The following is a 72,089-nucleotide window of genomic DNA, read 5'->3' as shown; positions in this document are numbered from 1 at the left end:
CACAAGTACTTCTTTTCGTACTGACAATTATTGTTCAGGAAAAATTTTAATCTTAAACATTAATGTCATAGTATAATACAGGATACCACGATAATCAATAATTTTCAGCGGATAAACTGTCCCATCAATGCTTTAAGCTGGCGAATATAAAAACTCTGAAATAAGTATCTTACCAGGGACACCACAAATGGTGGGCGCGATCTAGTGGCGAGCATCGAACTACTCCAGCTGCTGCTGCTTAACACCATAACTTTTAAATCAATAATCATTAAGTTCAAATATTTATTTATTAACCTCGAACAAATATATATATTTATTCTAAATGAATATATTTTTTTGTGTCTAATTAATATTTATTAGAGTTAATATAATAATATTTTGCTCTAATATTTGGATTTAAATCCACAACAATTGTTGGCACTACAAAATAGTTTAGTTGTCCATTAAATTAATATTTTCTTAACTCTACCAAATGATTTTATTATCTTAGAGAGAGAAATATTAATGTCAACCAAATAGAGTCTATTAAATCATTTGTTAAAAATGATAATATAGATTATATTGATGTAATAAAATTTAGTTGTCCCAAATAATTTTTAGTTTAATAGAATTCAACAAAACCAATTTAATTGTCCAAAGAGAAATTTTTTCTCAGTGTATGTTTTTTTGGTATTAGGGGCCCGAATTATTGTTATACTGAAAAATTTCGCTACTATTTCAAAAGTCAAAATATAAAATAACGGACGAATGTGAATGTAGCAGACATCAGACAAATCTAATATTATAAGTAAATAGAGGAAATAATTTAAAAAATAATATTTTTAAAAAATGCACTTATTAATTTCAAAATTTTTTAAATGCGCATTTGTTTAAATTTTATTTTACTAGTTGTTTACTCTATTCATTAATAATTGAAAATTTGTCTGATGTCTGCTACATTCACACTCTTTTTTTTTTTTTTCATTTTTTTTTTCGTTATATCCGCAATGATTTATCATTGTCAAAAAAAATTTCTCAATTTTTTTTTTACCGCTGGCAAGCGTAATTCCGACCGAGCAACCTCTACGTGGTACGCTTTGGATAACGCTAATGGCCATTAATCGCCATTCTTGCGTCAGCATGTCATTTATGAAAAATTTGAAAAAGTCTAAAAAAATTTTTTTTTTTTTTCGTATTTTTCAATTTTTCAGTCTATTTGATCGAATGATCTATAATTCTCAGGAAAGTTGAGGGCTAGTAAGGTCGTCCGATTGCTGCAAGAACTAATATCGAAATCAGTTAATAATGGAATCCTTCCTAGGGTACCTGAGTAAATACAATTTTTCTCATAGTATACATTTTCTTTAAAAAAAATATATCGTATGGGTAAAAGTAAGTACTGATGAGGTGCTTCGTGTAGGATGATGCCATTAAAGACTCAAATTTAGTCAGTAAAACTCAGCAGTTTCTCTTGTCTCGTCAGTTAAAAGTGCATTTATCTTAACACGTGTTTTCAAACTCATATTTAAATTGTAAATTTGTAAACTCAATAAATTAAATAATAATTAATTTCTACACATCTGAGGTAAGTAAATATTTTTATTAAAGATTTTTTTCAATTAAAAATTTTAGAACTTTTTCATGCACTGGTCAAAAAATTAAAAAAAATTTAGGATTCCCGATAAAAAATGATGTAATCTGATTATATATGATTATATATGAGATCATATATAATTATATATAATCATATATGGAATTATATATGATTATACATGGTTATTCATGAAATTATATATAATTATATATGAACCTATATATAATTAGATCTGATCATCAGACATAGCTGATGTAAACTTATATGTAGTGATATATGGGGCATTCCACGCCAAATCGACCACTTTTGAATCCGACCCCTTTAGATTTGGCTGAAAATTTTTTCTCTTTTTCTACCTCATCAAGAACGTTTCTCATAATTTTTTCAAATTTTTTCACCCAACAAAAAAAAAGTTATAAATTTTTGAAAAAAATGACTTTTTTTATTTTAAAGAGCTATAACTTTTTCAAAATTCGACTGATTAGCACGATTTTTTTTTTAAATTTTTGTTTTTAAATGTACTTTTAAAAAAAAAATACAAAAAAATTATTGCAACCTATCTTCATTGTTTTTTTTGTAGATTTTTGAAAAAAATCAAAAATTTTTCGATGTTTGCCATTTTTGTTTTTTGATTTTTTTTTTTTATATAAAACTTTGACATTTTCTGAAAATCCTGAAATTTTTTCAGAGTGATTTTTTTTAGATTTACATTTTTTTTTTCCAATTGAAAAAAAAAAATTTTACAACTAGCCTTATTTTTCATAACACTATGCTTAAAATTTTTGAGAGTGCTCGAAGAATTTTTGAATTTGAAAAAAAAAAAAAACAATTAATTTAAATAGCAATCATCGAAATAATTTGAATTTTATTCGAAAAATCAAGTTAAAAAATAGAAGGACCTTTTAAATAATTTTTTTGTATTTTTTTTCTGAAAGCTCCTTTCGAAAACGAAGAAAATAAAAAAAAAACGTTTTCATTTGGTCCAGTTTTGGACAGATGCTGGCGATTCAAAAAAAAATTCTTTTAACCATAAAACAATAAGTGTAGAAGGAATTGTTTTGGAATCGCTATCTGTCCAAAAATGAACCAAATGAAAACTTTGTTTTTTATTTTCTTCGTTTTTGAATGGAGTTTTCAGAAAAAAATACAAAAAAATTATTTAGAAGGTCCTTCTATTTTTAAACTTGATTTTTCGAACAAAATTCAAATTATTTCGAGGATTACCATTTAAATTAATTGTTTACATTTTTTTTTTTTCCAAATTTTAAAGTTCTCTGAGCACTCTCAAAAATTGTAAGCATGGTGTTATGAGAAATAAACAAAGCCATTTCTTTCAAAAATTTATAACTTTTTTTTGGTTGGGTGAAAAAATTTGAAAAAATTATTATTAACGTTTTTGATGAGGTAGAAAAAGAGAAAAAATTTTCAGCCAAATCTAAAGGGGTCGGGTTCAAAAGTGGTCGATTCGGCGTGGAATGCCCCATATATATATATATATATATATATATATATATATATGTATATGTGTATGTATGATTAGCTCTGATCAGACTTCAATGATATGCAGCCTACACTGTAAAAAATCACCGGGGTAAGTCCAAACGGTGTAGGTGTTAAAATTTTCGGTGTTAAATTTACCCCCGAAAGCGGTGTGAAAATAACGCCGCCGCCGGTGTAAATATTCTTCACCGGTGTTAAATGAAATTTTCCGGTGTTAAAATATTTCACTTTGGGAATGTGTGCACATATGTGTGCGTTTGTGTGATTGTGTGTGCATGTGTGCGCTCGTGTGTGTGCATGTATGTGCGCTCGTGTGTGTGAGCTCACGTGTGTGCGTGAGTGATCTCATGTGTGTGAGCTCACGTGTGTGCGTGAGTGATCTCATATGTGTGAGCTCACGTGTGTGCGTGAGTGATTTCATGTGTGTGAGCTCACGTGCGTGTGCGTGTACGCACTCGTATGTAAATGCGTGAGCTCACGCATGTACACGTGTGAGCTCATTCGTGTGAGCTCGCATGTGTAAGCTCACGTGTGTGCGTATGCATGTGTGAGCTCACGTGTGTGCGTTTGTGCGCCCTTGTGTATGTGTGTGCTCTTGTGTGTGATTGTGTGCGCTTGCATGTTTGTGTGTGTGTGCGTGCAAGCGTGTGTGCGCTCGTGAGTTTGTGTGTGTGTGTGCGTGTGTCAAGATATTTTTTGCGTTTTTAAGCTTTCCAAAGTTAATTCTCTGAGCGGACGCAGTTTACCCCGCTTTAACACCGGTATTTTTAACACCGGTGAATTACTCCTCCTACACCGGTGTAATTTTATTTTAACACCGGCCGGAGTTAAAATGAGTCCATTTTTAACACCGCTCTTTTTACAGTGTATAAATATTTAATTATGTATATAGGCCCAAAATATATATTATTTTTATTTTAATGTCATGCTCATAAAAAAATAGTCTTCTGATCGATTTTAAGAGCTTGACATTAAAATAAAAAAAACTAGAAAACAATGCGGAATTCGAAAAAACTTTATTAGAAATAACTTTTAGGGAATAAAATTGTCTACAAAAAAGGTCAGATGATATTTTGTAATAAGTCTGATAGTTTCGCCGGAAAAGTAGAAAATCTCAAAATTTAATATGAATTCGACTTCAACCTCAAATAACTTTTGAACAAATAGATTCCTCAAAAAATGATAAGAATCTTTTTTTGTAGAGCATTCAATTCCCTACAAAAATATGCCTGCCAATTATTCTTATGACGCATCATTAACTACTTATAAAAATCAGAAGACGTAAAAAAAATTTTTCCCATGTTATTCTTATGGAAAATAGAAAAGTGCGATGAGGAACCTCTTAATGGTAATATTAAGAGCTCTAATTTTCACAGGCGTCTTTTTTTATCTAAATGAAACTTTTGAACCTGTTTGGAAGAAAAAAAACAAATTTGTTATTTTTTGGATCACCCTAATATATATAGCGTCGAGTGGGGCAAAATGGGTCACCTAAGAAAACAAGGCTTATATGTAACGTAAATGCAAGCCCATTTGGTTCCACTCACCCCTATATACAAATATATATAGAGCTGATAACACCGAACTGTGTGTAATATAACACTCACACCGAGTTAAAAGTACACCGTGCGAGCTACTAGCGAAAAAATCGTTAGCAACTAGCGATTTTTAATTGCTATCTGCTAGCGACAAAATTGCTAACTGCTAGCGAAAAAATCGCTAGCTGCTAAAGAAAATAATCGCTAGTATCTTAGCGATTATTTTTTTCAGTGTAAGGACATACGCTTTTTTTTTTAAGTGGCCCATCTTGGCCTATCTTCTTCATAGTTGATATTTTCTTTCAGTATTTTATTATATATCAATACGGCGAAAATATAAATATTGTTTTATATATTGTATACAATATATCACATTATAATATTCATATATTCTATATGTAATTTATTTTCAGATATAAAGTTTTTTATGCGGGATTTCTATTGCACTACGCCCACTTTTCACTGGATTATATGTTTATGAAAACATTCCATAAAAAATTATTGGTTTTGTTTATTACATCAATTTTTCGACCAGTGTATGGTTCAATCAAATAAAAGAAAAAATTATTATACATAATAAATTGCGTAGTCAAATTTTTGACTTGAATTGAAATTAAGCTTTCATCCATTTTTTTCTGCTTTAGGACTCATCAGGTACCAAAAATTATCGTTTCTATCGTGAAAAGGATAATAACAACACGATTTACAATTACGAAAATCAATAATGAGAAAATCAAAAATACGACAATCAAGAATGCAAAAATTAAGAAAGTGCAGAAAAAGACTACTACAAAGTCAAAATAGAGTATTTAATAATCACTTGACCGGTATAGAATCTCACGGCAAAGATTATATAGATAATTTAAGAACCGAAAATATCAGTGTTAATGGCTATTATAATTATGTATGTGATGCACCTCTTCTACACCTCGCTGCACTGGTTGGAAATTATAGTATATTTAAAAAGTTTATAGATATTGGTGCTGACATACACAAACGGATGCCTGGAAATATTACGGTCTTACATTCCGCTGCCAACACCTCAAATTATAATATCGTCAAGTATTTAATAAAAAATGGCTTAGATGTTAATGTTGCGATAAAAAATGATCGTCCGAAGAATGGAGAAACTGCATTGCACATTGCCGCCGAGAGAGGAACAAAGAAAGTTATAACATTACTATTGAATAACAATGCTAATATTAATGCTAAATCTGGCATAGGAATCACTCCTCTGATCAAAGCTATTGAAGCTCGAAACTACGATGCCACGGATGTATTGATAAAGTATGCGCCTGATGCGCTCTTTTGCACATATAAAAAAGATGGTTACACTCAAACAATTTTTCATTCAGCTATTTCAAAATCCAACTGGCAAGTGCTTTATGAGTGGCTATTCCTGTTTGCTGACTCGATTGATGTTAATAACAATGATACTAACTTCTTTTCATTCTTTAAATCCCAACTGTTACTTCATCACGCTTTCAGGTCTATCGAGGTCGGTGAAGAAATTATTTTATATCTGCTTTGTGTTGGTGTTGATGTTAATACTCTGGATTCTAACAATAAATTAGCTATCGACTATGCATTAGAATTTCGACCAGATAGTATTTCACTGATTAAGGACCACATTGTAGAATTGATAGCAGCGGGTTTTTATGTTTGTGATCGAAATATTCAAGCTGTTAGTACAGAGGAATTTGATTGTTACTCCGCTGATTGTCATTTAGAAGTTGAAAAAATGAAAAAAAATCAGTTAGAAGACAGTAATATCACATTTCTAGAAATTTTACAAAAAAATGAGCGATACGTGGCACCTTATTTGAAGTCTGTTGATTTAAACAGTATACTCAAAAGTTATGATCCATTTCCAGAGTACCCAATATATGATTATAAAATTTATTATAAATTGCGGAAAGTTCAGAAAAGAGTTAATTACATAAAAGATTCTGAGGAAGTTATTTATAATATTTTTCATGAATTACATTTTCCAGATACTTTTATCAGAGAATTGTATTTCTACTTGTCAAATAATGATTTAGAAAAGATCATTCCACCGGCCTTCTACACAGAAAATACGAGCTAATCATAGCAAAATCATAGAATAAAATTTATATGTAAGCATGCTGTGGTTATTGCAATAACCACAGCATTAAATGCCCGATGGAAAATAATTTTGTATAATTATATCTGATTCTATATATACCCGGGTCAAAAATAAAACTTGATTCATCAGGTTCGCTTCACCTTATTTTCTTTTGGAGCTATCGATTTGCCGTCGATTTTTCGCTAAGATCTCGACTTTTTCGACTTAAATTAAATTTTTTTCAACTTTTTGAACTTTTTTCATCTTAGTTTCAACTTATTTCAACTTATTCGTATTTTTTTATCTTAGTTTGAACTTATTCGTCTCTACTTCGAGCACGATAGTCATTCACCTTACTTTTGACTTGCTGAATCAAGTCGAAAAAAAGTTATTTATTCGTCTTACTTTCGCCTTGATATATAAAAATTATTTTACCTTAGTTTTGACTTTTTCGCCTTATAATTTAAGTCGAAGAAGTCTAAACCAAGTTATAATTTCGACTTGATCTTGACTTTTTCATCTTAAAATTTAAGCCGAATAAGTCTAAACCAACTCAATTTCGACTTGATTTCAACTTTTTCGTCTTAAATCGTGACTAAGTGAGCCAGTTAAGTATAAACCAATACAAGGCAAAAACTCAATGTATTTCATATCACCGTAAAAAAAAGTCGAGTTTGTCTTATGAAAAACGGCTCCTAATTTCGACTTGGTAAACCAAGTCTAAATCAAGTTTTATTTTTGACCCGGGTAATCAGATCTAAAAATTTGCCAGATCTGATCATGCATAATTACATATAATGAAAGCATTGTAAATACATATGTATATATATATATATTAGGGTGGCCCAAAAAAACCGAATATTTTTTTTTTTCGAGTCTCTTATGAAAATTTGTTGATTCAATATGTTTTAAGAAGCCTCTCCAAAAATCAGCTCGATTAAAAATTTTCAAGAGGTCGCTCACGAATTTTGAAAATATCAAAAATGATCGAAATTCGGATTTTTTTGTTTTAAATTTTTTCTTTCTCGTGGCAGCTATAGTTTATATTTATGAAATCATGACTACGCTGAAAATTTGAGCCCAAAATTCAAATATTTAAACGGCACTCAAGAATTTTGAATATTAACTGATAATATGTAACTAATACTTTGAATTAGTTTTTGTGTTTTTTTATAACTCAATTATCGTCATTTCACTTAAATATAACTTTTGCATAACCGAAAATGTACAGAACAGTCTTAAACAATAAAATTAGGTAAGTTTTGAATAAGCAAAAAATCCTAAAAATTGAATTAAAAAATAAAAAAGTATATAAATAACTCATTATTTATATATCTCGGGTTGTATTTTTATTCATTATGATACAAATTGATGGTGAAAAAATTGATAAGCTTTATTATTAATATTCAAGGGTCGCTCGATAACATCCAAGAGACAGTACTCGGAAACATTCAAAATTCTTGAGCGACGTTTAAATATATTAATTTTGGGCTGAAATTTTCAGCGTAGTCATGATTTCATAAATATAAACTATAGCTGCCACGAGAAAGAAGAAATTTAGAACAAAAAAATCCGAATTTCGATCATTTTTGATATTTTCAAAATTCGTCAGCGACCTCTTAAAAATTTTTTATCGAGCTGATTTTTGGATAGGCTTCTTAAAACATCTTGAATCAACAAATTTTCATAAGAGACTCGAAAAAAAAAAATAGTCGGTTTTTTTGGGCCACCCTAATATATATATAATTATATTACATCATACATGAATGTATGATGCACTGTTAAAAATAATTTGAAAATTATGATACAAAAAGAATTGAATTTTCATAACTAGATATTTGAATTGTATTTTCAATAAAAAAAGCTTCAAATTTAATATACGTAATTTATTAATCAAACTGGTATTTAAAATTAAGAAAAAAACTATGAATTTTAATAAACGTACTTAAAATTTATACTTGTTTTTTAAATTTTCAAAGCAAGTATTGAAAATTTTAAGACATATTGAATTTTAATAATGCCATTTGAAATTTTATAATACTTATTTGAAAATTCAAATGCTTGTATACGAAATTTCTGCGCGTGACGTGCTGTGCGCGTTCAGTAATCAAGGATTGTGTATATAGAGAAATATATAATGTATGTGAGTAATGTGAGCAATGTACATCAGACTTTATTATTGTTAAGTTTTTATTTGCTCAATAATATAAAGTAAATAAAACTTGTGACTGAACTGAACATCATTGACAGTATGATAAATAACGAGTGATAAATGATAAAGTATTAAATGTAATAATATAGCATAATGCTAAAACATAATAGTTTTATAGTGATTTAAATATTAAAATGTGATTTAACTTAAAAATACTTATTTAAATTCTACTTTTTTAAACGTTTAAGAAAAAAAAATGTAATTACCCGCTATATCATATTATATTATAACAATAGTTGATAAAATAAAAAATTTATAATGTTGTTTGTAAGGAATTGATGCCAGTTTCCAAATTTTGAAGTTTTATCAATAAACATTTTTTTACTTTCTATACATAATAGTCTTTAATTTCCATGTAACCATACACTGTTAAAATAATTGTTTGAATGTTCAAAACATTGTATATAACGCAATAAACACATACAATTGTGTTTAAAATTTCATTGTAACGATCGTATACACTGTAAAAAATTCGCGGAGTGAATGCGGATTAAATCCGGAGTGAATGAATTTTTAATTATTCACTCCCCTCGGAGTGAAATTCACTCCGCAGGGGAGTTTCCGCAGAGTAGATAACTTTTTATTAATTTAATCCCTCCGGAGTGAAATTCACTCCGGAGCAGATTTTTGAAAATATTATTAATAAAATATAACTCCACTCAATAAAATTGAAGTAAAAATTCGCGTATTACATTATTGATCAACTGATATGCACACACATACGCACATACATATTTAGGCACACACGCGCACTCGCACACACACACACGCACGCACACACACACACGCACGCACACATTCGAACACACACACGCACACATTTGTACACACACGCCCACATTTGCACACACGCACACATTTGCACACACGCACAGATTTGCACACACGCACAAATTTGCACACACGCACACATTTTCACACACACACACATTTGCACAGACGCACAAATTTGCACACATGCACACATTTGCACACACGCACAAATTTGCACGCACGCACACAAACACCTGCACACACCCAAACACACACATGCTCGCAAACACACACTCGTACATACACACATTGTTTAGCAGTTTAATATAAATTAATAAAAATTTATTCAAGTATTAAAACTCCGGACCGGAGTGAATTGGGAGTGAAATAAAATCCGCGTCACTTCGAGATCATTCCGCTAAAAAAAAACTCCCAATTCACTCCGCATGCGGAGTGATTTTTTTTAAAACTCCGGAACTCCGAGTGGCGGAGTGAATGCGGAGTGGATTCGGATTTAATTTCAATCCGAATTCACTCTGGATTTTTTACAGTGTAGAATTTATAATACACAGTAAAAAAGGATACGTCAAAATCAACACTCATCATGTGTAAAACGAACGTTTAAAAGTAAAAATTTTCCTAGAATTCTTTTGCAATGATCGACAATTTTTTTAACATATTTTGTGTGTTAATTTTCCAGTAACATATAAAAAATGTTACTTTTGAATAAAGTAAAATTTTTGTGTGTTAAAAAAACAATTGATTGCGATAGTTCCAACAAGATAAATGCTGTGAGTTAAATTGACACACAAAACTGTTGAAAATTTAACACTCAGAATTTTAACACACGCTTTTTTTAACATTTTGACGATTCGTTTTTAACTGTGTACACGCTTTTGAATTTTCAAATGAACGCTTTAGATTTTTAAATACATCTATTTAAAAATTAAAAAGAAAGTATTTGAAAATTCAAAAAAAAGTATTTGAATGTTTAAAAAAAAGTATTTTAATATTAAAAAACTTGTATTTGAAAATTCAAAAAAAAGTATAGGGGAGGGAGGGGCAAAAGGGGGTAGGGTGGGCAAAACGGGGTACCCCCAAAATTTCATAAAAAAAAAATTTTTTTTTTTTTCGTCTAATTACTATAAATCCGATATATTTGCGCATTTTTAGTCCTACGCATGACACCTGGGGCAAAATGGACCAGCCGAAAATTATGTAAAATGGATTTTTTCAAATTTTTATCGTCAAATTAAAAAAAATTTAATATATTAATCCATTTGTCGGCTAATTTTCTACAGCTGGGGCAAATTTAGCCACTAAAAATATTCGGAAATAATATTTTATTTTTCAATTGATAGAATTTTTTAAATAATGCAAAATAATCTGTAATCTAAAAAATCAAAAAACACGTATTTTGGGTTCAAAATAATGAAAAATAAGAAATATAGAATTATTATTTTTAATAAATAACAATTAGTAATTAAGCTAATCGAGGGGAAACGATTTATTACGCCTAAAAAATATTTTTTTGAGTAATATAAAACCAAAAATAGTTGTCAAGAGAAAGAAATACATTTTTAGTGATAAAAACAATTTAAAAAAAAAAAAAAAAAAATTATAAATTTTTGAAGGGGGGCCTCTCTGCTCCACAAAAAAATTTTTTTTTTGCCTTCGTATCCACCAATGATGTGAAATATAATTTTTCGTTATGTATATAACATATAAAAAATTTAATTTAATGAAATTTAATCAACTTTCAAAAATTTTTTTTTTTCAACTTTTTTTAAGGGTACCCCATTTTGCCCGCCAAATACAAAAATTTTATTTTGCAACGGCAGCTTAAAATTTTGTCTATTTACCTTTAATGCTATTAAAAACAAAAAGATTTAGCGTATTTTAGTCCTCGAAAACTTCGTAATTCCTTAAGTACCCCCTTTTGCCCACCCCCCCCCCCTTCCTTATTTGAAAATCCAAAGTGTTAATTTGAAAATTCAAAAACGTGTATTTTAAATTCTATATGAAATTAGTAATGAAATTTCAAGCACAAATGTGTGTGTTTATTGCTTTATATACAATGTTTTGAAAATTCAAACAATTTTTTTAACAGTGTGTAATTTCTATAGATTGTTATAAAAAAGTAATCTTGACCCCCTTGTTCGACTATGTATATTAAGCAGTTATAATTATACACGCTGAAAAATAAATTCTAACTATCACCATCTTGTAATAGGGAATGATTACCATCTGTATGTGATAATCATTATCATCCCATACGAAAAAAATCGGTCTATCGGTTGACCCCGCGGGTCAGCCTTAAAACTTACAAAGCAATCTGCACAAGGCAGCATCTGTAAGTAGAAAAAATAAAAAGAGAAACAATAAGCAGAAGAGATTCAACAATTAACTCCACTTCACTGAAATGATTATACATCTTAAAATCAGTTTAACCCTTTAGAGTCTGACCTTGAAACCCCACTCTTCGGTCTGGCGGAGCCCGATAGAATTAGAAAGAGCGCGAAGCACATGTGACAGGGCCGTATTGTAAGAGAAAAAATTTCACCTAAGCAGGAATTAAAAATTATTTTACTTTTTATTTTTAATTTTTTAAATAATAAATATCAAAGGACTTGAATTCAAAGTAAGAACAACATTTGGTTTCATTATAAATATAGTTAAGTAATATTGCAATTACATAGCAATGTATAAAAATTTTTTAATTTTTCTAACCTTACTTTCGGAGACTATTGCCTCACGTCAACAATACTAACTACGGAACTGTCGATGAACGCAGCGCGAGATTCAAATGAGTGGAAGGGTACTCACATGCACACTACTACTCTCACATGTCACTCATACATGCTCACGGGACTCTACGATTCGCGCTCTCCCCACTAAAGGGTTAAAAGTCTAGCTCTAAAGAGTAATCGTAAATTTTGTTTTTAAATACTTCGAGATTATTAGAATTTACTATATCACTAGGTAATTCTTCCCATACTCTTATCATCACCAAAAATGAGCGTTCCAAATAAGTCGTCGTAAAGCGCGGTGATTCGAAAGAAGTATGTGTCTTCGCTGTTAGCTATTAGCCGATCCATATGCCATATGAATATAAATAAATTTTAGAAGAAAGAAATTAATTTCCTTTTAAAAAATTCCTATTGAATTTTTATAAAAACACAAAAAATTTCTGATTGGTCCCGAGTCGAAATCTAAGGCATACTTTGAACCTAAACGAGCATTGAAATCCTACATTTGACTTTTTAAGACATGATACATGATCATTGTAAAAGCTTGAAATTAACCTACTTATACTTACAAAGGCTTGAGTTGAAACTACTTATGAAGGCATGAATTAGACCTAAAAGAAGGATTTGCAAGGAATACTGTAAAAAGGTAAAGTAAAATTCGCGGACTACTGGAGAATTCATGCAAGTGATCCAGTCATCTCTCCAGTGGGCTAATAACTCCCAAGGGTGTATGGGTCCCACAGGCAGCCTGGGACTAACAGAGGGTCAATTCAAAAAGTTCTAAGGCTACTGTATGAAAATGTGGAGGGCGGAAATAGCCTTCCGTATATGTGTAGATGAATAAGACTGATGTTCAGTCGCACATCTATTATTATATATTTTTATTATATGTTAAAACAATTTTTTTTGTCTGCAAATGACGCTTAAAATTAATTTGCTTAAAATTATAGTTGAAACGTTTGTTTTAAATATATAGTTATTATATTTTTACTTAAGTTTAATCTGCTTATTGCAGTATTAGGCATAGAAATTATATTAGATTGTCGTCAAATAGTCGGGTTTTCTTATTAGTCATTAGAATATGAGATCTTTTAGAAAATATTCGAATATTTATACCCAAAGAGATGAGTATCCTTGCTCATTCTCTTAGAGCCATCAATTTTAGATTTACACATTTTTTGTAATCTCGTAATAATGTTCCGGGTCTACTGTATACAATACTATAAAGCTCGCATACTTAGACAATTCAATAGAATTACTAAGAATATTTTTAAATATTGCAATTAGGGTCCAACAATCTTTGTTACCTTAATTATCCTCAGGTACATTATGGGCCTAATGTGAGAATTTGCACCTAAGCCTCTCTCGCCATCTACACCTTCCCAAAAACTGTTCCTTGTTAATTACTCCTTCCTCTGGACACCTGACCTGCTTTTCCTTGGTTAATAAAATTTCCGACTTCATATTTTCTGACTCCCACTACTAATTATTGTGATGCCCACGCCTTGGGCCAAAGTATATTTAAACCTCTGTAAGCTATTGTAAATATAAAGTTACGCTGAAAGCATCATAGTGCACAGTCACAAATAAATTACCAATCCACTTAAATCTAGAATATAATTTTTTGGTGCAACATTTATTACAAGTCTTGCATGAAGCAACCAATCGCTTACAGTAAACCAACCGCGAGTTTAAACAACTGACCTGCCTTACACTATAAAAAAACACATTTTCATCAAGTAGTTACCACGTGTTTTAGTTAATGTAAAATATTTATAATTAAGAATGTGACAAGTGCTTCATGCAGTGATTTTACTTGAACTTATCGAGTCCAAAATGAACATGAGGTTGACGATTCAATGAAAGCTTTAAAGATATCTGAAACTCCAGTAGTTCCAACTAAAAAACATGTTCTGAGGCCGTCATTCGTGCACAAACGAGATCAAAGTACGAAATTATCGGTAAAAAAAGGAGTAATTTTTGAAACTAGTTTTTTATAAAAAGCCCACTACTATACTGTTCGAGTTGGCGATATTAAACTAGTCAAAATGCTTATTTTTGAAGGCGCAGATGTTAACAGATCAAGACGAAAAGGTACTTCTCCACTACACGTAGCAGCATGGCGTGGACATCACAACATTGTTAAACTTCTGATCCAAAAGGGAGCACGTGTAGATTCTGTTTTAACTGGACGAATGAATGGATTTACGCCGCTACATCTTGCATGTTTAAATAATAAAGTTAAGTGTGTAAAAGTTCTTTTAAAATATGGTGCAAGTGTTACCCCAAAATGTGAAAATATTTACCATCCAATCCACATTGCGGTGTTTAACAACTATGTTGAAGTAACGAAATTGCTCTTGGACAATGGCGCAAATGTTAATTTACGATTTAATAATGAATTCTTTAATAAAAAATGGAAGAATATAAGTTTTTGGAAGGACATGGATTTAACGCTATTACTTTGTTCGATTGCTCGAAAATACAAAGACATGACAAAATTATTATTAGAGTATGGAGCTGACATTCATTTAAAAACGAAGAAAGATAAAACATCATTGATGCACGCTGTTGAAGCAAGTGATTCCGAGTTGGTTGAATCATTTTTGGCGAAAGGAGCAAATCCTAACGATCGAGATTTTTGTGGTGAACCAGTATTATTTTACCTTCTCTTAAATGCCAATATGAATCCAACTCCTTATAATAAAGAAGAATTAGATCTGAAGGATGAAAAAATAAAAATATTGCAACTTTTAATTGACGCTGGAGGTGACATCAATGCAATTTTTCACTATCAAAAACCCTTTGATATACTTCTTAACTGCGCGGTTGTTTTCGGACAAAGGAAACTCGTCAGCTATATCTTGTTTGCTACCAATTTTGATTATGAGGACATCGATCATACAGTAATTCAACGATCAAAAATATATCAAGAAGCTATCATCCCAAGTATTCAAGACGACGTTGATTTTATTGAGCATCTTAGAACCGAGTTCAAAGCTATTGGTTATGAAATGATTTCTTACATTATGAGTAGGTATATAATCGGTTTTCCAGTTAAAAAAGAGTTAATATCGGCATTAGATCAGTTCAAATTAGTATTTGACAGCACCGCAGAAGAATACGCAGAAAATTTTGACTCTATTCTAATTAAGGCTAATGAGACTATCACATATTTAAAACAAACAAAGATTGGAAATACTAATATTACCTTATGGCATATATTATCTTCTGAAATGGAAGAGCTGGTAAGATTTTCATTTAATAGAGAAGTTCGGAATTTATGTTTACGTGATCATTGTGAAGACGTCTATTGGTATTACAACATGCTTAAAGATCGTTTAGATACTGCTATAAAACAAAGTACTTTGATAGAAAAAACTAGAAAAATAGTATTTGATTTATTTTATAATTATTTGCCATATGATTGTTGCGAAACAATTGTGACACATTTTGATGATGAAGAACTAGAAGATTTTATAACTCTTTGTGATAACGATAATTTGTTAAGTTCGGATTAATTTTTTTTTATGTATATATAGGGTGGTCCTTATTTTGGATATTTTTGAATTTTTATGCTCCATTAGGCTTATGTGGTTCGAATTATAATTTCATACACGGAGAAACAAATCTAGTGACTTTTACTTAAAAATGTGATTTAAAATTACCAAATCAATATTATAATTTTAAAACGCTATTGAAATTGTGTTATTTTTACAATCTTGAGAATTTAATTTTCATTTACATTTAGTAATTTTTGTTATTTAAATATGTAAATAAATACATTATATATAAACTGCATTATTAAACCTGACTATTTATTAAATTTTACTATCCCGCATGAAAAATATTTATATCTTAAAATTATACTGAATAATATAACACAGTTTATATTATAATATAATCATTTATATAAGAAGTCATATATATTAATTTTTTTTGCCGTTTTAATTATGTAATTATATATTTTCAAAATATACAAATATGACATATAATATAATTATTCTTATTACTTGCAAGGTAACTTTAAATATTTGAAATATAAATTATCAGAAATTGGAGAAAACTAAAAATCGTACGTCAAAATATAATGGCGGCATAATATGATAGAAAAATATTTAAATAATTAAAAAAAAACACGCAAGTGTTTGAACAAACCTTGGTGGGGAAATAATATGCAGAAGGGTGTCCAAATTCACTTGGAGATTTAATTTAAATTGCTCCAAGTGCATTGCAGCTAAAAAATGTCACTTAACTGCTATTTCCCACCAGACGATGCCAGATGATTTTGCTCATAGGAACTTGGAAGTTATCAGCAACACTTTACACTAGCACTGAACACTTAACACTAAACGACACTACAGACACTTTGCACAGTGTAAATTTTACAAACTCGGCACATTTTAATTAAACAATTACTATGAGCAATAAATTTTATGGATAATTCCGCGAATTAAATGCATTACTGTGTTTCAATTTAAACGTAAAGAAGGATCTGGACTACTACTGTCGTTGTCGAAGATACTGACTGCCGCTATTGGACCGTCAGTTGATACACAGCAATCGATTTTGCGATTCATTCTCCCACCCCCACTTTACCAAACATTTGAACGTTGAATACAGCAACGCGCAGTAGCGCAACCTTGGCGCGAAATTTAAAAATTGAAATTTAATAATTTTATTAAAAGTTATTTGTGTCAATAATTATATTAATCAGACTAAAAAGTATACTCGAAATTTTTTATTTTCATCAATAATTTAATAATTATTCTTATTACTTGCGCGGTAAATTTGAGTATTCGAAAAATAAATTATTAGAAGTTGGAGAAAACTAAAAATTGTAAGTCAAAATGAAATGGCCACAGAATATAATAGAAAAATATTTTAAAAATTAAAAAAAAAAAACTTGCACGGTCTGCAGCTGCTCGCAGCGCATTTCTAAATGCACTCTGAACTGAATCACTTGGCGCGAAATTTAAAAATCTCTCACGTGACCAAACGAGCGTACGACGTCAGCATTGAAAAATCACCTTTATCCATTCTACAAAAATTTACTATTTCATCATTTCCGTTTCTCCGTGTAGCTTACACATTTGATACCATCATAGTCCAACACCATCAAATATTTATAGGTATATTTGTAAGTAAGTGTACATTTTGGTGCAATCTGTCACACGTGCCGGGTTCCTAAAACTAAACTCTTTATTTATTATATTAACAAATAAACAAAAATGAGTACTACAACTCTTGAAAGTGATTCAAAACAATGCAAAGTAAGTATTGAAATAATATCAATATTATTGATGAAGTAATTTATTCATTTATTTCATTTGAATTTTTTAACCAGGTGAGCCAAGAAAATGATTCAAAAGATAAAGAGCCCGAAGAATTGTCGATAACAGAAGACGAATTAAATGCAATTAAAAATAATTGGCTAAAAAAAACCCAATTGACATCAGATAAATTAGAATATCCAGTGCTACCTAAAAAAGGAGCACGTAATATTTTGATAACCTCAGCACTACCGTATGTTAATAATATTCCGCATCTAGGGAATATAATTGGCTGTGTACTGTCAGCAGACATTTTTGCTCGTTATTGTCGTCAGAAAAATTTTAACACCTTGTTCATAGGAGGTACTGATGAATATGGTACCGCTACGGAAGCTAAAGTACTTGAAGAAAAGATGTCATGTAAAGAAATATGTGATAAATACTACAACATTCATAACGAAGTTTACAGCTGGTTCAATATCGCATTCGACCGTTTCGGACGAACGACTACTAAAGAACAAACGGAGGTTGTTCAAGATTTCTTTATGAGAGTCAGAGACGAGGGGTTCATTTTCACTGATACAGTTGATCAGCTGCGATGTGAGGGCTGTGAAAAATTTTTGGCCGATCGTTTCGTCGAGGGAACTTGTCCTGATTGTAAATATGAGGATGCGAGAGGTGACCAGTGTGATGGCTGTGGTCATCTGATTAATGCCCCGGAGTTAATTAATCCGAGGTGTAAATTGTGCAATCAGACACCGGTCATTAAATCCTCGGAACATTTCTTTTTGGATCTTCCTAAGGTAGTTTTTATTTTTAGAAAAATCTTTCATTCCTGAAGGGGTGTTTGTCACTTCTATAAACAGATCTACCCGTATCACAACTTCACTATCATATTCTTACTAATAAATATCTTCACCCAGTCACAACTCTTCATTATCTCTTTCCAATTCTATTGAAAAATCATTAAGCTTAAAAGGGACCACTAGTGTGATCGCCTGAAAAAAAGATGATTTTTGGGAATTTTTTTAAAGAAAACTACTGCATAGAATGTTTTAATGTTTTAAGGGTATATTTGAGGATATATAGTGAATACAAGATAAAATTTTTGGACCGAAAAATTCAAAATTCAGCGAGTTATTCATAATCTCTCAATGCTCCAAAAAAAAAAAATCCCCCACTGCTGCAGTGATAGCGACCTTCACAGTGCCGGAAATAAAAAAAACCAAAAAGTTTATTAAACTAGAAGGTATTTCCCGTACCACAACCTTCGGGCTAAGAGAAAAATTTAAATTTAACAAAATGGTGAAGTTCTTAAAAAAAATTTCAAATTTCGCGCGAAAATTTGATGATTTTTGGCCTGCCAAAATTACATTTTTGATTTGATCGAAAAACTGGAGTCCATGGTACGTAGAAATATGTATAGAAAAAGCTGCAATTCAAATCAAATTGATCGGATGATTTGTCTTCGAGTTATAACTGCAGCAATTTGGAAAAATGTATTTTCGAGAACCGATAAGTGGCTGTAACTCAAAAAAACTATTCGAGATATGCACTAGAAATTTTAGTATGTCATTTTTGAAGCTATAGACTATCGAATTATATAAAAAAAAAATTGAATTTTTCAAAATTTCACACTAGTGTTTCCCTTTAACAACTTAAATCAACAATCAATGAATGCTTTCATTTTTTTAAATTAATTGATAAAATTTTGATACGCTTATGACAGTTGAAAGTCATTGTAAATTTTTAAAAAGTGGGGGAAGGGGACACTGTCTGAGAATGGTCTTAAGTTCAAAGAATTCTAATCATTTACGAAAATTTTAATAAATAATTATTTTTAGATTGAACCAAAAGTTAAAGAGTGGGTCACAAAAGCTGAGAGTAAATGGTCATCGGTAGCCAGAGCAATAGCAAAACCTTGGTTACGTGATGGATTGAAATCACGTTGCATTACCCGTGATATTAAATGGGGAATACCAGTCCCACTGGATGGATACCAAGACAAAGTATTTTACGTTTGGTTCGATGCACCTCTTGGTTATTTGAGTATCTCGAAAAATTACCACAAAGACTACGAGCAGTGGTGGAAGCCTGAAAAGGAAATGGATGTTTCACTATATCAATTCATGGCTAAGGATAACGTACCCTTCCACGCAATAATGTTCCCCGCATCTCTGCTAGCTGCTAATCAAGGATACATTCTTGTTAAACACATCATGGCCGTTGAGTATCTTAATTACGAAGATACTAAATTCTCAAAGTCACGAGGTGTTGGCGTTTTTGGCTCTGATGCGCGGGATACTGGAATACCTGCTGATGTTTGGAGATTTTATTTAGCGTATGTCCGTCCCGAAGGTCAAGATACCAATTTCAACTGGACCGATTTAGCGACTAAAACTAACAGTGAACTATTGAACAATTTTGGCAACTTTGTTAACAGGTAAATAAATAATTTATCATTTTTCAAAAATCCTCAGCTTCTAAGGCGTATAAATGCTCCGCGAAAAACATTTATTTTTATTTTTATTACTCCAAAAAATTTATTATTGTTCTGTCTACTATTGAAATTATATTTCCTTGAAATGAGTTATCACTTTTTTCTCTTTTGCGCTCAAATTGACGAACAATTCTATCATTGTTTCACTTCACAGTAAATGGAAACTCTATCCACATTTTTTGCTTTAACAAATAAAAATTTTCAAAAAATAAAAAGATTTTGACAGATTATGGAGTAATGTATCGAGCCTCAAGTTTTAATTTACATTCAGAGTTTTTGTTTGAAAGAAAAACTTGAAGAAAAATAACTCAAAATCTAACTTTAAAAAATTTCTATCAGACATAAATACAATAAATTTAAACTGCTGGACTTTGAGCGGGACTTTGAAAATTTTTAAATAAAAATACTTTATTTAGAATTTAATATAAACGGCATGATTATCTGTGCATATATAGCCATATATGAGCATAAAAATTTGATTTTTTTTTTTATGTTTTAATGTCAAGCTCTTAAAACCGATCAGAAGACTATTTTTTTATGAGCTTGACATTAAAATGAAAATAGCTAGAGAACAATGCGGAATTCAAAAAAAGTTTATTGAATGTAATTTGTAGGGAATAAAATTATCTACAAAAAAGGTCTCATGATATTTTGTGATAAGTCTGATGGTTTCGCCGGGAAAGTAAAAAAGATCTGAAAATTTAATATAAATTCGACTTTAAGCTCAAATAACTTTTCAACAAATGGATTTATCAAAAAATGATAAGATACTTTTTTTGTAGAGCATTTAATTCTCTACAAAAACATGCCTGCAAATTTTTCTGACGGTGCATCGTTAGCTAGGTATAAAAATCAAAAGACGCCAGAAAAAATTTTCCATGTTATTCTTTTGGAAAATAGAAAAATGTTATGCGGAACCTCCTGTTAATATTGTGCTCTAATTTTCACAGACGTATTTTTATACCTAAATGAAACTTTTGAACCTATTTCCGGGAAGAAAAAAAAATTTATTATTTTTTAAAACACCCTAATCTATATGTATGAAGAGATTTCATCATATATGATCATAAGTGTTACGTTCCCGTAATATTTTATTGATTAAATTAAATTAATTATTTTTATTAAATTAATTTTACGCAATGTAACGGAAATCGGTTACGATAAGAAAGTCGCCGTGGCTCGCGGGTAGTCAAAACAGGTGACGATGCATGAGACCCGGGCCACGACGATTCTCTCACAGGGAACCTGAGATGCAGCGTCAACATTTTGTCAACTCTGTTGGCTTTATAGCTCATGGAGCTCGAACTTCTGCTCCATAAGTAATTAATAAATTACAATTAATTCTAAATTAATTCAACCTTATTTTGGGGTGCCGATTGGCACCCCCAATATTTTCATTTTCACCATGGCCTGTCCATAACACTATTACCATCCAGGGGCGAGCGCTTATCAGCTGTTCCACCCTGTCCTATAACCCTGAGCGCTCAACAGCAGTTCGGGTTTCCTTCAAGTTTCCTGCCGATTTTCCTACCATTCACCTGCTATAATAAAAATATGGAGTTGGAACCGGCATCGAAAATAAATTAAATCGCGAAAATTAAATGAATTAACAATAAATCGATTAATCGACGGCCAGGGCCCACCGGGGGTCTATAGACACTCTAACGAGGCCAAACCTGGATTAAATTTAATAATTAAGAATTAGTTTTATTTTTAATTAATTTGGGGTAATTTCCCAAAACGTAGCATACGTAATCAAATAGGATCATTTTTCAGATCTGATCAAATCTGAGTATTGATAATAATCACTTATGATCATATCATGTTTTTTTACCCGGGGCTGTCTTAAATTTATGTTACACTTACAGTAAATGCTTTGGATTATTTCATAATTAATTTTTTTTACACCTTTTTATTATATACCAGTAATTGTTAAATAAGTTATTAATTAATTTCAGATCGCTTGCATTTGCTGAGAAAAATTACGATGGGGTAATCCAAGAAATAGAACTACGTGACGAGGAATACAATTTATTGGCCCATGTACAACGTGAATTAACACAATATAACTTATTAATGGAACAAGCTAAGTTACGTGATAGTTTGAAAATAATTTTATCAATATCCAAACTCGGTAACCAGTATCTGCAAGCACAGCAACCCTGGGCTAAGATTAAAGGAAATGATGACGATAAGTATGTTTAAAACTATTGATTGTCTTTGATTAATACATTCACTAATTAATTATCTTATTGAAACATAAATTTTATTTTTTTACAGAAAAATTGCTGGAACAGTTTCGGGTATTTGTTGCAATTTAAGTTGTCTGCTGTCATCGCTGATTGGTCCATTTATGCCTATGATATCACTAGCTTTGAGATCTCAACTAGGTCTTGAATCTCACTACGGATTAATACCAGACACGGTGACAATTTTATTGTATCCGGGGCATAAAATTGGCAAATCATTTCCGCTGTTTACTAGAATCACTGACAAAGAAATTCAAGCTTTCCGTGAAAAATTCGGTGGCGTTAAAGAAGAAAAAGTTAAGAAAAATAAAAAAACTCAGAAGCAAAGTAAACAAAATAAAAACCCAGTGGCTGATTTAGAAAAATCAATGGCCGACTTGAAAAATTAATTTACATAAAAATCTATTTGATTTTTGTAAATTTTCTTAATTAAATTCAATTACTAGACAATTTTTTCTACTTAAATTTTTTCAGTAATTATTTATTTAATTTATAAAAACAAAGTGGGTCGTTTTTATTTACAATAGAAATTTTTTTCTAAATTTAATTATTTTTTTCATCAACTTCATTAGTTATTTTTTTGTCTTCTGTTAAATTATCAGTGACATCATCAATATTTTTTTCATCAACTTTATCAGTTATTTTTTTGTCTTCTGTTAAATCGTCAGTGACATCATCAATACTTTTTCCAGCAACTTCAATAGTTATTTCTTTGTCTTCTGTTATTTCAGCAGTGGCATTATCAATATTTTTTTCAATTACTTCATTATTTTTAATTTCAATGGGAAGACGGTCACCCCAAAGACTTTTTCTCGCACAATAATACAAAGGTCTAGAAAATAAAATAATTTTCATATAATTATGAACAAAATAAAATTATTTAAATACAATACCTCTCGTGTTTTGATTTTGAAAATATTATTTCTTGTAATTTCCCTTCAGAGGTACACATACGACAAATAGCATGGCCTGAGTGTACAATCGTTTCTCTTACAATCCTTGGCCATTTTTCATCATCACCTCGACTAGATCCTGAATAAATATAAATTTTTTTTATCAAACTTATTTTTAAATAAAAAATAATCCATGAAAAATTTTCAAAAACGAGTAATTAATAATTAAAAAATAAATAATAAATTACCTTTTTTAAAAACTATATATGAATAACGTTCACTAAAAATACGATCCCTTCTATTATGGCTCATTGGAAAGAATCTCACTTCAAAATTACAAGGTGTATTAGTTCCATCATTGACTCTTGGACATTTTAATTCATGTGGACACTATGAAATTTAAATAATTAATTATTCAACGATTTAAAATAAATAATTTTATAAAAACTTACGGGTGAAAATATAAAAGCTTCATATAATTCACGTTTTTTATGGACATCTATTAAATGAGTTATAAATTCTCTGGCTTCATTGATGAGCTGAAAAAAAATGATTCATTTTTAATATTTTTTTTTTTTTTTACAGACTTTGAAATTTGAATTATAAAGTTTCAGTCAAAAAATTAAAATCCTAGTTTAATTAATGCAGATATGACAAAAATGTATATAAACAATTCTGATTTTAATTTAAAAATTATTGGGGTTTCAAAACAAAAAAAAAAAATTTCCTTTTATAAGTATTAGAAATTTGCCAATAGTGTTCGAATCAAATTGAATCTAATAAATTAGATTCTTGCCCAACCCAAGTAGCAGACTTGCCTTTGAGACATCTATAAGATATCAGTTTTTAGGCAACTTTTTGACATATCGATAAGGCACCAATATGTTGGCAAAACGATCAGAAATTTATGTCACCGAAAAAATGTCTACTTAAAAGACTTAACACAAGTGACGACAAAAAGTAAATTACAAATAGTGGTAAAATAAGTCATCTAAATGACTTTTTAATTAAAATAAGACAGGAAAAACCACACAACTGTCTCTGTCTCCGGAACCAACATTTGCAGATCGTATTTATTAGGGTGTTTCATTTTAGGTGATATTTTTTTTTTCTGTCTTACCTGAAAAACTAACAATTTATAGAACAAAAAAAAATATTCCCGCTTGAAAAAAAATTCTAAGTCAATTAGGGGCTTAGCGCATCGAAAAATTCGATTTCCCGGTTAAATAACATGGGAAAAATAAATTTTTTTAGTTTGGAATTTTTTACCTCAGCAATGGCTTATTGTACGAATAAGCCTAGCATACATTTTTGTAGGGAATTTAATGCTCTACAAAAAAAGTCTCTTATCATTTTTTGATAAATCCATCTGTTCAAAAGTTATTGGAGCTCGAAGTCAAGTTTGTGTAAATTTCGAGATCTTTTTACTTTTCCGGCGAAACTATCGGACTTATCATAAAATGCTATAGAATCTTTTTTGTAGACAATTTTATTTCCTACAAATTATCTCTGATAAATTTTTTTTCAATTCTGCATTGTTTTCAAGCGGGAATTTTTTTTTTGTTCCATAAATTGTTAGTTTTTCAGGTAGGACGGAAAAAAAAAATATCGCCTAAATATGAAACACCCTAGTATTTATATTAAAAAAGGTGGCTTAGAGACAAAAAAAAATTTGTCTTATCCTTTTAAAAGACATCTTAAAGTTGACTTTGTGCTACTTGGGAAGTAGTACCCCAAGTAGCACAGAGACAACTTTAAGATGTCATAAAGATGTCTTTAAAAAGAACAAGAAAAATTTTTTTTTATCTCAAAGCCAAGTTTTTTTTACGTAAATAAGACATAAAAATGTTAGTCCGAAGGGTCATAAATAATTTGTGTTCTTTTATCTGTTCTATAAAAGTCGTTTCATTTAAAATTCGTTTAAATGACTTATTTGCAGTTTAATATTTGTCTTCACTTGTGTCAAGTCTTTTATTTATTTATTTATCAACTTACGCCTATCGGCAATATACATCAAAGAGAATATATAAAATTAAATAACATTAATTAAAATTTAATTAGAAAAACGAGAAAACTTTAGAACGTTAGATATAAATAAGCAAATGTCTTAATATTTGATATGAATGCGTTAAACGCGCCACCAAAAAATTCAACATCACCATTTAGAGTATTTATAAGATTCGCTATTCTGTCATGTGGTTCATTCACTACGTAGCTTTTGGTTGATTTCTCTTTTACGCCTCAACATAAGGTTGGCAGGTGCGAATTCGAAGATACTTTTCAGCAGATATTTTTTCGGTGATATAAATTTCTGATCACTTTGTCAACATTTTGGTCACAAAATGCTGCTACTTGAGGCACTTGGCTTTGTTACATCTATAAAATAGCAGTTTTGAGGCTGCTTTTTGACCTATTGATGAAACACTAAAATGTTGACGAAACAATCAGAAATTGATGTCATCAAAAATGAGAACCTGCTAAAAAGATTGACACAAACGGCGGCAAAAAGTTGATAGAAAATAATTATTAAATAAGTCATCTGACCGACTTGTCAATTGAGATGACTTTTTTAAGACGAAAAATGAAGTAGTTCAAAAGACCCAAGTAGCATAGAGACAACTTTAAAATGTCTTAAAGAGCCAAGACAAATTCTATTTTCTCTCAAAGCTAAATTTTTTCTATATAAATAAAACGTACCGATGTTGGTCCTACGAGTCATAGAAAATTTTTGCCGCCGTTTGTGTCAAGTTTTTTAACAGATATTTTTTTTATGACATCAAGTTGATTGTTTTGTCAATATTTTGGCGCCTTATCGATAGATCAAAAAACAGCTTCAAAACTGCTATCTTATAGATGTCAAAAAGCCGTGTGCTACTTGGACTCATAAACTTTCGAATTATTTGCGAGTTTTTAAATTAATTTATTCAAATTCAAATTTTTGGTTTTAATTTTGAATGTTAAATTTTTAACTCACATAAGATCATAAAGAATTTCTTTACAATAATTTTAATAATTAAAAAATTTATGAATAATTAAAAAAAACCAATAAGTCTTAATTAACAAATAAATTTAAAAAATCACCTTAAAACCAGCATTGGTTCCTTGTTCAACAAGTACTAAGTACCTATCGGCTCTTCTCCATAAATTTAATATTGTTTCAATGCGTGACTTTCTACTTGGCAGCTCCATCAAAGTAAATGCACTCACCACAATATCGAATGTAGGCTGTAATTAAGTCATCAACTTACTCATTATATAATTAATCACTAAAAAAATAAATGCCTTACATTTTTTGTCACTGGTAAGTATTGTTTGAAAAATATATTTCTTATTCTAGGTTGCGATAATTTAACAAACCATTCAGCTAAATTACTTATTTCCTCAGATGCATCAATACATAAATATTCATTTAATGATTTTGTCCAAAATTGTGATGCCACCCTATAAAAATGCATTAACTTTTACTATAAATATTAAGTGCAATAAAAAGTATTTTGTTTTAACAAAATATAAAATACTTTAATAAATTTTTTTTTATTTTGTAAATTTTTAGTTTAAAAATTACCATGAAACAGTTCCAATACCAGAACCAAAATCTAGCAAAGTTTTGGGTTTAAAACCCGGATCACGTTCTTTTATTTCTAGTAATATTCTGTATAAAATAGCGTAATCGTGAGAGCCACGTGCGACCATGTACATCAGTCCACGATATTTGTCATACTGAATAGGTGCCCAAGGATGGATTTTACGTTTTAAAATTTTGACAGTGTCACGATGTATTTTTTCTTGCATTTCTTCATCATTACCGTCCAATGCACTCACATACTTACTGTTCTCGTTCAACGATTTGCTTACTTCAAAGTACTTTAAATTAATCAACTCTTGCTCTGGTGGTGGATGTCGACCGTTCAGATGACGGTAAAGTCCTGCTGCATCTTCCACTATTGTCTTTTTTGGATATTCTACAAAGAAAATGTCAAAAAATATTTAATAATAATTGTATTTTTTAAAGAGCATTAAATCCCTACATAATAAACAATCGATCTGTAGAAATCAGGACTAATAATGCTGCTAATTATGTTCTTAGACTTTTTACTTTAGGTTCATACGACAGCTAATCAAAGTTATCAATTTTTGCAAATTATTATTGTAGGAAATATCACTTGGCAGTCAAAATATTGCAATTTTCTCAAAAAAAAATTTCGGTATCAAGCTGTCTCTTGATTAAAAAATTATCAGAGAAAGAAGTGATGGCAATATAATTTATCGTTACTTAAAAAAACTTAATTGTAAATATTTCTAAACTAAACGACCGATTTTTTGTACTGGATCTGGGGAGACAGACAGGCAGTCAGCCGATGAACATCTAAGGCCCCGGACCTCTGTCCGGTGACCGACTGACTTTAAATTTAATGTTTTATTTAAGAATATACTTAAATTCATTTTTAATTTTGTATTATTTACATTTAAACCCTTCAAACAAAATTTAAAAACTATGAGAGTCGACCAGTGACATCAAAGAAGGTCTATAGATTTTCCAATGATGTCTACCTGGAAAATATTTAATTCTTATTTAATTAAATAATAAATAATATGAATTAACATTTAGTCAAAATGTTACATTGACATTTTGAAAATTTTTATATCCTATAACTTCTACACTAATTGACCGATTTTGCTCATCTTCGAACTTGATCTCGATAATCGTCTACAGAAAATGGGTGCTGAATTTAATTGAAATCAGTTAAGAATTGTGGACGCTATCATTATGGCAAGCTACGTTCTATCGTATAAATATATATAAATACATACATTTATAAACTTTTGAACTATATGTATTTCCTGACTAAGCTCGTCGAGTTCAGTCCAAAGGTAGCAAAATTGTTCTAAAATTCCGTCATGAAGACAAATGCAATAGTTAGATTTCTTTAAAATCTACTAAAAATCTATTGGATCTAAATTTTTGAAATGTTTCGCATAGGCACTAGTATATCAGCCAAAAATTGCAGGCCACCACTAACTACCCCTTAAGCAGTAAAATTGCATAAATTTTTCATTTTTGTTGCGCGAAAAACGTTCCGATCTTCAGGTACATCATAACTTCAACTTAAAGACTCTGACGAAGTTCTTAACAACGAAACGTTGGTTGAATAAGTAATTGTTGTAATCATTAATAGTCCTAGTTCCTACGATCGATTAATATTCATGTCCTTAGAAACTTTAATAGCCAACGTTTCTAAGGACATGAATCATAATAATAATAAATAATTAATTATAATAATACCATCTAAAGCTCGTTTCATTGCTTTTGTTAACCATTCTGGTAATCTAACAACTGTTCTCAGTATAGTACCAGGTTGTTTGCGTGGTTTTAATTTATCTTCTTTTATTAAATTACTTATCTTTTCATTTAATATCACTATCGGTTTTAACTTTTTTTGAGGTTTCGCCGAGCACTGAAATTTTTAATAAATAATTAGCAACTTTCATACATAATAAATAATTAATAATTGAAAATAATTAAAAGTTTATTGTATCTAAGTACTGATTATTTTAAGTAATTAGTTACCTGTCGTGTTGATAATTTAAAAGGGAAATAAGTTTTTTTAAACATTTTTTTGAGTCCAGTAACAAATGAATTTATTAATCAAAATAATTTAAACAAAACGTTTATTTTAATTAAAATTTTATGTTTATTCTCATTCTAAATATCATGTAACTGTCATAATTTATTTTACTTATAATTATTGTTAATTGTTGACAAAATAAATATCAGTGAATACTGAGCACCAAATTGTTAAACTTTTACTTGCACTATTTTTTTTTATCGGTAATAAAGGACCATGTGCGTTACACTAACCTACAAAATTATAAAATCATAATAAATAAATTACAGTAATGGTTATTCTATAATAATAATAATTATAATAATAATAATAATAATAACAATAATACAATTATTAATTATATTAATATACGACGAATGATAATTATTTTTTTTGTAGTTAATATTATTGAAGAAACAAATTTTTATTTAAATATATTTCAAATTATTTAAAATTTTACCGGCTTTTCTGTAAGTTAAATTTAAAATGATTATAAATGTAGCAGACAATTAACACATTTATTCGACGTCGATTCATAAATTTAATAGCTGCCTAATTATAATTATTACATATATTAAATAGGTATAAAATTTAACTGTTTCTCGAATTATTTTATTATTAATTATTCTGTTAAAAAAGTTTTGATTCAAAGTTTTGAAATCCGATAAACTTTTTCTAAAAATTCATTGATTTTATAATAATTTATTTTTCTTTCCAATAACAAAGTTTATAAAAGTAAAAATCGAAGATGATTTTATAGAAAATTTTAATTATTTTAAGGCGCGAATTAAACTCGAGATCTTTCCATTTATACCAAATTTGATGTTGGGTAGAAGTACCATTTGTGGCCAGTACTCTATTTTTGGACCTTTAATATTGTATTTTAATTAATGAAAAAGTATAGAAAGTAATTGTATTCTAATACACTAGAAAAATTGTCGTTAAACGAATTAAAAAAATTAATTATGTCATTGCGTACATTGCAAATTATTTAATTAAAATTTTTTAAGTGGCAAAGACTGGCCTTAAAATGACCACAAATGGTACTTTACCCTGTAACTTTTTTTATCATAGAGATGACCAGAAGTTTTTATTATTTTAAAAATATATGGATAGATTGCTATATATATATTGATTTTTTTAATAATAATTGCAATGTATACTAAATAAATAATTATAATTTCTTATAGTAAAAAAATTTTTATAAAAATGGCTGATGAATCAACAACTGGATCAAATTCAACATCTAATTACTCAGCAGAAAGAACTGAACTACTCTACAAAACAATTAAAACAGTTAGTATTTAATTAATATTTTTTAATCATTAGTTGCCAATATGAAATGTGTCAATACAATAAATAATTTGTATTACAGAATCTTCAAGAAGTATTACAACTCGCAAATGAAACAGACAAGAATTTAAAAAACTTGAAACAAAATATGGCTACTACAGAAAAGTTATTAAAGATAATAAAAAAAGATAATGTGTAATTAAAAATAAAAGATACATTCCTTGTATTAAATAAAATAAAATAATCTATGAGTAAGTATAAAGATTTATTATTTTATTAATCATTTAATAGGTAATTAATAAAAATACAATTTCATTTATTAATTAAGCAGCATTTTTCTTCTCTTCTTGATACATGTAATGGAGATCTTTGCAATCGTCGTCGGAAATGCGAACCCATCCGGTTTCTTTCATGTGATAAACTGTAAATTAAAATTATTTTTAATTAAATATAAGTTTACTAATTAGAAAATATCGAACTGTCAGATTTAAATTAATTATTTTATTTAATTAAGCAGTGAGTTATAAAATTTATTAATAATTTTACTGAATATGTTTTTTAAATTGAATATTTACTTAAAAAATTTCTATCATCAAAACTATTAGATTCACTTTGAAAATGATAAGAATTTTTTCTACAGAAAATATAATTTTCTATAAAAGTGATATCTTTTAATTTTTATGTATCTTTAATAGTTTGTTCAGAAATCAAAAAATAAGATAATACTGCTTAAGGATTTTATCAATTAATAAAAAGTAAAAAATGTATTTAAAAATTAAAATATTTTTCAGACATAGGATTGATAAATTATTTACTATTTAAATATCTAATCTGATCTTATTGAACTATTTAATAAAAACAAAAATATAAATGATGAAGTAATAGTATAATGATACCTCGAACTATTCCTCCAGAGTAAGCATCACGATGTGTTGCGTGATAGATAGAGCGTCTACCAAGATCATAGGCTTCCTCATCAGTTAAATCCCAGCGGTAACCGGAATCGAGGACACCAAATGCAAATACAGAACCAGAACCAACACTAAAAACTTTACCAGTTGTTCTAGTGCCTTCTGAATCAACGTAGTAGAGTCCTGGTCCACGTTTATCCCATCCAGCAATCATCATACCTAAATAAATTCAATTTAATTAAATTATTATACTCCAATCAACACTTGTTTGAAATCATCCTGCAACATTTGACCAGACAAAATAATCGAGTGACCCGAGTGTAAAAAAAAAAATATTTATTCCAGTGAATTTTTAAATGGAGACAATTAAACCTTTGAGTTGAACTTAAGAAAATTCGAGAACAATAATAATTATAGATTTAGTACTATTTTGTATGTATTTTAACTTCCTAAGCTTTAAAAATTCAGGAGTCAAAAAAAGTCACGAAAAATTAAAAAATGACTTTTATTAATGAATTAAAAAATAATTTACATAAGAGTTTATTAACTCGAACAAGGTTACTTATGTCAATTATTGTTTTTGGTTCTGAATTCATAAATTCAAAAAAAGGTAAACTTAAGTTAGTACTGTAAGTTTTAAAATTACTATTTAGAATTTAATAAAATTTGACCAAGATCCAATTGAACTTTTGAAAGGGGCCAAAGCCATTGTCCAAAAAACATTCGTTTGATGCAAAATATTCGATATGCGAAAAGTTGTCAAAAAAAAATATCGATGAATAAACTACAAGTATAAAACTTAAGGTTTGTAACAGTAGAAATTTACGAAACGAAATATTATCGAAAAAAAATTCTAAAATGTAAAACACATCGCAATACCATTTACACATCGCAATAATTATTTACAGAATAGTAAATATTTGAACTGAAATAAATAAACAAAGTCATTATCATCGAAACATGAAGTTTATATAGTTTTATTACCTATTTACCCAACGGTAATTGGTAATGCACAATATAAATAATCTGTAGGTAATAGAACTATATGTCTCGATGACAATGATTGTTTTTATTCATTTAATTTCAAGTATTTACTATTCTGTAACTAATTATTTTCTGTAAATGGTATTTCGATGTGTTTTACATTTTAGATTTTTTTTTCGATAATATTTCGTTTCGTAAATTTCTACTGTTACAAACCTTAAGTTTTATTCTTGTAGTTTATTCATCGATATTTTTTTTCAACAACTTGTCGCATATCAAATATTTTGCATCAAACGAATGTCTTTTGGACAATGGCTCTGACCCCCCTTTTGAAGAGCTAAAGAAAACCAATAAATTCCATGAAATCTGTGATTTATCATGAAGCTCAGTGTTAAATGTGTAAAACACACAATTTTACCAGTCATCTAAAGCTTTTCAAAAATTTAATTGGATCTTTTTCTTTTTATTACTAATTTGTCAAATTTCATTGAATTTTGAACAGTAATTCTAAAACTGACAGCAAAGTTTTTAATTTTCAAATTCTCTGTGATGTATTGACGTGTTTGGTTGCTTACCCTGAGCACATTTATCTATCATACATTCACATTTATGTTTATTTTTTGCTCTAAAATAATTTAATACACAAAAATATACGTACTCTGAGTAAGCAACCAAACACACTATGTGCTGTTGAAATATTCACCGAACAAATTTTATTTACCCGATGAAATAACGAGAGTAAAAATAACCGAAAATATAATATCACGAAAATAATTGATAGATTTTTAGACTAGTAGATTTATTTTTAGTAAAAATGTCACTGTACCTAAATAAGTAAAAAAAATTATTTGAAAAATTTATGATACTGGTTAGCCGACGTCTGATAATTTTTGCGTTTTTTTCATAACGATAAATTATAAATAAAAAATTAAACCTGTAGTTTTTTTAATTTCCTACATGTGTATATATTTATTTTTTTTTTTTTAATTAAATTGTTGAAAAAAAATTCGAAAATTATTAATTGTCTGTTAACATCAGGATTATGACAATTTGCACGAAGATTTAAAAAATTTTTTTCAATTAAGATAAAAGCTCTCCTATACCGACTCACTTTTCATTGGAATAAGATTAAATCACTCAATATAAATTAATAAATAAAATGAAAAACTATATTTTTTTTTTATAGTTATTTTTTGAAGTTTCGAGTATTGAAATAAAATTTAAGTTTGAAGAATAATGTTGATAATTAATTATTATTTATTTTTTAAATAAGGTCCTTGAGTGTACCCATAGTTGCTCTCTAAAAGTTGTGATGACAGTAAAGTTGGCGGACATCTGACAATTTTTAAAATTTAAAATTAATAATAAAAAATTGTTTTTAAAAAAAAACTAAAAAATGGACTTTTTGAAAATTCTAAAATCAGTACATGCATTTATTTTTATTTTATCAATTTAATAGTTTTATTTTTTTATATGTAATTTAAAAATTGTCTTATGTCTGCTACATTTACACTCATAAAGTTGTGATGTACCATTACTCAATCAACACATGGCCCAATAGTCGCTCAAAGACAATATCAATTGAACTATGATAAGTTGATTGGTTTGGACAAATAATTTATAAATTATACTACTTTATTCTTTCATAATATAAAATTTCATGAATTTTAAAAACATATTTAACAAGATATAGTTATAAGAATTCTTAAAAAATTTGACGTAACCAAAATTTAATCTAACGAATGAACATTGAAGTAAAAAATGCCCGGCTTTGTGCGATTTCAAAAACAGTCATTTAATTTAAATTTATAATCTATTATAAAATAATTTGATACATCATATTTATATATATCTAGATTCACAAATAATTATTTATCAATAATAATGTTTTTAGTTATATTTTTTTTATTAAAATTATAAAAAAAAACGCCTTAAACAGTTAAAGTGAGCGACTAATGGTACTGAGCGGGTATAGGGGCTCTTACCTTATAATTTATTTTGTCCTCGGATAATTATAGTCCCAGTAATAAAATCATTTTTAAAAAAATACTCACCCATTGATAAACCCATTCCTTTGTAATCATAAACCATGTTAGACATGAGTTTACTCGCAGCAGCAACAGAAATACGTTCACGGTTTCTTAATTCGTATAGACGGCATTGCTTAGCAAGTACACGATCCCAGTAAACACAATCAGCAGCACCACCAGCAAGTGTACCAAGCAAGTAATCATTTATTTCAACAATTTTCTTCATACTTTGTGACCCTAATTAATTACAAATACATTAATTGACATATGATTTATGATTTAGATTTATAAATAATAAAATATCTATTGGATGAAAATAATTACCAATAAATTGACCACCAGTGGCACGTGAATCAACGGCCAAAATGACACCACCTTGATACCGGAACCCAAGGGTTGTGGTTCCATGATCAAATTTTATTTTAATATTACGTCCAGTCTCATCTGGGGTGCTCGTTAATGCTGCGAGACTTTCTGCTGGCTGAATTTATTATTGTTTTTATTAATTTGTTGGTTTAATTAGTTATGGATTTCGGGATGATGCTGCAATTTTGGGGCTAGGAAATTTTTTTTGACTTAAATTAATTGTACTTACGTTTGAGTAAGGAGGAACTGCGAGCGATAGATTGTTAGTGAAATTATAAGTGTAGTTATTTATTTCACTACGCAATTTATTGTTTTCTTTAGATGAATTTAAATTAATTATTGAATTTATACCGCAGACATCGACGAGCGCCATTTTTTTTGTATACAAATTACTGGTCAAGTCACGGTTACAATTGTGAATATTGTGATTGTGATTTGTGATGAAAAACTTTTTTTTTTTTTTTTTGAGAGTGAAAAACGTATTCTCACGCTGGTTCAAAGTCTCACTTGGTTGGCAGCATTGTCATGAAACTAAACTATAGATGTTGAAAACAACATTTCCTATTTTATCATACGATGGTTACAGCTTTAAGTGGGAATTTTTTACGGTTACATTCAAAGAGCCCTGCTTAAGAAATCCGATAGATTCTTATAGCTGTGTGTATAAGTCCCTATACTTAACTATAGCACTTCTCATAGAACTCATTCATTCTTATAAAATCTATACGGGAATTTATAAGAATCTATTGGATTCTATGAGATTTTTTAAACAGGGAGGGTTCACAGCAGTTTTTGTTCAAGCTTTTCTTTTAAGGGGGTATTCTGGTCTAGAGGCATGAATTTTAGGTAATTTTTGAAGTGCTGTAAAAAAAAAGCAAGCAATATTTTAACTATCAATTTTTTTATATATTATTTATTCACATGAGAAGCATACAAAAAAAAATTAAAAAGTAAAAAAAATTCAAAATTCAGTTAATTATCAGCTGATGAAGTGGGGAGTCTCAAAAATTTGGTGCTTGACCATACCCACGATCTTAACTCTCCTAGCAATCTGAAACCAAAAAATAAGGAAGATTATTAATCTGTAATAATGTCGCAATGGCCGGAACTACGGAAAAGTTGGAAAAAAATTTTTTGACAAAATGGCGACTGCCTAAAGAAAAAAAAAATTTTTGTACCACTTTTTTGGACATTCTTCGATTTTTTAAAAATAGTAAAAATGAAAATTTGGGGATGGCCGTAGTTCCGACTATAGACAAGTCCCTAAAGAAGACTCTCTTAAAATTTCAAGAAAATTGGTTCGGTAGAACCTGAGAAATCATGGGTATCAGATTCAAAAAGACAGTTCTGAGAAAAACGCGTTTAAAGTTTCAAGTAAAATTTTTGCAGTCTAAGTCATAAAATTATATTTTTAACTTACATTTATTCAATCTGCCATTCCTGCTGCATACATCGGACCTTCCTCGTTATATATATATATATATATATATATTAGGGTGGCGCAAAAAAACCGACTATTTTTTTTTTTTCAATCTCGCATGAAAATTTGTTGGTTTACGATGTTTTAAGAAGCCTCTCCACAAATCAACTCGATAAAAAATTTTTAAGAGGTCGCTCACGAATTTTGAAAATATCGAAAATGATCGGAATTCGGATTTTTATTTAAAAAATTTTTTTTTTCTAGTGGCAGCAATAGTTTATATTTGTAAAATCATGACTATGCTGAAAATTTCAGCCCAAAATATAAATATTTAAACGGCGCTCAAGAATTTCGAATATTAACTGATAATATGTAATTAATAGTTTGAATTAGTTTTTATAACTCAATTGTTGTCATTTCACTTAAATATAACTTTTGCATAACCAAAAATATACAGAACAGTCTTAAACAATGAAATTCGGTCAGTTTTGAATAAGCGAAAAAACCTACAAATTGAATTAAAAAATAAAAAAGTATGTAAATAACTTATTATTTCTATTTCTCGGGTTATATTTCCATTCATTGTCATGCAAATTGATGGTGAAAAAATCGAGAAGCTTTATTATTAATATTTAAGGGTCGCTCAAAAACGTCCAAGAGACTGCGCTCGGAAACATTCAAAATTCTTGAGCGCCGTTTAAATATTTAAATTTTGGGCTGAAATTTTCAGCATAGTCATGATTTTACAAATATAAACTATTGCTGCCACGAGAAAAAAAAAATTTTTTTAATAAAAATCCTACTTTCGATCATTTTCGATATTTTCAAAATTCGTGAGCGACCTCTTAAAAATTTTTTATCGAGCTGATTTGTGGAGAGGCTTCTTAAAACATCGTAAACCAACAAATGTTCATGCGAGATTGAAAAAAAAAAAATAGTCGGTTTTTTTGCGCCACCCTAATATATATATATATATATATATATATATATATATATATATATATATATATATAGGAACAAAAAGGCTTACTAAGAAATATAGATTCAGGTAGTCGGAGAATCCATTATGTCTTCTGTTCGATTAGTTGCAGCCCAACTGGTTTGGATGCCAGCTCAGCAAAATACTTATTTCTCCGAAAATAATTTGAATTTTGAAAAATCCTCTCGTAGTTATATTCTTAAATAGTTAAACTATGAAAATATGAAAAAAAAAAAAATCGATTTTTTTTTATTTCTAGACCAGAATACCCCCTTAAACAAAAACATTAAACGCAAAATAAAGAATAAGGCTCTATGTATTACTCTATAATCTAGCGATCTAAGTTTTCATTTTCTGAAAATGTTCATATGTTTAAGGGGGGAAAGAGGTCTGAGATACAAAAAAAAGAGCATATTTTCGTGATTTTCTTTCTGAGTACCTTTTTTCCTGAAATTCTTGAAATTCGTGACATTAATAAGCATCATTTCAAGAATATTCTGCTAAATTTTCATAAAAAAATATTGAAAAATAAACCAGTGGTAGTGGGGAGAACCGATCCACATTAAAAAAAAAAAATCGGTCTATCAGTTGACCCTGCGGGCCAGCCCTAAAACTTCCCGCTGTTTTCGAACTCAAGAACCTCGAAAACATTATTGTGAATACATTTTCGAGCTCGGAAATACTTTTGTATGCTGTTGGTTTCGAAAAAAAAACGTTTTTCACCATTTTTTCTCCAACGATATCGATCAAAATCAAACGAATTGACCGATTGAGACGGTTAAGGTGGCAATCGACGCGTTTTATCAAGTTCTAAAGCTGATCAAATTGAGAATTCGATTTATCGAGTCGTTTTTGAGATATTTCAAAAAAAATAAAAAATTTTTTTTTTTTAATTCTTTCGACAACGGTTTCTCTTGAACGAATGAACTGATTTTGATGGTTGAGGAGGCATTCGAAGCGGCTTATAAAGCTTTAGAGCCCAGTCGATTTTGGAATCAATCCTTCCAGCACAATGAAAGTTATCTAAAAAAAACATTTTTGAAAAAATTTTTATTTTTGGAATATCTCTGAACGAGCCCTACCGATCAAGCTCAATTTTCTTACAGCTTCAAGATATTGACAATCCGCGTCGAATGACACCTTAAAGTTCAAAATTGGTTCATCCGTTCAAAAGATACAGGTATTTACATACGTACGTACGTATACATACATACATACATACACTCGGACATCATCTCGAAATTAGTCAGAATAGCTTCCTAGGACCTCAAAACGTCGACATCTGATGAAAATTCGATTTTCGTAAATCGGACCGAAACCAATAACTTCCCGAATTTTTGAAAATTTTCAATTTTCTTAGCGGGAAGTTAAAAAGTCTCCATGCTGTGAGCAAGATAACTCATGACTGCTTCATCTGAAATCAAAAAACCAGAAAGATTTCTTGAGTACATAAGTTTATCTTGGATTAGAACGAAGGATTTTTTTTTTCTTCAATAACTACTTATTTTTTAATTAAACAAAAGAAGCAATTTTTGGTAAAATTCAGAATGTTTTGATGGCACTTTTACCAAAAATTCAAAAATGAATATTTTTGTTTATTCCTTCGATCAAATCCAAGATGAACTTATGTACTGAAGAAATCTTTTTGGTTTTTTGAATTCAGATGAGGCAGTGATGAATTATCCTGCCTACGGTATAAAGACTTTTTTTTTTTTTAGGTGACTCGGTTCTCCCCACTACCACTGACTTATTTTTCAATGTTTTTTTATGAAAATTTAGCAGAACATCCTTGGAATGATGCTTAATAATGTCACAAATTTCAAGAATTTTGTTAAAGAAGCTACTCTGAAAAAAAAAATATTCTCTTTTTTTTGTATCTCAGACGGCTTTCCCGCTTTAAAAGAAAAACATGGAGAAAGTTTCCATTTACTGCACGGAGATTATAAAATATTTATTGAAGGTTAGGTTATAAAAATTCCACGTTCAACCAGTAATTAGAACAGTTATCGAAAGTTTTAAGGATAACTAAAGACATGACTTCAGAACCATGGGTAAGTTTAAGATATTAATTTATAATTATGTTTTTTAAAATAAATGATCCTGAAGTTAGCAGACACCTAGTAATTTTCGGATTTTTTTTCAACAAATCAATTATAAAAAAACAAAAACTAAAAATATGCACATGTAGAAAATTTTAAAAACTACAGGTGCAATTTTTTTTCAAATAATTTTTTCTTATAATTTATTCTTTCTCAAAAAATCCTAAAATTATCAAACGTCGGCTAACTTCAGTATCATTAAAATAAAATAAGTACATGTTTTTACTTTGTTGTTAATATTTAATTTTTTGTAATATATTCAGGATCCCGAATTCGAATGCAGTTGTCCACGAGCCTGTTTGTACAAGATTATGCATTCCAGAGATATTCAAGAGCGCTGTGTAGTATATGCAAGCTTTTGCTTTCAAAGACTTGATCATGTTTGTAAATTACAAGCCGATTTTAAAAACGGGATCGAATTGATGTTAGATGGTAAAACACTCAAAGAAGCAGTAGGAGTAGACTTTTTCAAGTACCGTGCGGTTACTGTCATATCAGCAAAAAGGCTGATTCTAGACTTTGAAAAATGTCCAAAGGCAAGAGAAATCATCAAGGGTACGATCTACGAAACATTCTACTTCGAAATGAAAGAAAAATATTCAGAAGCTATCGATAAACTTATGAAAATTAGCGATGAAGATATCCAGCTGCTGAGAGAGGATAGTCATCACGAGATTGATTTGTAATTACCTATTAATCAATTATTACTCCGTATTAAAAAAAATTTCATACTTTGTATCTAAAAGCATTATTAAATCAAATAAAATAATTAAAGCTAAACTATCTAATTTCTCTAATTTATATCCCAATTTAAGAGTCCTACGGCTACTTTAGTGTTCTTATCTAGCCATAGATTCTCATCGTACTATAAAAAATAATTTGAAAGAATTATCTTTTGTGATTAAGATTTTGTTTTTTTTAATTCCAGTTTAAATTTAAAATGTTTAAGTATCGTTCTAGGTATCAAAATGTAATCCATATGCAACAATTGCTCTGCGTCAAAAATTAACATCAAACAAAATAACAATCTTTTTTTGATTTTTCAGAAAATCTATTGTTATATTAAATAACAAAAAATTTAAACAAATTAAAAAAAAAACAGATGTTACAATTTATTATTTTTTTTTTACCTTACGCCGATAAATTAGTGTTTTTCTAAATTCAAATTTTTCACGCGAAATTTAAATTCTGCAGTTTTTTATTGCAGATCAATGATTATTGAATATTTAATTAATTAAATAAAGAACAATGAAGACATTGAATTATGGGACTAAACCTGAAATTCTTTTTTTGATTAATATAAAAATAAATTCGAAATTTAATATATAAAAATTTATAAAATATATAAGCCTCTTAAATATTTAATCAATAAATTAACAGTAATCGTAATTAAAAAAAATATAAAAAATGTTGTATTCGAATAACCATAAATTACAAAAAAAAATCATATGGTTTTTTAGTAGCACTGGTGGAAGCACTTGGGGAAAGCGGTCGTTTCTTAGTGCGAGGAAGAGAATCCTTCTTGCGAAGAGCAGCCTTTTTCTCAACCTCGTCATCGCTGCCACCGTCATTGGGGGCGAGCTGGCGTTCGCTGGGTATGTCTTGGTCCAAAACTAAGTACTGAATGTTAGTCTAAATTGGTGGTGGGTTCATCGAGAACGAGCATGCTGTATTGGTCGCAGAAGCGATAATTACAACAATTTCAAGATCATTGGTGTTGGATAACTTTATTGAACAAATGGTCAATGATCTGTCTACTCATCACAAAGAACGTAGAAGAGAATTAGTAAATCAGCATAAAGGTAAAATTCAGCTTTCATTTTTTTTAATAATTTTAATATGACGTTTTTGTTTACTCTGGTGAATCCAAATTATTGTAAGTTGCCGTATTTTTACCACAATTTGCAGTATTTTTTAACGTAACCCGGGAAAAAATCACCATGCATGATCATGTATGATCATGCATGATTCGTGCCTGATCGTGCAAGATTCATGCATAATTCGTGCCTGATCGTGCAAGATTCATGCATAATTCAGTCTTGATCCTGCATGACTCATTCATGGCCAGGCATGACTCATTCGTGATCAAGCATGATCATGCATGACTCATTCTAGATCAAGCTTGCGCATGCATTAAGTTTGAAATAATTGTATCCAGAGATATTATCCATCAGGAAAGGTCATGCTTGAGCATGCTCTATTATGCATGACCATGCATGGTTCATACTTGATCATGCATAACTCATTCATGGCCAGGCATGACTCATTGGTGATCAAGCATGATCATGCATGGCTCATTCTAGATTAGACTTGCTCATAACTTACGTTATGAATAATTGTCTACAGAGATATTATTTATCAGGAAAGGTCATGATTGAGCATGCTCTGTCATGCATGACCATACATGGTTCATACTTGATCACGTATAACTCATTTGTGATCAAGCATGATCATGCATGATTCATTCTAGATCAGGCTTGCTCATGACTTACGTTAGAAATCATTGTATCTCGAGATGGAATCCCTCGGGAAAGGTCATGGTTGAGCATGCTCTGTCATCCATGATCATGCACGGTGCAGACATGATCATCATCGGTTCTATGCAAATAGTGAAAACTATTTATAAATATTCATGATCATAAATGACTAAGCATACTCGTTCATATTTGTATTCATTCGGCTATCTATATTTTTCTCAATTTATCTATAAATTGTCTTATTGAGAAGGTTATTTGAATGTTTGCATGTTTAAATTTCCACTATATATAAATGGTTTTCGCTAAATTTAAATTTGTATTCATAAATATTAATTGTTTAATACATTAAGTGAATAATATGTTAAAAACAGTTTTTAATGAAAGTTCAAAATAAAAGAACCAATGAAAATTGATAAATTACTCTCTATCATTTGTATAGTACGATTAATTATATACCTTAGTTTCTAATACTTACAGCAACATCTTTCAAATAAATAAGCTATGGGAATGCATGTGCATGCATAATAACGCGTGCTCATGTATGGGAATGCCTGATCGTATTTTTCATAAGCAGCCAATATTTAAATACGACCAAACGTGCTCGAGAGGAATCACAGATTACAAAATCATATGCCTGCTCAGGGAAGATCATGCATGATAATGTATGATCATGCATGATAATGTATGGTCATGCATGATCATGTCTGGTCATGCATGACTGGGCACGATCATGACTTCTCAGGCAGAATCATGCATGATCATGACTGCTCAGGCAAAATCATGCCTGTTCATGTCTGGCCAAAATTCAGGCCTGATCATGCATGAGATTTAAGCCTGCTCAGGCATGATCATGCATGCTGATTTTTTCCCGGGAAACACAGTGCTATACTTCACATTACTCACTTATCGTAAATTCATTAAAGAAAATCATGCATGATGCTCTGTCAGATTCACTTATGAGTTCGTTAAGGTTCTCAAATGATTCTTTGACTCTACAGATCCAAATCATTTATATAGCCCCTGATTAAAAAAGTGAATTGAAAAGTATTGAAAATTATTTCAATTCTTTTCAGTCCCTCGGCGGTTTTGGAAAGTATTGAATGGAATTGAAATTTCGATCGTTTGAATACTTTCCAATTCCAAAGTGGAATTCTAAAGTATTGAAAAGAATTTAGGTATTGAGAAGGATTCAGAAAGATTCAAAAATTTCAATTCATTTCAATCTTTTTTAATCCCACACATGACCCGAAATGTGAAATTATTTAGGTATTGAGAAGGATTCAGAAAGATTCAAAAATTTCAATTCATTTCAATCTTTTTCAATCCCACACATGACCCGAAATGTGAAATTATTTAGGTATTGAGAAGGATTCGGAAAGATTCAAAAATTTCAATTCATTTCAATCTTTTTCAATCCCACACTTGATCCGAAATATCGGATTATTTAGGTATTGAGAAGGATTCGGAAAGATTCAAAAATTTCAATTCATTTCAATCTTTTTCAATCCCACACTTGATTCGAAATGTCGGATTATTTAGGTATTGAGAAGGATTCGGAAAGATTCAAAAATTTCAATTCATTTCAATCTTTTTCAATCCCACACTTGACCCGAAATGTGAACTTATTTAGGTATTGAGAAGGATTCAGAAAGATTCAAAAATTTCAATTCATTTCAATCTTTTTCAATCCCACACTTGATTCGAAATGTCGGATTATTTAGGTATTGAGAAGGATTCGGAAAGATTCAAAAATTTCAATTCATTTCAATCTTTTTCAATCCCACACTTGACCCGAAATGTGAACTTATTTAGGTATTGAGAAGGATTCAGAAAGATTCAAAAATTTCAATTCATTTCAATCTTTTTCAATCCCACACTTGATTCGAAATGTCGGATTATTTAGGTATTGAGAAGGATTCGGAAAGATTCAAAAATTTCAATTCAATTCAATCTCTTTAAATCCCACACTTGATCCGAAATGTCGGATTATTTAGGTATTGAGAAGGATTCAAAAAGATTAAAAATATCAATTCATTTGAATCTTTTTCAATTCCTCGGAAGTTCAGAAATTCTTTTATTATTTTGGGATTGAAAAGTATTCATTTTATGTCAAAATGAATACCTTGGGGTATAGAAAGTATTCGAAAGGATTCATTTCTCATCGTTTTCAATACTTTTCAATTCACTTTTTTAATCAGGGAGTATTTTCCTTACCAATGTATTAAACTCCTTGAATGAATTTGCACCATTAGTTTCTCATAAAGTTGTAAGACCTTTAAATCCGTGGTTAACAAGAGATCTTAAGTTAAAATGTAAAGAACGTAATGCTCTATATAAACGTGCAAAAAGGACCAGAAATGTTGATCTCTTGTTACGTTACAAAGAAAAAAGGAGAGAGTTGAAAATGGAACTTACACGTGCGCGTGAAAATTATCTAAAGACTGCTTTGACTAATTCACCTCATGGCACGACCGTATGGAGTAAGCTTAGACATCTGGGTCTGACCAGGAGTATCTCTTCTCCTCTAAATTATTTTGATGCTTCTGATTTAAATAAACATTTTGCTACCATGGTATGTCGGCATCCCTCGTGTGACCATGAGTCCCTTGAATTATTATTATCTATATATAGTAGTCAAGTAAATACTTATTTTGAGTGGTCTGTGATTGATATAGTTGACGTAACCAAGGCTCTACGCCTCACTCTCCAAAAATCAAAGGGAAAAAGTCCTGATGGGCTGGATATAAAATGGTTAAAGAATTATATACCTCAGATTTCAATATTTCTTACTGCTCTCTTTAATCGATCGTTAGTTACAGGTGTTTTCTCAGCTCATTGGAAAAGTGTATTTATTGTTCCATTGAATAAAATTGTACCACCAAAATCACTGTCTGATACTCGCCCAATAGCAAATACCTCCCATTTGAGTAAGGTGTTTGAGAGAATAGTTGCTAATCAAGTGGTTAGTTACCTTGAAGATAATGAATTACTTGACAAGTATCAATCGGGTTTTCGCAAACACCATGGTACACAATCAGCTTTACTGAAACTAGTTAATGATATTAGTCGAGCGATAGATGAAAATAAGTTAACTGTGTTAGTGTTATTTGATCCCGCGAAAGCATTTGACTTTGTAGACCATAAGATCATCTTGAGGGCCTTAATTGAACTAGGCTTTTCTGTTAATGTTATAACCTGGTTTTTCTCATACTTGAGTAATAGGTCGCAATCAGTATTGAACGATAAAGGTTTACCAGTTGAATTTCTTGAGATTACTTCCGGTGTCCCTCAAGGGTCAGTCCTTGGGACCATATTATTCTTACTAGTGATGAATTCTGTAGCTGATCGCTTGTGCTTGTAACAGGGATTTTTGAAATTAAATTAATTATTTTATTTGAATTTTTATTCGACTGCGCTCTCGGCCCACGCATTACCGTTGTCCCCACGCCGTTAAATAATTCAATACTGGGACTGTTATTGATTGGTTAAAATCTTTCGGCCGTGTGACAAACGGGTACCATGAGGGGCCCCGAGTCCCGCCTGTTATAGGTTGACAATAAATTTTATAAAGAAGTATACGGTACTGACATCATCCGAGAGTGGGGACTTCACTGCTTCGTAGCTACTCAGAGACGCACTCGAGCGTCACTCACTGCCTGGTGCTGCTGGCGATCAGTCACCTTTAAGATCAGCCATACATTACACGAATATTTATAAGAGTGAGTCTTAACATCACGTTGCTGCTATGGTGAGTCGAAAGACCCCAATTTTACATTAACTTTTTGGACATCGTCGTCTCGGTGTGTCTTTATTTGACCCCGAATAAATCATCTTTAAAATAACGTCTTTGAAGCTGTGGCTGCAGTGGAAGCCAGTTTTCCAAATAATTATTACGCTGAGTCTAAAGACCGCGTATATAAATTCAACATTCTCCTGGTTGCTGAGATATCATATACTCAGGAAGGCAAGATCTGCATCACAAGCTAAGGAGTACGACGACGAGTCAAACACAACAGCAGAACGTTCAGTGGACATGTAATGGCGGAGGCGAGTCACCCACGTTTTAACAGAACATTTTGGTAATAAATAACGGTTCGGTTTTATTGTTATAAAGGGGAAATTTAAGTGTATATTGTAAATGTTATTTGAAAGTTTCGGTTATCAGATAAATTTAATAATTAAGTTATTGAGGGTAAAAATATAATTTATAAAAGAAACAGTGAATTTTACGGCGTGGGTTCGAGAGCATTCGGTCACCATATTGTTTAAGTGTCAGGGTTTGTCTTTGTTAGGTAGCGTCGTATTAAGTAATTAATTCAGTCGAGTCTAACGACCACTGGTTAATTAATTAATAATAAATACTTTTGGAATTTAGAAATAATTAAATTTAGCAGGTATTTTTTTAGAGATACTGAGTCCCACAGACCGTTCTCTAGAAGGTGCTGAAATTTAGTTAGTAGCGTCTTATTGAATATTGTGACCTTGGTGCTGAGTCTCACCGACCGTATCATTGGAAAACTTTATTTAAATAAAATTGGTTAGGATAAAAAATAATTAAAATAAAATTCAGGTTTGGAAAATCAACCCAGAATTTGCGGCATTGAAAAATTGTAATTGCGGACAGAGCGTGTGTGTGTGTGATTTAGAATAGATTTTACCTCGCCAGCAAATTATTTAGAATAAGTGATAATTGTTATTAAATATTGAGAAATTTATATTAAACTAAAAATTAATTAAATTTTAAAACACGTTAATATTGTCGGGAAATTTAAAGATTTATAATTGTTAAAAATATTGAATATTAAGTTAGAGAACATATCTGTTTGCCACAAAATTGTCATAAATAAATTTGGATATATTTTAATTAATTTATTGAAATAGTTATTCTTGATCGACTAATGATGTTGAGTCTGGCGACCACTCATTAAGTGATTGATTAAATTAATATTAGAACCTAACTCTGCAGCTGTGTGGTCCAGCCTTGATAAGGAGATTTTCGGACTCATCCTCGAGATTTCTCTTATTCTCTGCTTTGTTTGCCTTGCACACGATACTGAGAGATCGTGCAATTTTACTCTCAGTGGCGCCCTTAGAACTTTTGAGTTCAAAAGGTGTCCAAATTGTTACCTCGTAAGCCTCGTCATCAAGACCACGGAAGTCGAGGGGTACCCGGTTATATGCTACAGTAAGCATGGACTATTCGCTGATGATAAATACATCTACTTGCACTTTTACCGTTATCAGTATCATGAAGCAATAGGAAAAATTTCAGATGATGCCCAATTCGTAGGTGATTGGGCAACTGAAAATGGCCTTGAAGTTAATCTAAATAAAACAAAAGCCATGATACTACACGGAAAAAAAATTCTAGTTAAATTTACAATGCTAACATCGTAATTTGTCATATTAATTATTGTATTGGTGGACTAGACTTTTCACATCGTAATTTTTACGATGTAGGGTTGGAAATTTCATTGAAGAAATAATACTTCAGACAAACAATACGAAGTCTTAAGCTCTTTAATATAAATTACGATGAAACATCGTAAAATTTGAAGAGAAATTTTAAATAAAAGATTAAAATAATAATCGGTCGGCAGTTGGATTCGAACCCGAGTCCTTTCGAGTGCGAAGTGTCCGACGCCTTGGACCACTCGGCCACTGAAGGGCCTACACTATAAGATGTTTTTAAGATCCATATAAACGACTTGCGGAGGACCCAGTTACTATTTAAAAAATACGATGTAACATCGTACTTTTTATAGCTTCCATCGTATTATAACAGAGGCAGCACTGTAATATTTATTTTGTTCAAAAGTAAATAGAAATATTGAATGTACGAATAAATATAGTTTTTAAATTGTAATTTTTATTTATTTTTTTTTACGATGTTAAACTGTAATTTTTGCAGTAATTTTTAATCCTAAAAGTCTTTGTTAAAATTACGATGTTAAATAGTAAAAAATATAACCCACATAATAAATTTTGAAATAAAACATTTAAAAATTGACAGTAATAAAAGTCTAGTCCGAGATTACGATGTTAACATCGTAAATTTCGGTAGAATTTTTTTTCCGTGTAGGTTCAGGAAGAAACTTGAATTTATTAAAGCAAGAGCAGTTACTGCCTATTGTTGTGAATGGTGTGGTTATACCCTACTCTGAATCGGCCAAATGTCTGAATGTCCATATAGCAAATACACTATCTTGGAATTTACATGTGTCAAAGGTAGTCAGTAAAATCAATTCTGCCATGTACAGTCTAAAGCTGAGGAAGAATATTTACACTAGAGATATTAGAAAGCTACTAGTCTCAGCGACTATTTTGCCACTCGTTGATTACTGTTCTATCGTTCTGTCAAATGCAACAACTGATAACAACTTAAAATTGCAGCGAACCCTAAATTCCACTATACGCTTTATTTTTAATCTGAGACGTGATGAACATGTGACTCCTTTCAGACGTGAACTGGGTTGGTTATCTACCGCTAGTCGTAGATTATATTATTTGGCAACTTATTTTTACAAATTACTATCTATTGGGAAACCGAGTTACCTTCTTGAGTTATTTGTTGATGATGATGATGTGAGGCGTTCAGACCGATTAGCTGCTAAAAAGAATCATATAAACTTTAAAATACCAGCTTTCACGACTACAAATTATGAGTATTCTTTTGTTGTAACTGCCATACGCTTATGGCATGAACTACCGTCTGACATTGTCAATTCATCTAGTCTTGAAGTATTTAAGAATAAAATTTTCGATCACTTATTAAGCTTAGATGCTTAAAATAAAACTGATCATATACTTCGAATACTCTCAATGTAATGTATATATTATATGAACTTATCAGAAAAATCTAAATCTAAATACTAAAATCTAAATATTAAAATCTTATCATTAAAATTATTATTGATCTCATGTATCAAAATTAATATTTTATATTGTTTATTTTCAAATTGTTTAAATTTTTTCAAGTTACCTATTATAAAGATTATAAAGATTGTGAGAAATTTGTATTGTACACTATGTATTTTATAATCATGTTATGTAATTGTATTTTGCCATCTGGCCATTAGGCTTTGGCATAAAATAAATGATCTAAATCTAAATCTAAATCTTTTACGTTCTTTTTGAATAAATATTCTCGTTCATCTAAGAATGGTCTTAAATAATTAGAGCAATTTGTATCTGTCGAATAAAAATTTTATACTGTCCAACTGACATATTTCTTTAGTTTTCCAAGTGAAAAATTAAAAATGATACCATTAACATGCAATTATTGAACAATTAATGTTGCTGCGTTTGTCACAATTCGTTATTTAAGGAGGTTCATCGGATAATCACTTTTTTTACAATATCTTTCAATTTTGAAATACAAATACTTTGAAGTGTCCTGTATACGTAGGAATTTTTTAAAATAGTCCTTGCGGTCCTAAATTTTGAAATATCAACAATTAAAAATCGTACATTTAACATGCATTCCCTATGTTGACCGTAGTTAGAGTGAGAATTTTATTAAATAACAATCATACTTTTTTTACAACATTTTTTTAAAAGTTAAAAACTATTAATTCAATTTATAACAAGTAATTTTTTTCAATAAAAACATAAACGAGCGGTATTCATTTTTTTGTAATTAATTTTTAAAGTTTGTTACTTTTAAGGTAGTACCCTCGCCAGAGGCGTTTTCTTAGGATTTGTTTTAAACTTTGACAGATTAATATTTATATAATTCTGCATCGATTGGCGCAATTCGAGAATTTTTGACCATCTAGTTTCAGAGATATTCAATTTCAAAGTTTGAGTTTTGAACGCTCTTATACATTGCGGTATACGGAATATCGAAAAGTTTACCGACAAACATTTTTTTTTCTCAGAAACTTTTCTTAGGATCTCTTTAAAAAACTAAAGTAACGTTAACTAACAATTAAACAATTTTTTAAAAAAAAAATTTATTGATAATTACCACACAGTTTCAGAGATATTTATTAATAAGTAATGAAAAATTTAGCAGACTTTAGCCGTGGAGGGGATACGTTAACAAAGCTGTGGCAACAGCGCAAGTTTTGCGAGCCGCGAAAGAAGTATGAGACGCGCATGCGCGGACAAATTTGAAAAGTTTAATTTACGTACGGTGCAACTTTATAGTTGTTAATTTTATTTATTTAAAAAAAAAAAATGATTATTTTATGAAAAGAAGTATTTTTTTTTTATATTTATTAAAAATTCAAAATGTTAACAATTTTAATATAATAATATATATTAATCTTTCATAAGTTATAAAAATAATAGTCAGATGAAATAATAAAATACTTAAATTTAAAATCAGTTAATACATTAACACAAAAATATATTACTTGTTTTTCTGAAAAAACAAAACAATATTGTCAATTATTTTTTTTCTATTAGTTAATCTAGGCTTATTGTTGACTTTTTCAGACAAAAAATGACTTAATCCAGCTTCACTCTTTTCAGTGAAAATTTTTTTCAAATCATCATAGGTTATTTTAGCTAAAGCCATTTTTTTAATAATATTATCAGAAACATAATTTTTTAAAACGTCCAGCGTTCCTGTGATTTTGGTGACTTCACGTGCTCCTACTATATCATTGACAACTTCTTTTAGTCCTTTGGCATTAATTATTAAATCCTTAGTGACAATATTAGAAGATACCAGCTCTTCTAATATTTCAACATCAAACATTGCCTCATGGAAATTATCAGTTTTTCTATGAGGTAATAAATCTTTGGCAAGCTGCGATAATTTAAATAATCCTTTTCCTTTTCTGTCAGGGAATTGTTTTTTGAATAATACTAATGTATCAGTAAATCCTTTTATTATGGACTTAAAATCATTAATCATCTTACATCTAGTAATGGCTTGGACCAAGTGTTTAGCATCAAACTTAGCGTTATGAGCAACTAAAATTGACGGCTTTGGTGATACACGGAGAAATTTAAGAAAATTTTCTAAAGATTCTTTTAACGAAATAGTTTTTACTTTTACATCATTGAGGTACAACTCGCCATCAACAACGGTTAATCCGGTTACAGCAGAAGCAGCAGCAACTACAGGTTGAGTAGGTTGAATATATACTGAGAACTTTCTTCCTTCAACTTTAGCCGCGAGTTGCAATATGTCAGCAGAGTTTGCGAAACCACTAGTTTCAATATCAAAAAATACAATATTAAAAGAATCAAGGTTATCTTCGTCAACTTCCATAAGCTCATCCAATTCAATATCTTCATTGTTATTAATATCAGTATCGAAGCCACAGTTAGGAGAACATTGCACACCTTCTGAGTTTTCTGTTTTTTTACGAAGATTTTCACGATCTTGTTTCAATAGATTACGTCGACACTTCGCTAAATGCATTTGTGAAGCCTCAGCTCGTCGTTTTCTCTGAGAGTCTCGATTGGCTGCATAAAGTTCAGTATTTTTACCGGGAGAAAGGTTAAGTTTTTCTTTAACTGTTGATAAATATTGCTCGCCGTCGTTTTTAGTACATATTGCACTTGCCCATCTATAATCTGACGATTCGCTTAAGCTATAACACATATTCTTTGGTGCTTTATGTGCCATAATATTATTTAAACTTTCATTTGCCTGACTACTAGCAGCTATTGAAAATTTAGCTGAATTTGCGGCATATTTACTAAAATGTTTTTTCAATGATGCATACAAGTGTTGATCTTTGAGGACAATCGTCTGTTTTTTACCTTTTTTTAAACTGTCAGGATGATTGTGACACCATGTACCGCAATTTTCATGGGCACCAAACACGTGATCTGGAATCGCAGCAATAGTTTTTGCAAGTTTTACACTATCACCTTTATTTTGAGCAACAGCGTAGTTAAAACATTTTTTCAAATGTGGTATCACATTTTTTCTCTTCATTTCTTTAAATTCTGTTTGCATTGCATACAATTCTTTCGAGAAATTCTTTTTTAAATGATTAGAGTCTGATAACTTAAAAATTTTAGCGCTTCTTCTACGGCGGACAGCTGCTATCATTGAGCTGTCATCGTCACCAATGACTACACTTACATTTAGACCAGCTTGTTTCAAAATTGAACTGTCGTTTATTAACTCAGTTCCTACATCAGCTTCCATCGCTTTAGCACTTCCTTTGAAATTTAGTCTACAGTCATGCTTCTCTTGACTCCGTCCTGAAGCACAAAATTTACATTTTCGATTTCGGGTTCTGAAATCTAAAACTTTTCCTGACAAAAATCCAATTATCGCTCCATAACCATTCAAGCTGTCATAACTTTTACCATTTCCACGTTTGCTCCAACCCATGTCGTAGGAAACAATAATATTAATAATGTTTCCTAGAGCTTCATCAAATTTTAAAAATTTAGATTTAAAATTTTCTGAAGGTTGTGAAAAAGTTGCAGTAGAAGAAAGCAATTCTGAATCCAATGTTTCACTGTCAGAATGTGATGATGTTGAAGAGACGTCAGCTGTTACAGCAGCTTTAAGAAAAAAGTACTCTTTATAAATTTCTTGTGAAATTTCTTCGGGCCTAACAAAACAAATATAAAGTTATTTTATTAGGTAATTTTAATAAATAAATTAATAGTCGCTGAATTTTTATTCATATGTTTTATTGATTTAAACATCGATGTAAAACTCGGTATTTATATTATAATCCCCAAAATCTGGATAATAAAACAATAATAGTTATTTTCATAATAAAAATAATAATAAAATAATATTTTGATAAAATTTTTAATTGAATTACTTCATTAATTAAATATATTAATAATTTTAATTAATTACTATTGTAGCTTAGAAGCCCAAATCAATCACTGAACTTCCTGAAAATAGTTAAAGTCAAAATAAAAATTTTTTACAAATGTTTCACTTATTTACAATTATCAAGTCTGAATAATACTAACATTAATCTTGGTATAATTCGTCAAAATTAAAATTATTTACAATTTTTTATAAATTTACAATTTTTACTGAAGTAAATTAATACTCACACAGGATTCATCCAATTATAGCCATAATTATTATTATTTTTATTAAAATGATTATTATTGCTATTATTTACTATTAATTATTATAGTAGTAGTACCCTGAATAAAAAAAAAGTATTAACATAAAGGAAAAAGTATTGAAAAGTACTTATTGAATTGCTGAGTAAACGGATACTTCTCAATAATTTTTTCTTTGTCTCAACACTTTTTTTAATCAGAGTAGTACGGCATTAATAGATTCGCATGATTTATTATATTTATCAGCAATCAAAATAAATATAACTAAAAATTCGATAAATGTCTTACAGTTCTTCGCATAGTTTTTCGATATTTTCAACTACCAAACTACGTTCTTCTTCTGCAGCTCGCTTGCAATTCTCTTTGGCAACCTCTTCTATGACAGGCCCTACTTCTCGTTCATACCTTTTATACAGAGCTTGCGATATCATTGGTACATCAGCGCAAGCCAAAATTTTTCTTAGACAAGTATATCCAACTCCAGCGTGTACTGCACCTGCAATAATGTTGTTAAATTATTATGCTCATATTTATATTTTTTTTTTATAATACAATCATTTTTTTTATAATCAAAATTTGCAAAAAATATATTAATTTTTTTGATTATTTTATATTAATTTTTTTTTTAAACTTGAACTTACCTAACACAATTTTTGTATTGATATCACTATGTTTTGTGTTATCTTTGGTGATGTGTTTTTTACTGGTCTTGACGTTAGTTAATGTAGAGCAATTTTCACATTTAATACTAAAAACTGAACTTAATCCGAACTTTGTTTCTCTCACAATATTTTTTAATAATAAATCTTTTTCACAAAGACAACAAATTAAATTATCCATCAGTTCATCCACATCTACTATCCGAGTACCAATTTTCTGAGGATTATTTCTTTTTTTTTTTGCTTCAGCCATAGCTGCTAGTGATTTCTGTCGTTTCTCAAGGACTTTTTTAACTTCCCGCTAAGAAAATCGACGATTTTCGAAAAATTGGAAAGTTATTGTTTTCACCCCGATTTTCGAAAGTCGAGTTTTCATCAGATGTCGACGTTTTGAGGTCCTAGGAAGCTATTCTGACTATTTTCAGAATGATGTCCGAGTGTATGTATGTATGTATGTATGTATGTGTGTGTGTGTGTGTGTGTGTGTGTGTGTGTGTGTGTGTGTGTGTGTGTGTGTGTGTGTGTGTGTGTGTGTGTGTGTGTGTGTAAACTCTTTGTAACTTTTTAACTAATGAATCGATTTGGATGGTTGAGGTGGCAATCGAAAGAGCTTGTTGGCCCTCAACTTTCCTGAAAATTTCAGATCATTTGATCAAGTAGACTCGAAAATATTGGCGAATTACGAAAAAAAAAAAATTTTTTTTTTAGTTTTTTAGTGATTTCTCAGAAACGACTTGAACGATCGATTTCAAAATCTAATCAGCTCTAGAACTTTATAAGCCGCGTCGAATGCCACCTCAACCATCTCAATCGGTTAATTTGTTCGAGAGATATCGATGGCGAAAGAAATGATAAAAAACGGTTTTTTTCGATTATCTTTGAAGTGACTTATACGATCAATTTCAAAATTTAATCAGCTCTAGAATTCAAGAAAACGCGCCGATTTCCACCTCAAACGTTAAAATCGGTTGATTAGTTCAAAAGATATCAACGCTGAAAAGTTAAAAAAATAACATTTTGTGTTATTTTTTCCAGATGAATCAAAATATAATGTGCTAAAATGTGTCTGAAATCATACCAACTCTTTCTCTTTATAGTCTCTTCCGATCATCAGATAATGTCACATAACTTGTTCCTTAGTTTTAAACATATTGTCAGCAACAATTTGAAAAATCCCAGTTTTTAATATTTTTCTCCGATATTCCATATATTATTGCTCTGACCTAAGTCAAAACTCATTCAAATCTTGATTTTGATCACTGACATTGATTTCTGCTTCAATACATTTATTTCAGAGAACATAATCGAGAATAAAAATTTAAAAGCCGCTTCTTCATTAATGATTTTCGATTCTTAACTTTTCAAATTCTAGCATAAAACGTAACTTGTTAGAGCTTGAAAAGCTCATAAAAAAATGATTCCATGTAATAGCATTTTCGAGCTCGGAGAGCTCGAAAATATATTCACAGTGATGTTTTCAAGCTCCTTGAGCTCGAAAACAGCGGGAAGTTTTGGGGCTGGCCCGCAGGGTTAACCGACGCCCAGATTTTTTTTTATGAAACGTCCTTTATAAGTCAATTTTTCAGACACTATAATTATATTTCCGAATAAATGTAAGTACATAAATAAATAAACGCATGCATCTAAACAGAGGTTAGTCTACAGCTGATCCAAAACACTACAGTATAACCACTTCAACCACTTTAAAATATATTCACGCTCATGCAGTGTTGCCAGACTTTTCAAACGATCAGTTTCTCGTTCGTGATTGGCTGAAATAAGTACATAAACAGCAAAAAGTTTTAGGCTTGTCAATAATGACTATCCGGTATCTGTACACTCTAGCATAAACTTTTGATGGCTAAAGTCGCGAGGGTACTACCTTAATGATTTTCAAGCTTTCTCCCATAACCTGACAAGTGAGAGATAGTGACTTGGCAACGTTGCAGTGCGCGGGAAGTTTAAAACACAGTAGAAGCCCAACAGATTTAAATAATTATAAAAACTTTACGGATATAGGTTAAACATAAGGTTACCGTATAGGGAAGGGTAAATATATATTATATTTAAAATAATAAAAGGTATAAATTATAAATAACTGCAATACAAATATTTATTATTTGTTATCTCCAACTATGTATAACCTCGAAATTATTCAAAACACTTTCTACAACACATGCTCAAGGGGAAAAATATTCTAAGTTAGAATGCAACGTAGCCAAGTCTGAGAAAAGACGCAATGGGATCATTTTTATACTTCTGCGCATACAAGAGGATGCACAAAAGTGCACTGTATCTCAACCACTTCTTATTATACTTAGAATGTTTTACACGAGAGAAATCGTTCTAAAAGTTGCGAACTACTGCTACCGATGAACCTCCTTAAATTTTATACTTAAAATATCAATTAAAAATAATTAATTAAACAAATAAATTCATGTATTTTTAATTAAATAAATTAGGGTAGACATCAGTGACCCATAATCCGATTACTCAGATCTATGTTTGCCCAGAATTATTTTACTCAGAATCCGTTTATACAGAATTTCTTTTACGCAGGGATCTGTTAACCCAGATTCCTTTTACCCAGATTTCAAATTTTTCAATTGATAGTTTTTGTGAATAAACTTTATTATTATTATTATTATTATTATTATTATTATTAAAATTAAATTGTATGACAATAAATTTTAGGAATAATCATGGGTGATAAATGCTGATTGGAGGAGTAACTTTAAAATAAAAAACCACTTTCCGAAATTTTTTACGTATAATCTTAAAAAATAATGATAATACTGAATAAAAAAATTTCAAAGTATAGCCGAAATCTAGAAAGTCCATCCGATAGTCGATAGTGCCCTTATAGAAAAGAATAATAGGCTCAAGCTTGGCCAAGGCTTGGCGCGAAACTTATTAACTATGGGAAAAGCTCTAAATCCAAACTTGGCCTAAGTCTGTCTAAGCATCGAAATGAGAAAGCATTGAAATCTCTAATACTAAGCCAAGACTGTATCTAAGTATTGGCCCAATATGGAGAGCAACTATCGCGCCAAGACTGGTAGCTAAATAGTGAGAAACTATACTTATTAAAAATAAATTCTCAAAAAAATATATATCAGTATAGATGAGCGTGATGGTAACATATGGGAATAGAGAAATCGGATAGATTGATGTAACTTTTTTCTTTTGCATGTGCTGGGTCTTGAATCTTGTCCTTCATGGCTGCTGGGCAATTGTCATCCACCAGATTGTTACACTATACGTAAAATCCTCTTTAATTAATAAATTGTTTATAGCTAGCTGAAATTTTTTTTAGTGAACTCGAAAAAATTGATTGGAAAATTGACTCTTGGACCAAGGCTGGCAAACTGAAGCTCGTTGGTCGAGTAACGGGATAATGTTATGACAATATTATTAACGTGTGAATTTGAATAATTTTGCATGTTAAATTAAATCTATGGAAAAATTATGGAAAAATTTATTCAAGTTTATCAAATTATAAAATGTATTCAAAACATATAATCGTATAGTAATTAATCTTATTAATTTATTTTTTATTTTCTCTATAAATTTTAAAAACGAACATTTAATTTTCTTAATTTTTTATTCTTTAGTATAAATAATGTTAATAACAGTAACGTAAAAAATAATTCTTCAGTGGTCAGTAGATTTACCACTTGATCCGGATGAACTACACCTGGAATATCGTAGCACCAACGTCCAAGTTTGCCAGCCTTGGCCCAAGAGTCAATTTTTAATTTTTTTTCTTTCAAAATAGCTAATTATTTTTGTAATTATTCAAAAGTAGTTATTTATTTGCCATTTAGTGAATTTTTGTTAAACTATCAATTGAAAAATTTGAAATCTGGGTAAAAGGAATCTGTGTTAAGGGATGCCTGGGTAAAAGATATTCTGTGTAATCGGATTTCTGGGTTAAAGATATTCAAGGTTATAGAATTTATGGCTGATAGAAATTCTGTGTAAACGGATTCTGAGTAAAAGAATTCTGGGCAAACAGATCTGAGTAAACGGATTAGGGGTCACTGATGTCTACCCCATCACACTATGGATGGTAGAGGTGCCTCTACCCTCCATATCCTAAACGGTGCTTGGGAAGGGGAACTTTTCGTCGGCATTCCGGTAGCAGTGTAAATCATTACTAATCATTTAATGTCGTATTTATTATTGTAAGTGGGAATGATATTTGTCTCATACGCATTTATAAAATTTCTATTTCCGTTTTAGTCCGTACAAGTTATTTCATCCAAACAATTGTATGTATACTTTAAAATATTATTTTTTATTGAGTCTGATAATAATAAGTTACTTGAATAAATGCTATAAAATATATATTTAAGGTTAGATTATAAAAATTCCACGTTCAACCAGTAATTAGAACAATTATCGAAAGTTTTAAGGATAACAAAAAACATGACTTCAAAAATATGGGTAAGTTTAAGATAATTTATAATTATGTTTTTTAAAATAAATGATCCTGAAGTTAGCAGACACTTAGTAATTTTCGGATTTTTTTTCAACAAATCCATTATAAAAAAACAAAAACTAAAAATATGCACATGCAGAAAATTTTAAAAACTACAGATGCAATTTTTTCTTATAATTTATTCTTTCTCAAAAAATCCTAAAATTATTAGACGTCGGCTAACTTCAGTATCATTAAAATAAAATAAGTACATGTTTTTACTTTGTTGTTAATATTAAATTATTTGTAATATATTCAGGAAGACGAAAAGGATTGCAGTTGTCCACGAGCCTGTTTGGCCAAGTATACGAATTCCAGTAATATTCAACTGCGCTGTGTAACTGCAAGCTATTACTTTCCAAGACTTGATCATGTTAGTAAATTACAAGCTGATTTGAAAAACGGGATCGAACTAATGTCTAATGGTAAAACACTCAAAGAAGAAGAAGGATTAGACTTTTTCGAGTACCGTGTGTCTGCTGTCATATCAGCAAGGGACCTGATTTTAGACCTTGAAAAATGTCCAAAGGCAAGAGAAATCATCAAGGGTACGATCTACGAAACATTCTACTTCAAAATGAAAGAAAAATATTCAGAAGCTATCGATAAACTTATGAAAATTAGCGATGAAGATATCCTGTGGCTGGAATACGATCCTCACTACGAGATTGATTTGTAATTACCTATTAATCAATTATTACTCCGTACTAAAAAAAATGTCATACTTTGTATCTAAAAGCATTATTAAATAAAATTAAATAATTAAAGCTAACCCTGTGGAAAAGGTCTTATAAAATCTCATAAAAAAAATTGGCTATGAGAAAACGATCAGTATTTGTCCACGAAAAATCTCAAAAATTCTTATACAATTATTTTCTCAAACATGGTGCATCAAAAAAAATTTTTCTTAAAATTCTCATATAAATCATCAGAATCTATAAGAAACAGAAGCTGTAATATTGTGATTATAAGTATTTATAAGTTTTCGAAAAATGTAAAGTTTACAATTGAGTAGATTTTGGAAATGAATAAGATTGTATGAGACGGTTTCTGAAGTAATCATACAAGATTTGATACTGATTAATCAATGTGATTACAGTAATTTTCCATATCGTAACGAAAAAATTTATGAGATTGATTAAGGTTTATATGCTAAATTATTGAATTTTTTAGCATGAATTCAAAAAGTTTTTAATATGTATACTCAAGAATATTTGTATGAGTATTTATGCCGAAAATCCTTAGCAATCTATTCACGAAAAATCTATGAAATTGAGTCAGTTTATTTATTCATCAAAAATTACTCAAGTAAACATTAATATTAAATATTAAAGTCATGATGTATTATGGGATATACTATAGTACAACCCAAACAGGTACTTGTTGGTCTGTCAAATGACAGAGGAGTACTCGAATAAAATCGTATTGAAATTTGGAATATAACACTTCTGAAATAAATGTCTTACCAGGGACACTACATGTCGTAGGCGCGATCTCGTGGCGAGCACCGAATATATATAACTACTCCCGCTGCTGACGAACAAATATATATATATATATTAGGGTGCTTCAAAAAAAAACTTTAATTTTTAACTTCCCGCTAAGAAAATTGTAAATTTTCAAAAATTCGGGAAGTTATTGGTTTCGGTCCGATTTACGAAAATCGAATTTCCATCAGATGTCGACGTTTCGAGGTCCTAGGAAGCTATCCTGACTAATTTCACGATGATGTCCGAGTGTATGTATGTGTGTACGTACGTACGTACGTACGTACGTATGTATGTATGTAAATATTCATAACTCTTGAACGGATGAACCGATTTTGATCGTTGAGGTGTCATTCGACGCGGCTTGTTAATGTCTTGAGGCCGTAGAAATTTGAACTTAATCGGTAGGGTGCGTTCAGAGATATTTCAAAAATAAAATTTTTTTAAAAATGTTTTATTTGGATAACTTCCAATTTGCTCGATGGATTGATTCCAAAATCTAATCAGCTCTAAAACTCTATAAGCCGCGTCGAATGCCACCTCAACCATCAAAATCGGTTTATTCGTTCAAGAGAAACCGTTGACGAAAGAATTCAAAAAAAATTTTTTCCTTGGTTTTTTTGAAATTTCTCAAAAACGGCTGAATAAATCAATTTCAAAATTCGACCAGCTTTAGAACTTGATAAAACGCGTCGATTGCCACCTCAACCATCAAAATCGGTCAATTCGTTCGCGAGATATCGTGGAAGAAAGAAATGCTAAAAAATGGTTTTTTACAAAACAATGGCATACAAAAGTATTTGCGAGCTCGAAGAGCTCGAAAATATATTCACAATAATGTTTTCGAGCTCAGCGAGCTCGAAAACAGCGGGAAGTTTTGGGGCTGGCCCGCAGGGTCAACTGACAGACCGATTTTTTTTTTTCGCGCTTACCTCATAAAACGTTAGTGGTTGCCGAAAAAAAAATCCCCCCAAAAGATGGGCTCTCTAGCTCAACTCTAAGAGGTCGCTATTTTAATTTTAATTTCCCATCTGATTAACATGTAAAAATTTATTTTTTTATTCAAAGTGTAATTACTCGTAAGCTGCTCAATATTTTTCAAATTTATATATAGATCTTCAAAGTTGATTTCTCAAGCTTTCCAAAACCCTATGACAAGTCATAATTATCCCCAATTGAAGTTAGCAAAAAAAAAAAATCAAAAATTAACAATTTCATTTTGAAATACAAAATCGATACTTTTCAGATAGCTTTAATTAACATTCGAATAATGGTAGTTATGACTTGTCATAGGGTTTTGGAAAGCTTGAGAACTCAGCTTTAAAGGTCTATGTATAAATTTGAAAAATATCTATCAGCGTACGAGTAATTACACTTTAAATGAAAAAATAAATTTTTACATGTTAATCAGATGGGAAATTAAAATTAAAATAGCGACCTCTTAGAGTTGAGCTAGAGAGCCCATCTTTTGGGGGGATTTTTTTTTCGGCAACCACTAACGTTTTAGGGGCTAAGCGCGAAAAAAAAAATTAAAGTTTTTTTTTGAAGCACCCTAATATATATATATATTTGTTCGAGATTAATAAATATATATTTAATCCTAATGATTATTGATTTAAAAAGTTATGATGCTAGACAGCAGCAGCGGGAGTAGTTCAGTGCTCACCACTAGATCGCGCCCACCTTTTGTAGTGTCCCTGGTAAGATACTTATTTCAGAAGTTATAAATTCAGATCTTGAAGCATTCATGGAATGCGTCACCCGCTGAATGTTAGCAGAGACGTGATAATCCTTTTTTGATAGTAATATAGGGGTAACCTGTATAATATGTGTTAGGGAAATCAATTATTAAAAGTTATTCCGAGTTTATAAGACTTTTTCAAACTTTTTAAGAAAAAGTAAAAATTTTAGAACTGTTATTCAGACTTATAAAAAATTATTCCCAGTTCCTACAGAGAAATTATTCTACAAGGGCAGACCCATATTTATTATTTTAAATTATTTAAAAAATTTTACCTTCACTCTTGAAGTCTTAGGAAGATTTTTAAGATGATATACCAATATCAATTAATTTGATTGATTTTTTTAACTTCCCGCTAAAAAAATCGACGATTTTCGAAAAATTGAGAAGTTATTGTTTTCACCCCGATTTGCGAAAATCGAAATTTCATCAGATGTCGACGTTCTGAGGTCCTAGAAAGCTATTCTGACTATTTTTAGAATGATGTCCGAGTGTCTGTATGTATGTATGTGTGTGTGTGTGTGTGTGTGTGTGTGTGTGTGTGTGTGTGTGTGTGTGTGTGTGTGTGTGTGTGTGTGTGTGTTTACAGTGTTCTCTAATTTTCATACTTTCTTTATTATTGACTGAAATTTTTGATATTGACGGGAGATTTTATTATTCTCTACAGAGAAATTTTTCTACAAGGGTTGTCTCTGGCAGATTTTAAAGATGTTATATTAATATCAATTAATTTGCTTTAATTTTTTTTTAAATGAAATCAATCAATTTGTTTATGGGTCATTCCATGTCAAATCGACAAATTTTTTACCTGACCCCCTTTGATTTCGCTGAAAATTTTCTATCTTTATCTACCCCCCGAAAGTTATTTTTCAGAATTTTTTCAAATTTTTTTTCCCGACTCAAAAAAAGTTATGAATTTTTGAAAAAAACCGCTCTTTTATTTTTAAATGGCCAGAACTTTTTCAAAAATTGACCGTTTGGGAACTTTTTTTTTCAAAATTTTTGTTTTTAAATGTAGTTTTCGAAAAAAAATACGAAAAAATTTTCAGAATCCCAGGTATATGAAATATTTTAGTTTTTTTGAAAAAACCGTAATTTTCTCAAAGTCCGACCGTTTTTTTTTTTTTTTTTTTGCTCTACAAATACTTCAACTAATTCTGCAATGATCCCCGTTAATTGAAAGATGTGACGACAATCGCTTCTAATTTTTTTTCTTGATTATAAAAAAATTTTTGTTGAATTTTTGCTGATTTTATATAACTTTGTTATGAAATTTTTTTTATTTCCTCGTAAAACCTCAAAAGTTGAAAAATAAAATTTTATTGGAAAATTTCAAGTGATTATCATCCAAGAAATTGTTATTTTTTTCAAAAAAGTAAAAAAAAAGGACTTTTTATACTCTTAAATAAATTCACTGTCTCTTAACATCTTTAAATAAATTAAAAACATTTTTTTGTATGTGTTCAAATTATATTATCTTTCATTTAACATAATACTTGATTCTAAAATTCAACATTACACCTATTTTTATTATCTCTCTTTACTGGATGATTCCCTTCTTTTCTTCATCGTACTGTGATTTAAATATTTTTCTGAAGAAGAAAACATCTTAACTTGCACCATACAATCTTCCAATGGTTTTTTGAAGTTGTCATATTTCAGTACCCAAAAAAAACGTCAATGAGAGAAAAAAATTATTTTTTTTTTAAAAAACTACAATTTCTTGGACGATAATCACTTGAAATTTTCCAATAAAATTTTATTTTTCAACTTTTGAGGTTTTACGAGGAAATAAAAAAAATTTCATAACAAAGTTATATAAAATCAGCAAAAATTCAACAAAAATTTTTTTATAATCAAGAAAAAAAATTAGAAGCGATTGTCGTCACATCTTTCAATTAACGGGGATCATTGCAGAATTAGTTGAAGTATTTTTAGAGCAAAAAAAAAAAAAAAAAAAAAACGGTCGGACTTTGAGAAAATTACGTTTTTTTCAAAAAAACTAAAATATTTCATATACCTGGGATTCTGAAAATTTTTTCGTATTTTTTTTCGAAAACTACATTTAAAAACAAAAATTTTGAAAAAAAAAAGTTCCCAAACGGTCAATTTTTGAAAAAGTTCTGGCCATTTAAAAATAAAAGAGCGGTTTTTTTCAAAAATTCATAACTTTTTTTGAGTCGGGAAAAAAAATTTGAAAAAATTCTGAAAAATAACTTCCGGGGGGTAGAAAAAGATAGAAAATTTTCAGCGAAATCAAAGGGGGTCAGGTAAAAAATTTGTCGATTTGACATGGAATGACCCTTATATTCTCTACCATAATAAAATTCTACCAAACAAAATACTATCGTATTAAAATTCGATAATTTAAAATCTCTACCACAATAAAACACTACCATTTTAAATCACTACCATAATAAAACTCTATCAGACAGTCTGTAAAAAAAATTTTTTTATATATATGTTAAAATGAGAGTCATGAATCGAAAAAAATTTCTGTAATCCTAAAATTCACCAGTCATTCCTGACAATATCTATATTCAATCGTTAAGAAACTTCCATAGTAAACTGTGGGTTCCTGGATTCCTATATAGGAATTTGGATACATAGATTTCTTTGTGGAAAATTCATATCGGAATCTGGGCTTCTAGACAAGTAATTTCTATAGATTCCGGGGTATACAATATAAACAAATATTATTAACCTACTTAAATTATATTAAAATGACGTAGAAGATGACTTACACTACTTAACTTGGAAATAGGGAGTAAAGAAGGGTTTAATGAACTATTATTTTTTCAAAATTAAAACTATGGCCGATAAAATGAGCCCTGAGAAGTTTAATTTTAAACTTTATATACAGGCATCATGGGACAACTTGGGCCACCAAACCTTCAACTACATACAGCCTTTACATAAATAAAAATAAACTGTTTCTGCGACGGATCTGTCACTGTTCCAGTTACACCCCCCTGTGGAAAAGCTCTCATAAATTCTGATAAGATATTGAATATTTTTTATGAGAATCTATGAGCTTCGAACATATCTATGAGATTTAAAAAAATTCTCATATGAATTTTTATGAGAATCTATGAGTCAAAGCTTTTGATGTTTTCCTATCATGATTTCCGTACTAGATTTTTAAAAGAATGAGTAAGATTTTTCAATTTATGAGATTTTGTGACTCGAATTCCGCCAACGATTATGAGATTGAATATCCCGGGAAAAAATGATCAGGCCTGACCATGCCTGTTCATGTATGATCAGGCCTGAAATTAGACCTGATCATGCCTGTTCATGTATGATCAGGCCTGAAATTAGACATGATCAGGCCTGATCATACCTGTCCATGCCTGTTCATGTCTGAGGCGTTAAATACACTCAGGCCTGTTCATGTCTGTTCATGCCTGACCATGTCTGTTCATGTCTGTTCATGTCTGAAGTGTTAAATATGCTCAGGCCTGATCGCGTCTGTTCATGGCTGTTCATGTCGGAGGCGTTAAATACAGTCAGGTCTGATCATGCCTGATCATGTCTGTTCATGTCTGTTCATGTCTGAAGCGTTGAATAAGCTCAGGCCTGATCAGGCCTGTTCATGCCTGGTTATGTCTGTTCATGTCTGTTCATAGATATAAAATTTTTTTGACCAAGATTCTATCACGTATAACCCGGGAAAAAAGGATCAGACCTGATCAGACATGAACAGGCATGAGTCTTAAGACTTTCAGTACTTGAAGTTCGTACGAGACCTACTTTTCAACTCAATCTTTTAGGTCAACAGGTAACGAGGCGAACTTTCAAGCGTAAGGTCCACGGTTCGAATCCTAGACACTCCCATATTTTTTATTTTTTTTTCATTTTTATAGAAATAATGATATATAATTGTATATAGTTATGCATAATTATATATAATTATATAGGACCATTTTTTATATATAATTGTTTTACCAGAATGGGCATGAACAGGCACGAACAGACCCGATCAGACCTGAACATGCCTGACCAGGCCTGGTCAGGCATGGTCATTTTTCATGTCTGATCAGGCCTGAAGACTCATGCCTGCTCATGTCTGATCAGGCCTGAACATTTTTTCCCGGGTAAGTACTTTCACTTCTATAAGATTGTTACAGTTTATTCTAATGTATTTTCAATAAGAATTGATCAGGCGAATTCCGATGTTATAATACTTACAAAATCTCAATAAGATTATTTTTTCATACGAAATTTTCAGAATTTATAAGTTTTAGTAAGAGTTATCCTAGGAGATAATATCTTATTGAATATCATAAAATATTTGTCATATTTTATGAGAAAATATTTAACATGTATTTCTTCGAAATTTTATGAGACTGAATCAGGAATCACATGGACAAATGCAGACCTTTTTCTCATAAAAATTTTATGAGAATTAGTAAGAAAATCTATAATCGAATTAACTTGTAAAAACTTGAAAGATTTAATTTCAATTTAAAAGCTATGTGATTTATGAGTTTTTGTAAGTTTTATTTAGAAGGCTATTACTTATAAAATATTATGGAGTACTTATGAGATTTTATAAATAATTTCCATTCACATAAAATATTAATTTTATCAGATCCATTTAAAAATAATTGCTTAACTTCATTTTTTTTTACAAGAATTTACACCAGAAATACTAATATTATCACTTTTTCTTGTACTTTGAATATTTTAACTGTTCGGAAATGAGTGAAAATATAAGTTTTTATGTGATTTTTTACAAACCCAGTAATGTATCTTGCCCCATTTTTTTTTTTGGTGCAAGATACATTATTTTTTTGTAGCAATATTGCATTTTTTTGGTTAAACAGAATAAAATTTCTCGGAACAAGTACTATTCTTTTTACGCAAGTATTTTTGTATTCTCCGACCAAAATAACAAAAGTTGCTTAAGCTAAGAGAAAAAATTTTTTGGGAGAAAAGATCGATATGGAGAAGGGGAAAGTCACCGGTGCTAGGCAGCAGCAGCGGGAGTAGTTCGGTGCTCGCCACGAGATCGCGCTTACGACATGTAGTGTCCCTGGTAAGACATTTATTTCAGAAGTGTTATATTCCAAATTTCAATACGATTTTATTCGAGTACTCCTCTGTCATTTGACAGACCAACAAGTACCTGTTTGGGCTGTACCATAGTATATCCCATAATACATCATGACTTTAATATTTAATATTAATATTTACTTGAGTAATTTTTGATGAATAAATAAACTGACTCAATTTCATAGATTTTTCGTGAATAGATAGCTAAGGATTTTCGGCATAAATACTCATACAAATATTCTTGAGTATACATAATAAAAACTTTTTGAATTCATGCTAAAAAATTCAATAATTAAGCATATAAACCTTAATCAATCTCATAAATTTTTTCGTTACTATATGGAAAATTACTGTAATCACATTGATTAATCAGTATCAAATCTTGTATGATTACTTCAGAAATCGTCTCATACAATCTTATTCATTTCCAAAATCTACTCAATTGTAAACTTTACATTTTTCGAAAACTTATAAATACTTATAACCACAATATTACAGCTTCTGTTTCTTATAGATTCTGATGATTTATATGAGAATTTTAAGAAAAATTTTTTTTTGATGCACCATGTATGAGAAAATAATTGTATAAGAATTTTTGAGATTTTTCGTGGACAAATACTGATCGTTTTCTCATAGCCAATTTTTTTTATGAGATTTTATAAGACCTTTTCCACAGGGGCCATTTAAGTTACAGTGACACGACCCATTCCATTCATGTAACAGGATAGATTATGTTGTTTCAGTGAGACCAATCTTGCTGCAGCCAACAGATAACATGACAACACAAAATTATTTTTAATTATTAATCACTTGAAAACTTTAATTAATTGTTACTAATTATTTACACTAGATCTGATCGTCAATACCCGAATCAGATGAGTCAGAGACGGCAACAAATGGGACTGGTTCAGGTTGAGGCGTTCTATTATTCTTTGGAGGACGTATTTATTTATTTATTTATTTATTCTGGATGGGTGACTTTGTTGTGATTTTCTATTCACATTGAGGTGATCTGATATATCAGTACAATACCAATCTCTGTCAGTATATATATAATTATAACTAAGTTGGTTATATTTAATTATAACTAAGATTTTAAATTTAATCCCTTATATCAGTCTGGATCAGACATGAACAGGCATGATCAGTAGGGTGGTCCTTAGTAGGGACATTTTCGAATTTCTTTGCTCCCAGGGGCTCAAATGGTTTCAAATAGATAAAAAAAAATTCCCTGAAAATTTGAGCTCTTAATATTAACTCTAGAATAGTCCGCTTTCCAACCAAAGTTTCTTATGGAAATAACATGCGAAAAATTTCTTTCGTTCTTTACAATTCCGTAACTCGGCGACAGCTAATTCTAAAATAATAAGACATCTATGTTTTCATCGAGAATTCAGCGCTCTACAAAATAGGTATTTTATGATTTTTTGCAAAGTCTATTCGTTCAAAAGTTATTCAAGCTCAAACTTTAATTTTTATATAATTGTCAATATTGTCAAGCATATTTATAAAAGAAACGTTTGTGTTATAAAATTCGCTTATATTTTTAATTTCTAAGCGTTCCAATTTTCCGAACGCTTGCCAAATTATCTCTTAAAAGTTTTTTCAATTTTCGCATAACTTCCTAGTTATTTCTATTTAAATGCCGAGATGTTAAAAAAATAGTGTTCTGATCGATTGCAAAAGCTGGATATCTACGTTAATGATCACTTACGTTAATGATCATTCACGTTAATGATCACAAACTCTATTACGTTAATAATAATAAAATTTTTTTTTCATTAAATTTATTTGTTTTGTCTCTGCATGAGCCAGCTCTGGCAAGCAAGCATGGGTCAAGGCTGGCAACCAGGCTTGGTACGGTGTTATCATTCCAGACTTCTACCGAGGCTGGGAAAAGACTGGCTTACAAGCTTGGTCCACAGTTCTACATAGTTAAACCAAGCCTGGGCCAAGCCTGGGCCCGTCGTACTTTCCTCTCTGGGTATTTAAGAATTTTAAAATTAAAAATTTTGTAAAAAATTGAAGGAAATCAACATTTTTTAAAATTTTTTTTAAAATTTCAAATTTAAAATCTTTATCAAAAAACTTGAAATACTCCTTTTCTATTTTTTTCTCTAAAGGCCATTGAAAACGGAAATTTAAAAAAAAAAAAAACAGTCAAATTTGAACTATTTTTGAAGAATTTACGACTAAAAAACTAAAAAAAAGCGATTTTTTCGAAAAGTGGTAGAAGTCTGGAATGATAACACCGTGATAATGTCATTTAAATTATTAAATAAACAATCTGAATGGTAATGACTACCATCTATATGGTAAAGTTTACAATTATTTATGATGACCAGAAATTATAACTGTTATTATCTTAAATAATTATTACTATTATAAAAAATCGTAATCCTTACCCTAGTAGCAATTTGGTAAAAGCCTTGTGCCAGCATGGATCAAGATACTTTAGAAAGATTTTAGATCAAGAATTGTACAAGAATTGGTCCAGATTCTTGACCAAGTTTATTGGTCAAGACTTGAGCCAGACTGTGGTCAGAATTTGAAACTTCCGAAATTTTTTAAGTGCTAAAAAATTCTGGAAATCAATTTTTCTAGGCATTACTACAAACTCAATGCGTAATTGCCCATACGAAAAAAATATATATCCGGGATATATCCGGGCCAATCTGCATATATGAGACATACATTTTTATATATGTCGTTTATATACAGATTGGCCCGGATATATCCGGATATATATGTTTTTCGTATGGGTGTAAAAAAATAACATTTTTAAACTTGTTGACTAGACTATAAATGAAAACCACTGCAATACTATACTTTTCACATTTGCGTTTCTCGCACAAGTCTATGTCAAGGCTCTGGGCCAAGAATCTGGTCAAATTCTGGTCACAGACTGGCCCAAGTCTGCCGCCAGTCTGGATAAAGAATCTTGATCAAGTGTCTTGGTCAAGAATTGTCCAATTCTTTACAAAGTGCTTCTCCAAATATCTTGCCCAATTCCATTGCTACTAGGGTTAATAACCTGATGCTAATAAAAAATTAAAATATAAACGTTATAGTCTGACGCTTGTCTATGTGTAATTTGATTAACTGGGGAAGTGATTAATTTCACACACACACACACACACATGCATACATATATCTACGCACGTGCACATGCACGCACACATGTACATAAATACGGGGTCGCACACTCACCCGCACTCATGCGCACACTTACCCGCACACGCGCACAAATGCACACGGGTGCGCACACACCCGCGCGACCACATGTACACACACGCGCACACATATACCCACGCACGTACACATGCACACACACGCGCGAGCGCACTCATGCACACACTCACGCGAGCACACACACATTCTTAGTTAAGAATTTTTACAACTTTGAATGATAAGAGTTACCATCTTCTATTGTAACAATTATAATTTTTAGTAATTACAATTAGCATCTTCGATAGTAACCGTTACCATCATCAATTCTAACTGCTATCATTTTCAATAGTAATACTAATTATTATAACCACTGAAAAATGTTATTACCATCTTAGATGGTTAAAATTACAATTTTCGTATAGAAGATACAATAATTAATTTCTCTCCGTGCAGTACTTGCAACGTTTATCGAAAGTTTTAAGGATAACAAAAACGTGAATTCAAAAATTATGGTAAGTTTAAGATAATTTATAATTATACTTTTTAAAATAAATGATCTTGAAGTTAGCAGACACCTAGTAATTTTCGGATTTTTTAACTTGCCGCTAAGAAAATCGACGATTTTCGAAAAATTGAGAAGTCATTGTTTTCACCCCGATTTGCGAAAATCGAAATTTCACCAGGTGTCGACGTTTTGAAGTCCTAGGAAGCTATTCTGACTATTTTCAGAATAATGTCTGAGTGTCTGTATGTATGTGTGTGTGTGTATGTGTGTATGTGTGTATGTATGTGTGTGACCGGTCTATAACTTTTTAACTAAGGAACCGATTTAGATGGTTAAGGCGGCAATCGAAAGAGCTTGTTGGCCATCAAATTTTCTGACCATTTCAGATCATTTGATCAAGTAGACTCGAAAATATTAGCCAATTACGAAAAAAAAAATCGGTCTGTCAGTTGACCCTGCGGGCCAGCCCCAAAACTTCCCGCTGTTTTCGAGCTCGTTGAGCTCGAAAACACTATTGTGAATACATTTTCGAGCTCTACGAGCTCGCAAATACGTTTGTATGCCATTGTTTTGTAAAAAACCATTTTTTAGCATTTCTTTCTCCCACGATATCTCGCGAACGAATTAACCGATTTTGATGGTTGAGGCGGCAATCGACGCGTTTTGTCAAGTTCTAAAGCTGATAAAATTTTGGATTCGATTTATCGAGTCGTTTTTGAGATATTTCAGGAAAAATAAAAAAAATTTTTTTTTTTAATTCTTTCGACAACGGTTTCTCTTGAACGAATGAACCGATTTTGATGGTTGAGGTGGCATTCGACGCGGCTTATAAAGCTCTAGAGCCCAGTCTATTTTGGAATGAATCCATCGAGCACATTAAAAGTTATCCAAAAAAAACATTTTTGAAAAAACTTTATTTTTGGAATATCTCTGAACGAGCCCTACCGATCAAGCTCAATTTTCTCTCGGCTTCAAGATATTGACAATCCGCGTCGAATGGCACCTTAAAGTTCAAAATCGGTTCATCCGTTCAAAAGATACAGGTATTTACATACGTACGTACGTATACATACATACATACATACACTCGGACATCATCTCGAAATTAGTCAGAATAGCTTCCTAGGACCTCAAAACGTCGACATCTGATGAAAATTCGATTTTCGTAAATCGGACCGAAACCAATAACTTCCCGAATTTTTGAAAATTTTCAATTTTCTTAGCGGGAAGTTAAAAAATTTTTTTTTTTTAGTTTTTTATTGATTTCTCAGAAACGACTTATACGATCAACTTTAAAATCTAATCAGCTCTAGAATTCAATAAAACGCGTCGACGCCGCCTTAGCCATCTCAATCGGATAATTCGCTCGAGAGTTATCGCGGGAGAAAGAAATGGTAAAAAACGGTTTTTTGTGGATATCTTTAAAACAACTGAACTATAAAATTCCAAAATCTTATCAGCTCTAGAACTCAATAGAATACGTCAATTGCCGCCTCAACCATCAAAATCGGTTAATTCGTTCGGGAGATATCGTGGGAGGAAGAAATGCTAAAAAACGGTTTTTTCGAAAACAATGGTATACAAAAATATTTTCGAGCTCGAAGAGCTCGGAAATTTATCTACAACAATGTTTTCTAGCTCCTTGAACTCAAGGAGCTCGAAAACAGCGGGAAGTTTTGGGGCTGGCCCACAAGGTCAACCGATAGACAGATTTTTTTTCAACAAATCAATTATAAAAAAATAAAAACTAAAAATATGCACATGTAGAAAATTTAAAAAACTACAGGTGCAACTGTTTCAAATAATTTATTCTTTCTCAAAAAATCCTAAAATTATTAGACGTCAGCTAACTTTAGTATCATTAAAATAAAATAAGTACAGTCAAACCTGGTTAAGAGAGAGTTCAAGGGACCGTGATTTTTTTCTCGCTTATAGAGGTTTCTCACTAATGCGAGTTTCTAGCTTATAGAGGTACAGGAGAAGTTTGTCTCACTTACAGAGGTTTATCAATAATATTCAAAATATTTAGTTGTAAACATGGTAGAGAATAATTTATTAGAGTGATATACAAAGTAATTATTAGAGTGTGCGTTTACAAAGAAAGCAAATAACATGCGAAGTTTACTTGAAAAAATCTGTCAACTTTTTTTGTATTCCTGATTTTACATTATGTGCATGTTTTTCGAGTTCATATATTTTATCAAATATAGTCCTATCACCAATCGCTGAATATTCAAAAAACTTATGGAGCGTCTCCAAAGCCTTTAAAGCTTCTTGCTTTTTTGGTATTTTTTCGAGTTCTTTATCCAAACTCTGTGATTGGTCAGCATCATCGTCACTTTCATTCCCGTCAGTCACGCAATTTTGAATAATATCATCTTCGGTGAATTCTCCAGCAGTAGCCACGTCGTCGTCAATCCGTATAAAATCATCAAAGGTTGGCATTACCTCAAAATCAGTTGTTTCATGAGACACAAGCTTGG

General features: G+C 30.3%; 6 protein-coding genes and 1 long non-coding RNA gene across 12 annotated transcripts in view; 4 read left to right on the top strand and 3 right to left on the bottom strand.

The window, feature by feature from the left end:
* The first annotated feature begins 17,482 nt into the window (after nucleotides 1–17,482).
* Nucleotides 17,483–23,324, top strand: LOC130674292 (methionine--tRNA ligase, cytoplasmic). Its single transcript, XM_057479588.1, has 5 exons — nucleotides 17,483–17,685; nucleotides 17,760–18,488; nucleotides 19,530–20,128; nucleotides 22,144–22,380; nucleotides 22,466–23,324. Exons 1-5 carry the CDS (start codon nucleotides 17,644–17,646, stop codon nucleotides 22,821–22,823), a joined length of 1,965 nt encoding a protein of 654 aa, XP_057335571.1. The 5' UTR covers nucleotides 17,483–17,643; the 3' UTR covers nucleotides 22,824–23,324.
* On the bottom strand, nucleotides 22,978–29,544 carry LOC130674293 (methyltransferase-like protein 17, mitochondrial). Its single transcript, XM_057479589.1, has 10 exons — nucleotides 29,394–29,544; nucleotides 28,897–29,187; nucleotides 28,612–28,783; nucleotides 26,893–27,289; nucleotides 26,615–26,768; nucleotides 26,409–26,552; nucleotides 23,780–23,866; nucleotides 23,576–23,717; nucleotides 23,328–23,466; nucleotides 22,978–23,266 (listed from the first exon to the last, which is right to left on the bottom strand). Exons 2-10 carry the CDS (start codon nucleotides 28,939–28,941, stop codon nucleotides 22,978–22,980), a joined length of 1,569 nt encoding a protein of 522 aa, XP_057335572.1. The 5' UTR covers nucleotides 28,942–29,187; nucleotides 29,394–29,544.
* On the top strand, nucleotides 29,167–30,499 carry LOC130674296 (uncharacterized). Of its 5 annotated transcripts, none has more exons than XR_008991013.1 (4): nucleotides 29,167–29,222; nucleotides 29,333–29,403; nucleotides 30,124–30,229; nucleotides 30,309–30,445. It is a non-coding gene; the product is annotated as an uncharacterized LOC130674296 (long non-coding RNA). The 5 variants fall into 5 exon arrangements; XR_008991014.1 differs by having other exon boundaries at nucleotides 29,189–29,228; XR_008991015.1 differs by lacking the exon at nucleotides 29,333–29,403 and having other exon boundaries at nucleotides 29,194–29,222; nucleotides 30,309–30,499.
* LOC130674295 (proteasome subunit beta type-5) lies at nucleotides 30,473–34,963 on the bottom strand. Its single transcript, XM_057479590.1, has 5 exons — nucleotides 34,747–34,963; nucleotides 34,476–34,632; nucleotides 34,176–34,388; nucleotides 31,123–31,356; nucleotides 30,473–30,647 (listed from the first exon to the last, which is right to left on the bottom strand). The coding sequence occupies exons 1-5, from the start codon at nucleotides 34,888–34,890 to the stop codon at nucleotides 30,550–30,552; spliced, it is 846 nt and encodes a 281-aa protein (XP_057335573.1). The 5' UTR covers nucleotides 34,891–34,963; the 3' UTR covers nucleotides 30,473–30,549.
* A 3,871-nt stretch (nucleotides 34,964–38,834) lies between these two features.
* LOC130675022 (uncharacterized) lies at nucleotides 38,835–39,722 on the top strand. Its single transcript, XM_057480477.1, has 2 exons — nucleotides 38,835–38,967; nucleotides 39,279–39,722. Exons 1-2 carry the CDS (start codon nucleotides 38,950–38,952, stop codon nucleotides 39,699–39,701), a joined length of 441 nt encoding a protein of 146 aa, XP_057336460.1. The 5' UTR covers nucleotides 38,835–38,949; the 3' UTR covers nucleotides 39,702–39,722.
* Nucleotides 39,723–57,311: 17,589 nt separating this feature from the next.
* Nucleotides 57,312–58,347, top strand: LOC130674762 (uncharacterized). Of its 2 annotated transcripts, none has more exons than XM_057480184.1 (3): nucleotides 57,312–57,435; nucleotides 57,520–57,610; nucleotides 57,904–58,347. In XM_057480184.1, exons 2-3 carry the CDS (start codon nucleotides 57,593–57,595, stop codon nucleotides 58,321–58,323), a joined length of 438 nt encoding a protein of 145 aa, XP_057336167.1. In that variant the 5' UTR covers nucleotides 57,312–57,435; nucleotides 57,520–57,592; the 3' UTR covers nucleotides 58,324–58,347. The 2 variants fall into 2 exon arrangements, with proteins under 2 accessions (XP_057336167.1, XP_057336168.1); XM_057480185.1 differs by having other exon boundaries at nucleotides 57,318–57,435; nucleotides 57,525–57,610.
* Nucleotides 58,348–71,727: 13,380 nt separating this feature from the next.
* The window catches only part of LOC130675026 (tigger transposable element-derived protein 4-like), a 1,533-nt gene continuing 1,171 nt past the window's right edge, over nucleotides 71,728–72,089 (bottom strand). The window contains exon 1 of the mRNA XM_057480480.1: nucleotides 71,728–72,089. This exon is cut by the window's right edge and continues 1,171 nt beyond it. Coding sequence (XP_057336463.1) covers nucleotides 71,728–72,089 — 362 coding nt within the window.

The sequence above is a fragment of the Microplitis mediator genome, chromosome 9 (genome assembly GCF_029852145.1).
Source record: "Microplitis mediator isolate UGA2020A chromosome 9, iyMicMedi2.1, whole genome shotgun sequence".
Lineage (NCBI taxonomy): Eukaryota > Metazoa > Arthropoda > Insecta > Hymenoptera > Braconidae > Microplitis > Microplitis mediator.
Note: the sequence above shows the minus strand (reverse complement) of the source record. Positions and strands in the feature narration are given on the sequence as shown.

What these genes read in the sequence shown, in the direction of transcription:
- LOC130674295 (XM_057479590.1), bottom strand. Translation starts at nt 34,890, where the DNA reads ATGGCGCTCGTCGATGTCTGCGGTATAAATTCAATAATTAATTTAAAT. An exon ending in CAGTTCCTCCTTACTCAAAC is followed by an intron (nt 34,633 to 34,746) that starts GTAAGTACAATT and finishes TAATAAATTCAG; the next exon opens with CCAGCAGAAAGTCTCGCAGC. An exon ending in CACTGGTGGTCAATTTATTG is followed by an intron (nt 34,389 to 34,475) that starts GTAATTATTTTC and finishes GTAATTAATTAG; the next exon opens with GGTCACAAAGTATGAAGAAA.
- LOC130674293 (XM_057479589.1), bottom strand. Translation starts at nt 28,941, where the DNA reads ATGTTTAAAAAAACTTATTTCCCTTTTAAATTATCAACACGACAG. An exon ending in GAACCAATGCTGGTTTTAAG is followed by an intron (nt 23,867 to 26,408) that starts GTGATTTTTTAA and finishes ATTTTTTTTCAG; the next exon opens with CTCATCAATGAAGCCAGAGA. An exon ending in TCAAAATCAAAACACGAGAG is followed by an intron (nt 23,267 to 23,327) that starts GTATTGTATTTA and finishes TTTATTTTCTAG; the next exon opens with ACCTTTGTATTATTGTGCGA.
- LOC130674292 (XM_057479588.1), top strand. Translation starts at nt 17,644, where the DNA reads ATGAGTACTACAACTCTTGAAAGTGATTCAAAACAATGCAAA. An exon ending in TCTTTTTGGATCTTCCTAAG is followed by an intron (nt 18,489 to 19,529) that starts GTAGTTTTTATT and finishes AATTATTTTTAG; the next exon opens with ATTGAACCAAAAGTTAAAGA. An exon ending in AAAGGAAATGATGACGATAA is followed by an intron (nt 22,381 to 22,465) that starts GTATGTTTAAAA and finishes ATTTTTTTACAG; the next exon opens with AAAAATTGCTGGAACAGTTT.